General features: G+C 42.9%; 1 protein-coding gene across 1 annotated transcript; it reads left to right on the top strand.

Annotated features, from left to right (window-relative positions):
• The first annotated feature begins 13930 nt into the window (after window positions 1-13930).
• On the top strand, window positions 13931-66932 carry KCNU1 (potassium calcium-activated channel subfamily U member 1). The gene is made up of 27 exons (XM_075117486.1): window positions 13931-14093; window positions 15912-16030; window positions 16892-16953; window positions 18950-19040; window positions 19823-19934; window positions 20559-20634; window positions 21089-21164; window positions 21522-21692; window positions 22128-22219; window positions 22836-22946; window positions 24456-24561; window positions 25636-25718; window positions 26583-26652; window positions 27085-27240; window positions 29185-29297; window positions 29400-29468; window positions 31398-31487; window positions 31619-31719; window positions 35599-35692; window positions 49155-49254; window positions 51680-51904; window positions 52368-52545; window positions 58080-58157; window positions 61986-62116; window positions 65495-65692; window positions 66036-66142; window positions 66811-66932. The coding sequence occupies exons 1-27, from the start codon at window positions 13931-13933 to the stop codon at window positions 66908-66910; spliced, it is 3072 nt and encodes a 1023-aa protein (XP_074973587.1). The 3' UTR covers window positions 66911-66932.
• The last annotated feature ends 4670 nt before the right edge of the window (window positions 66933-71602 follow it).

Below are 71602 nucleotides of genomic sequence, written 5' to 3'. Positions count from 1 at the left end.
AACTGCAATGAAGGGGAGAAGAAAACGAGGGGAATATAGCAGTAATACAAATAAATACACAGATACTCAGGTGGACTAATCCTGCCATCTATACCCTCCATATCCTGGTGTTGGGAGAACAGTGAGTCTCTTACAGTGCTGCTAGCTTAAGCTGAAACTTTGTTCCTGCATCGCTGAAGTGCTAACATAGGAAGTTGAACTTCTGTGGGACACACTTAAGTTTTTCATAGTTGGCTTAGGATGTTTTTTTTTGTCTTGCGTCTCTCGTACTGCTTGGGTTTTTTCCTAATAGTTGTCAATTCTAACCCCCCTACTGCTTGTGAAAAGGCGTTCAAGCTCAGCAGAGCATCTCATGGGGCTGCTTCGCTGTATGAGTTTCAAATGGAATCAGATTGCATCCCTGAAACACAACAAAGCTTAAAGCAAGCCCTTCGACTGCCATGTGTTGGGCTGTCTATTTAAGGTAGAGTCCAACACACACAAAGCCATGAGGGAAAGTGGTGAGGGCTCACCTGTAAATGCTCTAATAAGGTGTGAAATAATGTGAGTTCTCTCCTCATATGGCTGACAGGGAAGTAACTGAGGATTACAGCTGATGATCCCTTTTTCTTAGCTGATTTTTTTTTTTGTTCAACCACTAAATTGTGCCTTAAGGTAAGGACTTGAAATGGACTTAATGACATGGGTTCCTCCCTGGGCTGGTGGGAGACTTCATGTGCTGATATAACTAACTCCATTACGTGTTCTTTGGCTTGTTTGGGCAGTGGGACTTACGGCATCCCTTCCTCATTTATTCTGTGTAAACTCAACATTCAGAATAACGCTTACCTTCATAAATAAGGGAAAGACATTTAAAGCAATAAAGGCAGAGTTGCTTGAGCTTCTAAGTGGAATAAAAAACAGCTCTTGGACCAAAAAGCTCCCTGTGGCTAAGAAATGTTTTTTGTTGTGGTTTGTTTTGGAATGGGCAGGGGTTTTTGTTAGTATGTTTCAACCTCTAACCCCAATGTCCAAGGTTTTTCACCAAGATTTTTGGTGAAAATATGAAAAAAAAAAAGAAATAAAAAAAACCCAAACAGAAACCCAACCCACAGAAATCTAAAAATACGTATTTGTACCTGGAATTCTTTTAGGATGACCCCCAATCTGCTTGGACAGGAAATGTGTATTTTTACCTTTGCCTCCAAAAGTTGCCTTAAAAATTCTTCAGGATATCATCACAGATTTCACAAGGGATCCAACAAGGTTGATAGCACTTGGTCCAAATCTTTCTGAAGCCAGTGGAAAGATCTCTGCTGACTACAGTGGATTTTGAGGCAGACCCCTTAATTATAACAATGAAGGCAGAGAAAATAAGGGCAGAGAATGCATGTTACGGGGGAGTAATGGAGGGAGGAGTATGAGAAAGTAAACTATAAACCACCAGACTCCATTCTAGAACACATATCATCCAAGTGGAATGCCTTGCCGCTCCTGCTCAGAGACAATAAATGTTATGGCTTTACAGTGAGAAAAAATGAGAAGTGCCATTCCCAAAGGATACAAAATACATCTCTACCTATGACAAGCAGTTAACAATATGGATAGCATCTGCCTGGGCTTTTATCTTGATTTAAATTTGTTTTCCATTCACCAGGCTCAATTGCAGGAGAATAATATTGAAATGTGCATGAACTGCTAGATAGAAATGTTATTACCCCCTCTGTGGTACACCTACTATAGAGAGAGAAGTTTATGAGGGAAAAAGATCACAGGATACTTAGTCACCTCCAATATTTGCAGTCCAGACTGCAAGAAGTAATTGATTTTCTAATAATAGAGAAAATTCTTGGCTGGAGGCATGGTATTGTGTTTTAGCCCATGTCTAGGTGATGTAATTTCCACTGTAGGGAGTCACTGATCTGCCTCATAGTGATGGGCTTGCAGGATTACTTCTTAACAGTCTTGCAGATGATATATCAGTGCCGGGGTTTCCAGCCATTAGACTCCTTAAAAAAAATGCATTCCTGCTTGTTGCAGCTACAAAGTTGTTAGCCCGTCTGAATCATGCTAGAGTCCTATAGGCATATAGCGCCAGCTTTATGCAGAGTAAATTGCGTGGAATATCACTGAGCTGCGGTAGTAATGGAGCAGGCACTTCCTTCCTGGGGGCAAGGTGTGACAGTCTCTTTTGCTCCTGCTCGTTTAATGCAGAGGTTGCCTAAGGCAGCAGAGCGCTGGGCGGGCAAAGGATACCACTGCCTTTTGTGGAAAACTACCCCTTCCTCACTGCAGCGCTCTGTAGCCCTTCTTGGGCAGAAGAACCGGTTAGTTTTAGTAGTAGGTCTGTCTGACCTGCCTCAGCTGGAACAGAAACAGATCAGAAATACAAATGCTCTGACAGTACCTCTGAGGGAATGGTAACCCCTAGAAAGAGAGAAGTGATGGGAAGTCAGGGAAGGGTAGGTACAGTGACTTCTCCAGGTGTGATAGCTGCCTGGCCAGCCTGGGGCAGGAACATACATAGTGAGGCACAGTGGGTAGCAAAGGATTTTATGCAGTGCATTGTGTGTTTTGTTTTTTTATCTTTCTAGATACAAACAATTTGTGTCCTTCAAAGTGATTACTTGTCTTGGTAAAAGCTGCCAGCTGGGAGAAAGAGCCTTCTGCCTTTTACTGACTGACTGATTTCTGTGTCTGGGGCACAGGCTCAAAAAAATTGTGTTGCTTCTTTTATTCTGAATTATTGGTATTTGTGCACAAAAAGTATACACGCCGCATTACAGAGAAACCACAGCTGCGCAGCCGAGTGCTGTTCAAACAGATTCTGAAAGATTTCGTATGAATTTCAAAGGCCTTTGGATCCAGTCTTCCATGAACTGCATCAAAAAAGCAGTTTGGGTCAGTAATGTTTACGTTTTACATAATGTTTATATTGAATTATTACACATTCACTGTCACTTTGCTGTCAGTTAAGAGAGAGGAGCTGGAGCCTGGGAATGCCTATGTACTTTTCATTTTGCTGTGCAGAGTTATCACACCGTTCTCTGAGTGATCAAAGGAGGAGAAAAATGCATATGGTGATAGTGTCCTAAAGTTATTTTGAGCCTCTAAGTACAAAATACAGCCTGGACAATTTGATTCTGTTTTCACTCATGAGAAGCTCATTTGGCTCAAAATGGGAACTTCTAGTTTTTAATCTTGCAAATAGCCATGTTTGTGGGCGATAACTGTGTTTAGCAATCTGTAAGATGAGAGATCTCAAAACAAGGTTGCATTGTAAGGTCTGGTATGTATAGGTCTCCAGCCCCTCCCTGTGTCTTATTCAAGTGGCAAGAGAGTCCCCCTCTCATATTTATTTTTTTTCTTAACAATATGAAGTAAAAAGATTAACTAGTAATCAGGGCTGTTGAAAAGAAGGCAAATGGAGAACACTAGCAAGCATTCCCACTTGCTGATGTAAATCAATGCTAACAAATTAGGTCGGGGTGTGAGGGGCAAGTGTCAGCTGAGCTACAGCTAATCAGGGACTGTAGCAGAGATCAGCTGCTACCCATGGGCCAGCGATGCTGCGCGTGGCAAAGAGAAGCAATTGTGGAAAGGATGCTGGAATCGTTTTGGTGAGTCCTTGTGGGCTGTCACAGTTTCAGATGGGTTTTTTTTTCTTCTTTAGGAACCTTTCTTTTCTTGGGCTTTGCCGGGTGTCTACTGTTGGAGCATGTTATATATGTTGTATGTGTTCTATACGCTGCATATGTAAAATGAGTGTCAGTTTCTATCTTATCTGTGTTCCTTCTTAAGGGATAGATCACAAGTTTAATATCACAGTATCATTCAGGTGGAATATATGCAAAGCATTCAAGTAATGTTTGGCTGAAAACTGAAGGTTATAAAATCCTATGAGATTAAGTTTGTAGTTCACTGTTGTGCTTTTTATGGCACATTTTCTTGTGAGGTACTGAGGGTGCGAATCACGAAAGCAGCTGGCACATAGAACCCCATTTGGTGATTTGGTTTTCAGTCCTGGCTGCAAACAAAAGAATAGATATGATTGCTGGTGCCCTTCTAATGAAAATAGCCAGCTTCTTGATAGGACTGACAGTCAATTATTCTTTCAGAAGGTTTGGGAGGAAATGTAATAAGCAATAGAGCTTACCAAAGTTCTACTTTAGTCAGTAAAACTCTTGGTGAGAAACCCAACAGAAGCAGATGCACAAAAACATGACCCTCCTTTCTTTCATGCTAAGTACTTCTTACGTTTGTGGGGTGAACTGGTTTTGTATCAATATGAGCTGTGATTCAGAGTTTTCCTTAACCACCATATTAAGAAGAATGTGTTAGTTAAGCTTCTTTTCCAGCTTTGATTCTGAAAGGCCACGTTTCTGAAAAGAACTCTAAACTAGTCATCCTTGAACTAATGCACAATCTTGAGATTTCACTTTTAGGGGCACACCAGCAAAATAGTCATGGAGGGAAGTGAGAGGTGCAAATCAGACCATTATTCTTATATGATTCTAAATAATTATACGTCCAAAGTATATATCCGGTAGGCAGCCATACTAAGGACTCATAATGTATTTTGAGAGAATTGCAGAGAAAAGAAAATGTTACCCATTGTAGATGCATTCAGAAGAGTTGCAGTCACTTTTAATAACTTGATGGAATCACACTGGTATGGAGCTCAGAGGTCTACACCTGTGTTTCCTTGTCCTGGCCACAAACCTCTGGCTGTAGGCTCTCATCAGCATTCTTGCTTTAAGACTTGATGGAGGTATGGTCTTTGTTCCCTGAGCTTAAAAACCAGCCTGTTTTCACTGCTGACAGCTTTATGGAAGCAGCTATAAAGTTTTGCTAGTGCTCCCTCTGCTTGCACCGATGAATCTACATTTCCCACTACAGAAAGATTGATAGTGGGCTATTTTTATATTCTGAGCCAGACTTACGCATTCTCCAGAATCATAGGAAACTAACCACAAAATAAATGCATGAATCAGTGAATATGCAAGAAGTTAGGCCAACTCTTCCTGAACATCTCCCTGCATATCACTAACATTGCAAAAGAGGACTTTTGGAAGGCACAAAATGTGGTGATTTTAATTCTTTTTTTCTTACGGGTGGTTAGCCTACATGGAGGGGAACCAAGTCAGGGGCAATACTAGCCCTGAGGGCTCAGTCTCAAATGAAATATCCCTTAGCTCTGACAATGCTGATACTTTGACAGATCCTATAGTTGAGTTGGAAATCTTCCAACAGAACAAAATGGATGAAAAAATAGAGGGAGAATGACAAAACATTTTTTTTCCTTCTTTTCTGAGCTACTTCCCACAGCCTGATTTCCAAAGAGATCTGTTGATATAAGTGCAGCAGCTGGAGATGAGAGGTTTTTAAAACAACCTTCAGTGATATACAGTTTATACTGGGAAAATAATTATTCTTCAAAGATTCCTGAAAAATAGTGTTTAAGGTGTATAATGATTAAAAACCTGATGTCCTTGAATATAAAAGTTTGATGAAAGAACTGCCAGGGACCTCAATGCAGATGAAATGATAAACATAAAGGGAGCAATAACGATGAAGCCTGAGGTGATTACATTCCCTAATTAGAACACATGTATCATTTAGGCATGTTAATCTTTGTCTGTCTAATGTACTTCGGTTAGACTAACCTATATCCACTGCAAACTACTTTGATTGTAGCATCAGCACACGTAGCAAGAAGAACCATTATGCCTGTTTGCAGCCCTCTGAGCAAACACTGGGGTGCCCCGTAGCATTAGGGTTCACCTTTGCAAATACGCCGGAGCGGGCTAAGAGCCCAGCTCCTGCTGATGTGTTCTTGGGAGCATCTCGCTGTATGAGACCCCTTGGTACATTTGCACCAGTGTCTTAGGAGCAGAGAAGAGATGATTAAAATAAGGACTGACCCAAGCAGTAAGCTTGAAGTCAAAGCCCTGCTCTTTTGTGTTCTACATGAAAAGACCTATGAGTGAAGTTATAAAGCTGCAATCTCAGCTGCTGGGTTGGTTTGTCTCTGTGGCTGTGACTCTCAAAATTAACTGAGTTAATTAACTCTTTGTGCTTGCTCAGGATCTGCAATATGGCTCTTGGTTCCCAGGCTGAAGTATTTAAGAGGCCTCACCAAAAAGAAAGTCTTGAAGTCCCTTGGAGGTGTCCTCCGCAGTAATCAGCAGATGTGATTCTGCTCAAGCAACGCTGTGTGAATGTGTATTGCAGCCATTGTCTCTAAAAGCCACTGCCCTTCTGATTCCTCCGCACAAGCAATGGAAGGGTACGGCAGCACGGGAAAGGCAGCTGGGCTGGCTACTAAGTCTGCAGGTACCGATGGATTTTGCAGTCCCAAGGGTTGCAGAATATTGTTACTTAATAAGCTGCTTTTTGGCCAGGTGGGGTCAAAGAGGAATATGGGAGAAATAATAGAGTTTACAATATAAGTTTCTGTGACACTGTTTTTCAGACTTTCACATACATGTGGATTGTGATCTGATTCTTAATGTGGCTGCCCTTCTGCCCTCACCCACTCCACTCCATTGTGGTGGTGATGATGCTCATTCTGTTAGTTTTGATTGCTGAGAGGTTTCAATGGGACTAATTTACTCTAAACTGGAGATACTTAAACACAGACCCATCTTAATCGGCAGTAGATTTTTTCTTTTTTAAACATGAAGGAACTGATGGCTGGGCAGCCGTTGCCATTGTTGTTCCCCCTTGCAGCTACCCCTTCACCCAACTTCTCCCAGAAAGGACAATTGGACTATACCTGAAGAAGGTCTTACCCCATCCCAGGTTGTCGGTTGAACTGGAGCTTTCTTTGCTACAGCATAAGTGGAAGAAGAGCATATACTGCAGGGTGTCTGCTTCTGTGAGACGTGAACCTCTCTGCGCGTCATAACCAGTATGTGATACTGATGTGTTACGCCAGGTCTTTTAGGGCCAGGAGGTGTCCTTAGTTTGTGTGCTACACAAGCATGTTTGTATACAGCAATAGGGTCGGCTGTGACAAACCGGGTAACTTACAATGAAGAGAATTCGGTATGTCCTGACCCTTTCTGAATCGGCACACATAGGTGGGCCTTTCTGTGGGATGGCTGAACGTGTACTTGCTTGGTCATGGTACCTCTCGTCAGTGTTCTTTATTTCTGGGGTTTAGGATCATCATCAGCAGGTTTCAGTCACTCATACTCACACTACCTCAGTAAACGCAGATTGTGATGGTGAAGGAGTAAATGATGACACTGTGTACAAGGCAATGGGAGTCAGCAGTTCTGGCTTCTGTTCCTGGATTTGCTGGTGGGGAATAGGCATGGAAGAATCTCCAGCTTCTTGCAGTTCAGTTTTTGTTCTATAAAAGAGAGATACTGTCAGAATTCTTCATCAGTATAAATAGTGGTTTTTACTCCTGGCAGTAACAAAAAATTTTGAGAAACATGTTTCCTTTTATTGCTGTATTTCCTGGTACTGTAAAGAGGGGAATGTTCTAGAGCTTTTATATTTTAAGTAAAGCTGGTGGTATTTGGCCTCCAAATGTAGGCTAGACAGTCATGAGGAGCGACAGGAAGAGAAAATACTTCTGGAGACCTCAGGGAGTTTAATTTGCAGTTACACCATCATTGAAATGAGCTTCAGTGGATGTGTGGAATGTAATCATACTTCTTGGTGTGTGTCGGTGCCTTGCAGTGAATGCCACAGGAATGAAGTGAGCAAGGATCAGGCCTCAAACTGATTATAGAAGTAGGAATCCCCTAAAACAACAACAACAAAAGAAGTCTTTGGTAAAAAGATGTATGTTGAGACGCCATCAGCCTAGCTGAGATTTCTGCAAGGCAAGTTTGGCCGCAGAGCGGTTTGTCACTGCTGGTGACGGGAGGATAGCTGGGAGGCTCGGGAGACATGGCTTCAGTTCCACTCAACTGCAGACCTCCTGCTCGACTTTGGGGAGGAACAGAAAAATCATCTACTGCTCCTTTTGTTTCACCTCCCTGTTTGGAAAATGGGGATGCGCAATTTCCCTCCCACACAGGCATGCTGTGAAGAGAACTCTGCAAATGACTGATATGCTCTTGTACTGTGGTGATAAGGACCAGACAAACAGCAAGAGCCCAATTTATCCCTGTACAACCCATTTCAGACTCCTCGCTTGCATCCTCCATCCGAACTCCCAGATTATGCACCAGATGATCAGTAACCCCATGAGGTTTGTTAAATCTAGGAATTGCCTGGAGTAGATCCAGTCCTGCTATGTCCTTGATTTCTCCTGAGTACTTGTGTGTGTGGATACTCCCCTGCAGAGGAGTTGTGAAGGACAGTTGATTCTGTTCTGAGCTGAGAGTAATTCACCACAAAGCTTTTGTGCACAGCTGCCAGAAAGTAGTTGTAGCACAGTAGTGAATTTGCCTCCGAACAGGAATTGCAGAACAGCTTCTGCACATAAGGGAGAGCTGGTGAATGCGTCCTGTTTTATGCACCGGTGAGCTCTTGGTTGTGCCGCATGTTAGCGGCCTGGGGAGTGGCATCTGGGAACAGGCTGCTTTGAAAACACTAATACCTCCTGAGGCGCTTCCCACGCTGCAAGAACTGTGTGGCTAGATACAGAGGTGTCTTGAAGGACGTTTGGGGATTCCTTAGGATATTCTGAGTGCGAACATGTGGGTACGGCTTTTCTGCACATGCCTTTATAGAACAGCTTGTCCCAGGCTTTGAGAGGTGTCCCTTGGGGCACGGCCTGTGAAGTGCTCTGGTGCGGCGCTGTCACTGTCCCTTTGCACATGGTCTCTTCTCCCAGCATATTTTTTTTTTTTTTGTACTCTCGTCAGATATGAGAGGCCCCCTACGGTGTAACATGACTTCCAAATCAGCATGATTGAGACAATCAAACTGGTTGCATATGGTTGTTAAGAGAATTCTTCGTTAACCTCAAGTGTCCCTCAGTAATGAATGCTGTGGATAAGACAGCTTTCAAAGGCCAATAGCAAGCAGAACTTTGAGACTGATGGGGCTGTATTTACAATCAGTGAGTGTAAAGGGAGAACAAGAGCCAGGCCAAGGAGAGAAACATTCAAGACGGGCATCTGAGAATGCAGACAAAATGCAGAAGTCAAAGGGAGGACCGAGTCTAAGAGCAAGCTCTTGTCTGCCTCTACTTGCTCCATCACCAGTGGGTCTAAGTTTTGTCATACTGGAGTTTATTTTCTGATATTTTTTTTTTAAATTTTTTCCCCTCCCTTTTTGTGACCCTAAGGTGTGGCCATAACCACTCTGTGGATATGGAATGTGATTTCAGCAAATAAAGGTGGGGTTCTACTATTTGAAGTTCGGTAAGGCTCAAGTGACCTACATGTACTAACATAGAATGTTATGGCATGGCATGCATCTGGCTGCCTCAAAAACACTGCATGCTCTGGCTGAGCTCAGAAAGACCATCCTTCAGAGACTGACAAATAGCAAAGTCCACACAGGACTGTGGTACTCCTTGAATGCTGCTCTGTTTCTGAAGACTGAGGAAGGCTGCACACAGCCCCTTGGGTATTCAAGCATACTGAATTATCTGTTGAGGGCTTCCGTCTAACCCTGAAGTATTTTTCTTGCTTGTATGCAGAATTGCCATCCTGGGCCTTAGCAGAGCTCGCTAGTTAACTGTCAGAAGTCCCAATACCCTTGTGGATCCTGCCACAACTAGACAAGGATGCATAGGAGAGCAATCCTAATCCCTTCCAAAAGGGACTTTAAAAACTTTCTAGGTCTCATCAGCGTTAGGAAACCATGGCCTGAAATTTCCGAGTTAGGAAAGCAGCTGCATTTCAGATGTAGGTGCAGGCATGTCTGGCTATCCAGCCTGATGGTGCCCATAAAGCTGTTCAGGGTCTGGCTCCAGCAGAGGAAAGCACTGTGGGAGGCATGAGAGATTATTATCCTCATCATGAGAAAATAAGAAATTATCTTAATAAAATACATGCATTATATAAATAAAGAGAACTCATGTGCAGTTTATTCCCTTTGTGGACATGTTTGATTCTGTCACATGGAGTGGGTGTACATGCATTCATATTAGGCAGAATAATGGCCTTTCTGAAAAGATATTAGTGGATTATTTTACTCTTGCTGCAGGTGGCATTAAGATGAGAGGCCTTGGCTATTGTGCTGTCAATTTGTTTAATGATTATTAGAGGAGCAGGTGATTTCTATTAAAGGGAAGTGACAGACTGTCCATTAGATATAGATGCATGTTTATTAAATTGGAAGCCTGGAGCAAGCAGCCTGGCTCATTTGCTTCCAAATTCCAGACCAATCTGTTTTATTTTGCACCTGGAAGGTTCAGAGCACAGTAAAAGTGGGAACTATTTACCAAGCAGGGATAAGAGGACTGTCACACTCACACACATCCGTTTATTTCCATCCCAAATGGAGATTGCAGTGGGAAGGAGGCTGGGAGAATGCAGGCTGTAATACACGTTTCTCAGTTTAATTTCTTTGCTGTCTTCCCTAGATAGGCTTGGAAGCAAAAAGAGTTGATATAAGGATTTAATCTTTAAGTGCAAACCCTTTGTCTCTTCAGTCTCTGTGTGTGTGTGTGTGTGTGTCCCCACATAATAGAAAGATGGGCGATTTCCTCTAGACCCATTTATCCCCGTGTTCTGGGTCTGCTGGTAGCCAGCTGCTTCAGTGGAAGATGTAAGCTCTCTCCACAGTGAACAATTACAGAAGAATCTACCCAAAGGAGACATTTATTTGTAGTCCCCACCAGCTACTGGTTTATCCTCTGAAGCAGCAGAATTTATCTTTCTCTTTAATCCGGTCTAATGTGACTGTGGATGTTCTCATTACCCAGACAGAAGTTTAATCCTTTCAGGAAATGTCTCCCCAATTCAATGCCTCTGTTATCCTTCCTTCCTCTCAGTCAAACTGGTGCACTTTAAAATCAAATCTTTCCTTTCACAGATCTAATATAATAAGCTTACCACTCCATCCACCCCCATTAACCAGATCTTCTCTGGGATAGTGATTCAGGGTCTGGTGTCTGCAGATCAAAGAGGATGCTGAAAAATTGGAAAGGTTCATAAAAGAGCTGTATAAATGATTCAGAGTCTGGGAAACATCTTTCTAGCGAAAGATGTAAGGAGCTTGATCCATTTAGGCTATCAGACAGGAGACTCTATCACAATGTGCAAGCACAAATACAGGGAAGATGACTTCTTATAATAGATGGCCCCACTAGCCAGCAGAAAAATGTACAGTGAAATTTGGCTGGAAGGTCAGGATTCAGCTTTCACTGCAAGCTGGAGCTAGCATGAGAGCTGGAAAAACGTACACATGCTTTCAGGGTAAGATAATAGCCGTTGGAAGAATTTGCTATTGGAGTAACAAATTAGGAAAATCCAGAATATGAGCCTAATTTAGGAGATCCGTAATGCTCTCTGAGAAGCATTATTTTATTCTACTGATTAGAGACTAGTCTAAATGATGTGTCACGGTATGCACTGAGCATCATGCTGCCATGTTGCAGTGGTGTGGCTGCAGAAGGGAAGCAGCTTCAGACACAGGCTTCTATGCCAGAAAACTATGAAATCAGGTTCCTGGTATCTTGCTGAATTCCTTTGGGGCCTTAATTTCTATCATTCAGTTTTCCTACCCATAAAAAATGATAGCACTGAGGTATTTCCCATCAGGAGACAGGCATGGACGTCCTCATGTTCATAAAGCATTCTGAACACCAGTGATGCTATTTTTGCACCAGAAACGTAGCAGTACATGGTGCCTTTTCGTAGATTTTCACTCTGTATTTAATTCCAAACGTGTGCATCAGTGCAGCCTAAGCTACAATTTAGTCACACTAAAGAAAATAAAAGTCCGCTCTCTGTCGCATGCTCCCTTTCCTGCTTTATGTATCTGTCACTGCAAAGACGGGCAGTGTGCTACTGCATGCTAATAAATCGCTTTCTTTTTGCAGCTCTGTGCTCCTGCTGAGCGGCTGTGATTTGTGAATGACCTGTTTCTGCTCTGGGGACAGCTGGGCTGAGAAATCAGCTGGGAGTTACAGTGAGCTGATTTGCTTCCAGCCCTACCTCAGCAGCGACGAACGGGCAAAGGCTGCCATCTTCAGTCAAAACCTCCCTTCAGCAGCAGAGAAGAGCTTGCACCACAGGAAGGTCTGAGACAGAACAGGGACCAGGTGGAAGAAGTGTGCTAAGGAAGCATTAGATGTGGAGCAGAAGTTGTGCTGACTGGTGTCGTATGCCTTTGTTGTCTGGGTGTATTTCTGTCCCCGGACTCCAGTCCTGCAGGTAAACACTTTGTTACTGAGTGGGGTTATCTGCAGAGTGAGAGAGATCGCTGCTGTCACAGGGAGAGCCAACCTGCTTTTCTCCACTCCACCCTCCCACCCTTCTCCCTTTGGGAACTTACCTAGAATTCTTTCCATTCTTGGCTCAGGCATCCTGGAGCCTTAGGTGAGCTGATTGCAATTTTGTCATATTAGTCTCCATGAAAACACAGGTTTTCCTGTGTTGGCTGGCAGGCTGTCCCCGGGACCACCCTCACCGCTCAAAACATCCTACAGGTTTGATCACTCATACTCTCCTCTGATGCTCAGCAAGGGAGGAAAGGGGAGGCCAGACATTAAATATTGCTGTATTTAAAGGCTACACTAACATATATTTTTGCCTCCCCACCAGCTATTTGCTGGACTTTTATTTCACCATTTTTTTCTGTGTTTTCTTTTTTTTTTTTTTTCCTCTGGGCACATGTTTTTCCCAATTCAGGCAAAATCACTACTTCCATACTCAGCTGTCCTGATTGCATGAAGAAGAGTCTGATTGCATTATTCATCTGCAGTGCTCATAAAAGACTTCAAAACTCTTGACTAGACCTAAAGCTTTTACTGACATTCTGTTTGAATAGAAAGGGGGAAAGATACTGCGTGAACTGGTGGTATCTGATGGCATCGCTACCCCGCCAGCTGCGGGTGGGGCAGCCAGGCCTGCATGGTACAACATGAGCTGTTGCTTTTACCGAGCAGTTTCTGGGTGATGGCTCACTGTGCTGTTCTGCTTTGGTTTTCCCTTTGTCCAAGGCTGCAGTGATGCTGGGAAGCAGATTGTTTTTACATACAGGTATGCAAAGGTTGCCTAACGCCAAGAAAATGCTGCCACCTGTGGGCGTGAGAGCACATTTATCCCAGCTTGGTTATTTTCATATCATTAGAGACTCTGACTTAGCTTGTTAAAATTCTTCTGATTAAAAAGTTTAATAAACTAGGAAAGAAAGAAAGTAATCCAGTGAAATGAAGACAGCAGTGGAAAGGTCATAATGTACTTCACCACTAACAACTGGGCAATCATGGAGAGAAAATACCAAGCGAAGTGCATCTTTGGTCTGACTCATCTGACCAGTCTTATCTTGCTTATTCTGTTATATTGCTATTGCAGCTCTTATCATGTCTACTCTTTCAGTGCCAGGGCATCTTGCTCGTGTTGGGTTTTTGAGCAGTAGGAGGACTCGATCCGAAAGTTGAGTGGAGATTCCCAAGGGACTACTGCAGTACGTGCGTGTTGCAGCCCTTGACAGGAAGCGTGAAATGGGGTCTGAACTGATGAGTCTGGAGTGCTGTGTGTGAGACTTCACACGTCTGTATTAAGCAGCTTATGTTCTATATACAGTGAGAACCTGCTCTGTAAACTGAGATATTCAGAGAGAAAGTGCCTTGGTCATGACACTGAAAAGATACAGTTCTAAATGAGAACCCCCATTCAAATCCTTCCATTGCAGAGGGAGTCCCTCTCGGTATCCTAGCCTGCCAGTCTGACCAGGGCCAGCACAATGCACAGCACTGGTACTGAGGTCACTGCAGTGTCACAAGAGCAATGAGTGTTCTAGAAGGCCAAGACCAAGCAACAAAGGAGGCTCAGGAGGAAGAAGGCAGAACAAAGTGGTTCCTAATATGGCAGGGAAATTTAACCTCACCTGTGATCTTTCCTTTCAGTTGGCTTTTATTATACCATCTTTGTTTGTTTTCTTGGGAGGCCTGTTTGCCATAGTGGCCTTCAGGTTGGCTAGGTATGCCTATGGATTCAGTATAGAGAAGATCTGGATGAAAAAAGTGAGAGAAAAATCTTTTTTAAATGCCTCATATTTTGCGTGGGTGCGAGAATGCAAGAAATATGTTTGGTATGGAAGGAGTACTGGCTTAGAAAGTATCTTCTGTTCTAGTGCACTAAACGTGTTGTGTTCAGGGAAAGGCTGATTTGGTTTACTTTTATCTTAGAGGTGATTAACATGTGAGTGCTTTTGGATGTTACTGTCTTTCCCCTTTTAAGAGAAGGGGACAAGGTAGATTTTACCAATGCAGATACTACCAGCTGCACAAACATATACATACAGAAACCTCAGCACCTACATATGCACGTAGATAAACACAGATGCACGCAAGAGCACTGAAATGCCTGCCTTTTCAGTCCACACTGTGTACAACCTCTGATTCTTAAACACGCAAACTAATATGTGCAAACACACAGTATCTCATAGACATAGATATTTAAACACTAAGGCAGAGTTCATAACAGAAACAAGGAGTACATGTTCCTGGTCAGTCCGTCTCTCAAGACTATACTTCCCCACCCTGTTTACCTCTGCTTTTGGAAAAATTGTCTGAAGTAGTTTTTTGGTACTTTAGAATAACCTTTTTCACATGGCCCAAACAGACTGGGCAAGGATGGGATTAAGCATGCTGAAAACAAATTCACCAGCAAAAGATCTGTGATTTTTTTGACCCCAGTCCTCCCTGTGTGCATTGTGGAAGTGTTGAGAAGGTATTAGTAGCTCCCAAGGATATCACCAGGATGGTTCGTATGACATAACCAGGCACATAAGTGGCCTGGATACTATGTAATTTGCAGGACTGAAGAGCTCTTTCCTTGTGTTGCTTCATGTTGCCTCCAACAACTGTCACAGGCCGTTGTACTCCATCAGTTCCAGGGGAGGCCTTGACATTCTCGTCAGCTCACCTGGATTGTGTGGGCAGAAAATGAAGGGAACACCTGCGCTGCTGGCAAACTCTAGGCATCTCTGATTGCCAAAACGTTAAATTAATCTGATTCACTGCTGTTCTTTTGGCTGCTGAGCAGAGGTAGGGTTTAGTTCTTAAGTGTTAGTGCTCCAGAGATTCTGATGCCTGAGAAACTGAGTGTAAAAGAAGAGAAGCCAGCACAGCATCTCGCATTACAAGCAGCATTGGTTTGGGGTGTTTTGGTTTTTTTTTCCCAGTATGTGTTTGCAGGTTTTTTGTCACTGAATAATCTGTGTTCATTATTTGTTACAGTTATTAATAGCTGTATCTGAAAAAGGACAGAATCCTACCTCATAGCAAAAGCTAATCAGAATTAGCTGAAGCTGCACAGTAAATCTAAGTCTTACCTGGGGCTGTTACTGGCATATATTAAAAAAGGTAACAAGCCATGTTTAAGCAGAACACTGGAACTGAGATATTGCAGGGTCTGTGCTAGGGAAATATTTGACATGGTCAAAGCAAAGAAAATGAATTCATACCTGGCATAAGGTGGGAAGGGGTGGGGAGAGTAGCAGAGAGATGATATTAGCCACAGAGCGCACTCCTCAGACTCAACGTTATGAGGCAGTCACTTCAAGGTGACAGGAATCAATGCTCATTGGTGCAAACAGTAGAGAAGAAATGCGACTGCAGCTGTATATCACAGTATGTGTCTGCACAGCATGCCCTCGGCGAACTCCAGGAAGATAAGGCTTTCTGAAGCTTTTAGTAGCTTAACTGAAGGAAAATATATTCCATCCCCCTCTTACTTTCAGTCCTCATTCAGCTTTGGTGGCGGCTGGTTGTCTTGGCTTTAGCCGTCCTTGGAAGCAGTGTCTGGCAAAGCCAAGGTTAACAATCTATTTGCTTTTCTGCCAGGACAAAGATGTCTGGTGGCCACACAAAAGGAAACAAAGATCAGTCTACTGGATAAGAGTCTTCTCTACGCAGGTAGAAATGATGCTATCGGCTCAGACATCTATGGGGTGTGTACTGGTAAGTAGATTGGCTAGCACAGGTTTCCCCTTCTAAGGCAGCCAGTAGTGAGGCATAGCTGGTCTTGTCAGGACATCAAGTGAAAACACAAGTATACGTCAGGCTTTGCAGTTCGTATGATCTAGGTCACATTTTTTCTTAATACAAGTATGTTTGGCCTGAGAAGATGATTTGGAAAGTTCCTAAGCAGGAAAAGTTACATAAAATGACTGAAACTCACCATCTGATGTCTCCCTAGATCCGGCTGTAGGCAGACTGCTGGGTCTGCCTGCACAGTCTCGATCTTCTGGGTAATTGAATCACTTCTGAGTGATTCAGTCCTGATGGCTTCAATGGAACTGATTGTAACCGTATCGGTAGTAATAATTTTTGTTATTTTAAATGCATGTCCAAAGGATTGAGAGCGCTGTCTTTATCCACTAAAAAAGGATTTGTCAATGGCACATTTCAGTTGAACTTCACTGTCTTTTTTTCATATGAGCATCCTTTTGCATATTAGATTTTGGTGGCTGCAGGCGAATGAGGAACTAGTCTCATGGGGTTGATTTCCTGGCCTTTCACAATGACAACCAGGGAACTGGAGTTCTGTGGTCAGCTGCATCCAGCCCTCCACAGCAGCAAATTAACATGCCAGCATTGACTTCTGTTGGTTGAGATTTTGGTTCATTGTGCATATGCCTAAATAAAATATCTATCTTGGGATTGCTGCAGTGTGTGGGTAACTGAGTTTTGTTCCTTCTGCCTCTCCGCTAAGTCATAAAAAAACCCAGAAAAAATGGTATTTTAGATGTGCGCTTGTTTTGGATGGAAGGTGTGTTACTACCAGAGTGAGCTTCGTAACATCCCCTTTGATGTTTTCAGGTGATACTGGTGTTTCTTCTGAATATTGGCTCTCTCATCATTTATTTTGTCAATCTTGCTGAGTAAGTACGTTACTGATGTTTATCCAAAAAGCTTGTTTAAACAAACTGTAGAAATAAACTGCCAAGCTGATGTGTTTTCTAAGAGCTGTTTTGTGGCCACAGATAGGAGCCAGAGGAGCTGATGGGCACTGATGTGTGACAGGCCCTTTTGAGCTCCATGGGTTGTCAGGTACATTTTCCTCCCTTACTTTAAGACACCAATACTTAACAGGGATTACAGGTGCCAGGAGAGCTCACCTTGGGCATAACTGCATGACAGCAGCAGCCTGAGTGGTGCATGGAACTACACGATGCAGCCAGAAAGGAAAAATTGTGGTTTGTATCTTTCTGTTGCAGCTGTTGAGGTTTCAGTGTATGTGGGGTTTTTGTGTGTGTTCCTTCAAGGCTGGATTTTCAGGAGAACTGAGGGACAGATGTCCAAATCCTACAGCTTTTGAAAAGGGTCTGGCACCCATTTTGATACAGACATTTTCAGAAGCATTCAAGGCGCGGCTGTTGCTATCGCAGTGTTCAGAGAATGCTAGATTCTTATTACAGCTCACCACCCACTACCCAAAGCTCTTTTGAAAGTCTGGCCATCCATTTTTTGTATCTAAATGGGAATAGAGTTCTTCTATAATACCCAGCCTTCAGTAAATAATTTGATGGGAATAAAATAATGAGGCTGAGGAGGAAAGCACACTGTAGCCTGTACCAGTCTTTACCTGAATACATATATTTTGTAGAATATGCTCAGGGGTAAAAAGATATCAATATATAAACCCCTTTGATTGAATTAATATGCCAGAGCATTGTTCTCAGTTCTTTGCTTGGACTGGTGCACAGCACTGGAAAAATAAAATGGAATAATAAAAAGAAATAAATAAAATATAAAAGCTGTGGAGCACTCTGAACTGAATTCAATCAGCAAGGGTAAACCTGAGAAGCAGAATTCTACATCAAGAGCAGTCCAATATTGAGTTTAATCCCAAGACATTATAAAGCTGACAAACATCTAGGAATAGCTTCTGAAGGGAAAGAGTTGGATTTTTTTAAAGGAATAAACAGGCAGTTAATCCTATTTACACAGAGTTCTTTCCATGAATAGCATTGCACCTGTAGGTGAGAGTAGATGTTCACCTGGGCTGACCTATGGGACTAGTTTACTCCGTGCTGCTGCTTTCAGAATCTCCCCTGCATGGGTGGAGGAAGAGGTGCCTCAGATGGCTCATAGCGGATGTACCTCGCTTGCTGTCGGCCAGGTGTAGGCAACATGTCAGCAGGCGAGTGTAAGAATACGGCCTGTAATCTCTTCGGGCGCTGTCAAACATCCGCTGTTGGACCAGGTGGTGCCAGCGGGAAAAGCTATTCCCACAGCTTTCTGCTGCCAGATTTTACCGCTTGCATCGGTTGGCACTGTTACACTTTGTTGGAGCACTCTGCAAGCCTATTTCATGCAAGGTCAGTGAGGCTGGCCTAGAAAATGTAAGCTGGTGTTGTAAGCTAAAGTTTGCAGACTTTGATGGAAGCTGCTCGGTGCTCCAGCCACTCCCGTGGCAGTCAGAGGGCATGCTCAGAAGGGGTTCAGTGACAAATAGCTACAGGAGCTCTCTTTTCTGCTGACTAAACTGAATACAGAAGAGTATACTGGCCCACAGGAGAAGGGTGAAACCATTTTCCTGAAGAAGTCAACAGAAGGATTTGCATAAGCACTCTATAAATACATGAAACCCATCTTTCCAGTATATTTGCGTGATAGATAAATAATGTCATGTTTTAACATGCTTGCTAATGCTAATGAAAGCCTGCTATTAACAGCCATTTATTCTGCCTAACCCACTGAGGGAGAAGAGATTTAAATTAAACAAAACTGTGAATACATTTAAATTCTGGTTTTGTGATTATTTTGTAGTAAAAACCCAAACCGAATGTCACTTTATAGCCACTCTATTGCTCATTTTTGTTTTCTTTTTTTTTCCTTTCCCTCCACTGGCTGCGATATCTGTTTACCAATTAGAACAGAGGAATTCAAGATCTCCTTTCCAGAGAGCATCCTTTATGTAGATACAGGCTTCAATGCTTTCTTCCTCCTTTACTTTGGATTACGGGTAAGGAACCTTTATGGGAAAGTTGAGTTAAAATTGACCTATATTTGGGAGCAGTTTACCTGTGTGAACAGCAGGTGCTCTGTAGTATATGTTTGATTGGCCTAGCTTAACTCAGAGCCACTCTGGTTTCTCACCTTTTCTTGTAATTACTTTGTTTTCTCCCTTTGGAATCTGGTTATTTCCAGCATTTCTGCAACATTTCCCAGCTCACATGTTAGCCTTGTCTGTCTTTCTCCATGTCTTTAAACCACTGAATGAATTAGTCGGGTCTCTCTTCAGCTTTTCTTGAACAAACTGTAATAGCTGTGTGCCATCTGTTGTTAAAATGACATTAGTTGCACTGGTGTGAAATACATTCTGATTGTAGCTTTTGATATGAGAATTTTTGCTTAAGTCATTAGAAAACAGGATATGCCAAGTTATAGATTGATGCGATGAGGATGGGGTCTTGCCTGCCCTTCGGTTTTATAATTCATTTTTACTGATACTGCAGCACCACAGAGAAAGACACCCTAGAAAAAAGACAAAAGGAGCAGATGAGAAAGAGGGAGAGAAAAAGAGCATTGTTATACCTTTGGGTCCAACCCATTCTGTGTTCTTGCGGCTCCAGCCCAAGCCTTTCTGAAACAAAACAGAAATGTTAAGGGGGTGTCCACCAGAGCCAAAACAATAGAGAAGGAAGCAGACTGCAAAAAATGGGTCTCCTCAGAGAGCTGCCTTCTTTCTCCGATGAGACCCATGATCACACAACACTGATGCTTTTTGATGTTATTCATCTTTAGTTTGTGGCAGCAGATGACAAGCTGAGGTTCTGGCTTGAGCTGAATTCTCTTGTGGATTTCTTCACGATCCCTCCAGTTTTTGTTTCCTATTATTTAAAGAAGAATTGGCTTGGTAAGTAAGACTTAGAAGTTCTGCTTTCCATCCGTGGTTTTCTGCATCTTACATCAAGAATCACTTCAGGTTTATTTTGATTTGGGGAGGCTTTGACCAGCAGTGTGAAAACTGTTCTCTTGGAGCAAAATCATGCTTTGGTTGCAAAAACTCTTTGATTTTGAGGGGCTTGTAATTTACCCAAGTCTGTCTCCATTATGTGTATCTGTCTGCTGAGATACTAGAAGCCAGGCAGTCACTCTACCTGAGAACTGGATGAGGAGTTACCCAGCAGGGAAGCAAAGATGGTACCCTGATTTTTGTGAATGGCTTTCTTGCATGCTCTGGGGTCTATACCCTAGTGGATCTGTATGTCGCTTAAGCTTTCCAGTCATAGCTCAAAGCAACTGCAATTCTTAATTTTTCTCATAATTGAAGGCGTCGGTTGAGGGTATAGGTGGAAATCCAGTGACATAAAGGCTCTGAATACTGAGCAATGTTATCCTCTCTTGACAAGTGTGAGGTAGGCTCCACTATAAATATGTGGAAAACAAAGCATGCATGTTTAAACATATCGAATACATGGAGCACTCTGCTTCTGGACAGACTTTTTCTTCCTCCTCTGACTTTCTCACTTTTCTGCAGGTTTGCGTTTTTTGAGAGCACTTAGGTTGTTAGAACTTCCACGAATACTGCAGTTCCTCAGGGTCACGAAGAACAAGTAAGTTAAAGCCTCGCCAAGTACGCTTGGAAGCCTAACGTTCTCTCTGATGTGTGTATTTTGGCTGACTCAGGTAATAAAGGAAAATGCTGGTGTTGCATATGGAAAAAAAAATAACTCTCAATAATGTTGCACTGGAAATCACAAAAAAATTTATAACCATCAGCTCAGTGAGACTCTGGCAGTGAGGAAATGAGTGGAAATCATAAATGCCAGAAATCTTAAAGGGATCATCTCTAAAAAATGTCAAAAATGGGATTATTTGACATGTTGCCTATGATAGAAAGGGCTGGATGTAGGAAGATTTTTCTAATCTTAAATCCTTCATATGTAATCTTACACTCACTAGAGAAGAGTTTTGTTGAGTGGAGTTGGGTCATGTAGGAAATTCTTGACTCTGGCAAAGATTATGTTACATTTTAATGTTCTGGGATTTTTCCTTTTCTGTCTCCAGTTATTCAATCAAGCTCTCCAAGCTCTTTGCTGTATTTATCAGTACCTGGCTCACAGCTGCAGGATTTATTCACCTGGTATGTATAATCATCTACACATCCTTCCTTGTCACCCTTAAATCAGTATTGTCACGTGAACTTTAGGTATATGCCTTTTCCTAACAAATGCAGCGTTCTCTTAGGAGAGAACAATTTTGTTGTACCAGGACAAAGCATGGCTCAAGCCAGTGTAGTTTACTTGCATATGTTATCAGATGTGGTTCTATGGATGCAGTCCCCCCCCATTCCTTCCCCCGCTCCCCAGTAATGAATCACTTCTGCAATAACTAAAATAGTGCCAATTTTTTAAATGAAATAATTGTGATTTGGAGATTAACTGAAACCAAAACCAATTTAATCTTCCCTTTTCTCTTCTCTTTTCCTGCCCCTGGGCAGGTAGAAAACAATGGAGATCCTTGGGTTCAGCCTGCGAATTCCCAGTCCCTCAGCTATTTCAAATGCATGTACCTAGTAATGATGACTATGTCCACGGTTGGCTACGGTGATGTTGTGGTTCAAACAATGTTGGGCCGAACCTTCGTTGTTTTCTTCATTATTGGTGGTTTGGTAAGAAACCTATATTTCTTTTCTGAAAATGGCAGTTGGGGACAGATAGTGAACAGCAGTGTCTCAAAAAATTTGGTCTTGTAGTAGGGATTGGACATCTATGAGCAAAGAGAGTTTTGACATTAAGTATTTACTGGCATGGCTATAGAGTAATTTTCTCTTCTAAAAGCTGGCAGGGCTTCTAGCGTTTCTTCCTGCGGCTGCAAATACTGGCAAGAGCCAAAATAGTGGACAAAACTAATCCAAAGCATCAACGGGATAAATCCATTATCACTACGTCATACAGTTGTACGTTCCTGCCAGGGATTTTAGCAATCTGAAGTAAATTTCTCATTGTTGTTCCACATAATTTAAACTCTCACAAACTAATGTGTCGTGGTTAGGAGAGACAGAATTGGGTCTGAGAAAGATGATTTTTTTTTTTAAATGTCTTAGGTACTATTTGCAAACTTTATCCCTGAAGTTGTGGAAATTGTTGAAAGCCATAAAAATTACAAATCCTCCTATGAAGTGGTGAGTGGGAAAAAGTAAGTATGGTTGCTATTTGTCTTTGGAAAATAAAAAACAGGTCAGTGACTAGGCTGGGAACCAGCTCAGAAGAAGTAAGAAGCTAAATAAAGCTTTCAGTAGTAACTTAAATGAAATCCTGAAACTTACTCTGGGTTGATCCTTACCTCAAGACTGTTGGAATAAACCTTTTCAACAGCACTATTCACCATGGATTTTATCTTCAAAGGAAGAGAAGCTAGCTGACCTGATAGCCTAACTGAGAGAGCGAAAAGGCTTATTTCATTGGTGGTGGGTTTTTTCAGTGTAGGTGTGGTTGGGGGTTTTTTGGTCACTCGCAGGACTGGGAAGGTACAGCTTTAACCAGGTCTTATAAAGTTCTTTCTATGACTCTCTGTTTTTGGAATGCCTACCATTCACTGCTTCTAAAACTTCTAGTTCCTCTTCCTTTCCAAAATAACTCCTGAAGTAGATAGTCACGGTGGATGAAATTACCATCAAACTGAATACACAAACTGTGTTCTGCATTACTGGGATTAATATGCTACAAACAGGTGTGTAGCTTCATACAGCGTCAGCTTTGCAACAGCCATTCTATTTTCAAAGTGACAAATCTTGCTTGATCTCTTCCTGTAGCTATATTGTTGTCTGTGGTAATATCACTCTGGAGAGTGTCACTACATTCCTACGAGACTTTTTGCTTCAGGACAAGGGGAATGTTTGCACAGAAATCCTTTTTCTGGGAGAGTAAGTATCCTTATTTCTCTGAGATATTTCATTTTGATTCCCTGAACGCTTAGGGGAAATGTAGGAGATCTGAAAGTAAAGGAAAGCAATGCTGTGTAACTAATTAATTAGAGTTAGAAACCGAATCGTAGCAGTGAAGTTTTCATGCTGGAATGTTTATGATAAAATGTTTTCTGTTGTGATCAATTAGGAAAAATAAAATGTTTCCCTGTAAATTACATAGCAAACTAGCTTTGCCAGATATACCCGACTTCAAGTCTTGCCAAGTCTGGCAATCAAATAATTGTCAGCTGTCTCAATTTCTTATGCATTTTTTTCATCCTGGGGAGAAAATTTGTAATTTCCACTTGGTCATGCTGGTGTATGGCAAAAAGGGGAAGGCGAAGCCACTTTTCTGTGCTAAAAATATCAGGCATTTCAACTGTCCTGTCAGATCCCCTTCTTCTGCCTAGCTGAAGCCCTTAGACATGTTTCTGAAAGCAGACGCTTCAGAGGGAGGTGATTGCTGGGAGCACAAACATGATTTTACCTTGGCATGCAGTGGAGGTGGGGCAAGAGGTGAGCAAAATATTATAGGCATCTCTTTTGAAATACCATGACATTTTGAGGGAGCTGTTGAATTGAGGATGCATGGAAATGAGGTACAGGAATGGTTCAAAGACAGGAAAATGCTTTAGAGGAAGAGATGTAGAGTTCAGCCTGTTCAGCATAACAGGAAGAGGATAGGGAGTTTGGCTCAATTAAAGTGCCTAAGTAGCTTCATAACCTGTATAAAAATCTTCTTTAATCTGGAAAAGAAAGGTATAACAAAAGCTAATAACTAGAGTTCAAAGTCGAGCAAACTCAAGTAAGAAGCAAGGCATGCGTTTTTGAAAGTGGGAAGTGATTAATAACCACTAAAAGCAACAGCTCAGAGAATGGGTGGATTTTCCAACTCCTGTCTTTAAATCAAGATTGGATATCTTCCTGCAGGGCATGCTTCATTACTGGGATCAATGTAGGGATATCTTGATAATGTATTGTACAGCTTGTGTACAAGAGAATGTTACAGAGGTTCCCGGATGAGATACAGTTTGCATAAATTGAATAGGAAAATAACACTTGAGTTGGAGAGAAAGTTGAAGTTCAGCAGTTTCGTTTGAAAAGAGAATACAGAATCAAGCCCTAGGAAGTGTCATTTCCTGACTCTCGTGGAGTAACAGTGAGCTGTAAAATTAGAGTTGCATGGATGGCTGTGGAATGATACTCATGAAAAATTAATGACAATAGTAGAAGACAGGAAAAATCCAGGAAACATTTCCATGACTGTTAAGTTTTATAAAAGCTTATTTTCATTAAAATCTAAACTACGTAGTTTAACTCAGCTGCCAAAATCCCTGTAGCTTTTTTTAAACAGCAAGTAGTTATGGCAAATAGCTTCTCTGAGAAATGGAGACTTGCAGAGAATGTAATTATGAGAGATTGATGGATTCCCCCCTCCCGCCCCCCGTTGTTGTTTGTACTGAACAGGTCTCTTCCTAGTCTGGAGCTGGAAGCTGTGTTCAAATGCTATTCAGCCTACGCGACTTTCTTTTATGGCTCTGCACTAAACTCTGAAGATCTGAAGAGAGTTGGGGTAAGAACATCATTTGCCCTCTCTTGTAGATAAGCCAACCTTGGGAAAACCTTGTCCCTTATGAAAGGATGGTCGAGCTGCATTTACTCAATTCATGTTGAGATTTACACTTCAAGCAGCTCTGCTTATTTTAGTGGAACCTTTTCCGTACCTTTTGCATACCAACATATCACTCATGGGAACCAAGAATGGAAGAGTCAGGCATAACAGACTTTTCAGGCTATAAATTTTTCAAGCACTGAAGCACGAAAAATAAAGAGGAAAGCCAAACTGATCATCTGGTTTTGAAAGAGGAATGTTATGGAGTGCAGCATTTCTGGAAATCGTATTTAAATAATTGGAAAATTGGAATAGCCCTTAGTTAGCTCATCTATAGAGTGTGCATCGTATTTGGGTCTCTTTTATGGATGTCCAGAAGACACTTAGTGTTTTGAAATCCTGAAGACTTGGTAAAATATTCTAATAGAAGAAGAAGGAATAGACCTGGAATAAAAAATAAAATAAAAAAACAACCACCCCAAAAAAAACCAAAAAAATGCCACTGCCTCATTTAACTTTAGTGTGGTTTCTGTTTGTTAGTATCCCATTTGAAATGCAGTGGTAGATCTCCACCCGGTTCCCAGCAGACTATAAAACCTCCACCATAAATGAAACCTGTTGTTAATGACTTCATTACACAGCCCTAGTGTTGATTAGGTGACTGAGACCAAGGTCTTGTGACCTGCCCAAATACTGACCCTTGAAGTGCTTCAGCGGGACTTTGCTGGGGAAGATTACAGCAAAGCTGTGTATTTTGTAACCTCTCCTAGGAAGGTGTTAGTGCTAGGAACGTAAACATTTCACACGTTCCAGCACTTTGAAAACAGAAATATGCATTACATACTGTATGTCTGACTGGAGCTGCATCACTGTTGAGACGTTCAGGTATGTGTACAACTCCGAGTAATAGGATCGTGATGATCTTACATAAGCTTTTAACCAAAGACATGTGCCACTAAATCAGCTTGCTATCAGAGATTGCTGTACTTCATATGGGGTTAAACCCTGATTTAACTTTTCTCTCCTGGGATACAGATGGGATCTGCAAATGCTTGTCTCATTCTAGCAGATGTTCACTCTCCACAGCCTTATACTGAAGATACTTCCAATATCATGAGGTAGGATGAGATACTCCAGTGCTTTCATTCTCTATCTGATTGATATTAACAGTGACACAGATAGTGCTGTTGGCAGGGGAACATATTTGTCCTGTCACGTCTTTTTTCTGCCTGGAGAACTCTGAAAGCCAACTGACTGCTTTCTGCTATGATTTTATCAGATGTGTTGAAGGATTGAGACAGGTAGCAGCTGTGCAGCCTCGCAACCCCATACAGAATATGATGTTACTAAATATGGTGTAATTACCTTCTTCAGTATCCTGAATATTAGCAGTCGAGGAGTCTGGCTCCTTTACACTGGAGAGGGTTGCACACTACTGTCTGGTGCAGCTCTGCTGTCAGGTCTGATAATTCTACACATCTTCGTAGAAGGCAGACTTGAACTGGGGACTTCCTTAGTATGGCTGCATTGTGTGAATCTGATGGCATAATTAGCGTACCCCGAAAGCAATCCAGAGATACAAGTTCCAAACTGGGTTACCTTTACTTTCTGTTTGTAAGGCATCTACTGAAGTGGAGATGTCAGTTTATGAATGAAATTTACAGGTGGAATTGGCAAAGCAAATAATACTCATTATCGTTACTTCTCTTAGCTCTAGACTTTTAGTGGGATGCAGGTATGCTTCTTCACCCTCTGTCCAAGCCATGTGCCATTATCTTAAAATATTTGGATGCCTTCCTCTCCAGATAGTGGAATTGGATGTGCTTGAAGTGTAGAGGTCCCAGATATGGGCACTGGCTCATATGCCATTCTTTGTCACTGCTCTCCAGTTGCTCTCTGCTGGAGTAACTAGTCTGACTTGAAAAATGAGAGACCCAAGCCAGAACTGAGCATGTTAATCAGAAATTGTATCTTTTGTACAGAGTGCTGTCTATCAAGAATCACCACCCGAACACGAGAGTAATTTTACAGATAATTCAGTCCCGTAACAAGGTATCACAATTGTCTGTCTGTCATGTGGGTTGTCACGGTTGAAATGCTGGCCTTTATGGAATCAGAAATCTCTTCCTTTTATAAAAACAGGATCTTTATCCAGTGTCTCTTATTCGTCCAGTTACTAACCTAACTAGATTACTTTTAACATTACTAACACTAAAGAATGACTTTTTGTTTGTTTTTATTGTTTTTGTCAAAGTTGTCAGCAAATGCATGTTGAATTTTAAAAGAAAATAAACCAACCTAAAAAATCCCAGCCGAAGAACCTCAGAACTCCACTTAGCTATCTGTTAAAATATTTCAGCACAGATTATTTTTTTTTTTTTTTTAAAGTTGAAGGCAAGAAAGACAAGAACCATCATTTCACAGGAACATTGTGGCTTGCCTGTCTCTATGCTGGTCTGTCACCACTTTCCTCCTCTGAAACAGGTGTACCTGCCGAACATCCCCAACTGGGACTGGAGGGCAGGAGACAGCGTCATCTGTTTAGCTGAACTGAAGCTAGGCTTTGTAGCACAAAGCTGCCTTGTTCCTGGTTTGTCTACTCTCCTAACCAGTTTGTTCATCATGAAAGAGGATACTGAGGTATGTCCTTCACTTGTCTAAATAATGTGAACACAGCCCAGTGGGATCTTCTCTGAAACATGTGCCTGACTTGTGAGTAGAAACAGCAGCCAGGTCTGCTGAAGTTTATCTTGATCATCCTGGGATTAAGCTTGGCGCAGAAGGCAAGAAAACCTAACATACTCTTTCTAATTTACTACTCTAATTTAGTGCAAGATGTGAAAAGAGTGCTCTAGGGCACGCTGAGGCAAAAGAGCCTAAGGTTGCATTTTACAGTAGTGTGCAAGGAGGTGCCAAAGTAAAGGATGGCCCCCAGCAAGCCCTGCTGCTGCCTTTAGCTGATCTGTGGGAACGCCTTGCCTGTTGCTGTAGGTTCAAAAGCATTAACATGATGCTGGTGCTCCGCTGCCTTGCGAGAACACAGTAAATCAGTTTTGGTTACTGCATAGTATGGACCCTGTTAGCTTCTCTGCATCTTGGTTCCCTTCTGTCTGGCATTTGTTATCTGAATCTGTGCTTAAAGCACTTCAGCAGAACCACTCCTGCTTGAGACACCCAAAAATGGGCTGAGAATCAGTCCTATGTACCCTTTCCAGAATAGCATGCTTTTCTTCAGTATTCTTTTAGGCGTTTTTATTTCTTTGGTTAGGTCTTATGGGGTAATTTACACAGGAACAGCGACAATTAGAAATCCTGCCATCTCTCTGCAAGGAAGGTGATTCAAATTTATCCTACTTCTTTCTGTCTGTGCTCGTCAGTGTCTGCTAGAACACAAAATTGATAAATTATGTATTAACTTTACAGTACATAAGTTGCTCAAATATTTCCAAATCAATACCAGAAGATTTAATAAAAAAATAAAAAGACAGAACTGTTAGTTAAGTGTGCAGTTGCCTGAACAAGTCTCAGGTTGGCTAGTCCTGCAGTGGACATGCTTTTGCTATCACCTAGTGGCTATATGTGATAATTCACATTCATCTCCTGCACAGAAGAAATTGACTGCTATTTCTTTCTTCAGGGACTTTTCATTCACAAAATTCATTTAGACAAACTAAACAGATATCAGGTGAAATAAGTACAGAGTTTATCAATGTGGAAGTTGTATGTAGAATTGGGCTCCTTGTTAGACAATGTTTTTTCATTGACATCTGTGGTTTTCTTCCAGTCTAAATATTTCACAGACATGGCAAAGCTAGCAGAAGTGGTATTTTAAGCATACTATGAAAACTCAGCAAACTTTTTAAATTGATAAAAACCTTTTATGTCAAAATCCATTAAATAATTTTTATTCGGAAAGCAACACTCTTAAGACTTTTTTTTTTAGTAGCCTATCAAGTTTTTATGTGGAAGGCATTCATATGCCAAGGGAATAGCATATGCTGTGACACAATGAGCGGCAGCCTAAAACCTGAAGGAGCTGGAAGCAGTAGATGTGTTGCTGCTTTAACTACCTCAGTATAAACAAACCTTCCCTACCCACACAACTACCAAAGGAAAAAAAGTGCTTATACTGGAGTAGACGATCACAGTTCAGCAGTAAATCACAACCCTATTAACTGTATTTGTGATTGGTGACACTTAACACAAGACCAGTCCTCACCGGCGTAACTAAGGAGGCAGGTTAATCTTATTGCAAAGTAAGGTGTAACTTTCCTCAAAGAATGGGCTCCCAATAGTTTGCAGTCATGAAACTTCCCTGTAATGTTGTATGCAGTAATAGCACCTGTTCTTCGATGGCAGTATGAACTGGAAGCGTCTAGAAGGGTTGAGACTTTCCCTGGTCTGTTGTTTATTAACTCTGATATTGTCTCTGACAACACACAGCTGATGTCATTCTGCTTCTAGTAACTAAGGGCTTTTGATCTAATACCATGTGGTGGTAGAGTATTGGCTGAGTGTTAGATTACATACCCTACTTGCTTTGCCTTCCAATAAATACATTATCTTTATGGTTGATTCTTTTAGACAAAGAGAAAATATCTGAAGGACAAAATGCTTCTGGAAGACAAAGACTACAAAGTAATAACTTTTCAGCTCTCCAATGATTTTGCAGACATGACTTTTATAGAGGTTTGTCGGTATGTGGTACAGATGTGGTTGTTTTTGTTATTTCCTTCCAGATGTGTCTTTTTACAGTACAGAGATATTGCAACCAACTGTGGCTTGCTTTCTTTCCCCAGGTTGTGCTTTGTAAAACTGAACCTTGTCCTCTTGGGAATTGAACTCAAATTTGGCAGTCAAGGGGAGAGGTAATTGTCTGGGATACTTCTCTTCTAGTAAGAAGTCAACTAATTCCAAACTAACAAGTTCCAAAGAACTCAGAAGACACATACCCCAGGCTCTGCACAGGTTTTATACACCTCTCATCTTGCTATGCACAGTATTTAGGAAACAGGATCAAGGTGCTGTTCCTGGTTACTGAGGTGCTAGGGTGAATTTTACCACATACAACAATCTCTTCTGCGTTCTCTTTTCTCATAGAGAATCAGGCGAGAGGCGGGAGATGAAACACCATTCTTACCTTCCGCTCCACATGCAAACAGCACGGGTCTCGCTTTGATTTGGGGTGACTCAAGCATATTTATTTTCATTGGTAAAGGAAACACCTCCTAATTTTTTAGCCACATGAGTTTACAGAGGCTCCTAAATACTATAAAGTGTTGTCAATAAAGGGATAATTTGTCAATGCTGGCAGCAGAGCTTTTGCTCTCTGAAGCTGATCTGGTCCTGGGCCAGATAGCACTCTGTCTGTTCTAACGATGAAATACAAGACATCCTAATGGGGAAGCTGGAACTAGTTCAGAAAGGGGAATAAATAAGTGCCATAGATCTTTAAAATGCTTGAGAAGTCACCCAGAAAATGCAGACTATTGAGTGCAATTATTTCTCTTTCCACTTTTATAAAGGAAATGGCTGTTTTGACGAAACTGTAGAAAAGAAACTCTGAAAACAGAGGATGGCAGGGAAACACTTCTGTGAGAAATACATTGGGGCTCTTCCAGAAGTGTTGAATGAACTCTGTGCTGAAAGCAGGCAGTAGACGTAGTTGCTTAGCACTAATGAAAACCAGGCCACAACCCAATCTACTCTTCCTTGAGTTCATACGTTGTCTGGCTGAAAGTAGTGATGGAAAGAGAGAGCAAGAAAAGAAAGCTGCATGCTCTCTGAGAGATAGAGACTATATATTTGCTTTCTTTACACAACGGCTGGCACAGACAAGGTACCTCTTCTAAAAGCGGGACCTCTAGGTGCGGCTACAATATCTATAGTAATAATTATAGTCATTCATATTTTGCTTGTCCTCTGAGCCATGAATCTGGAGGAGCTGAGTACAAGCCTTCACTTATGCAGAAGAAAAACGTTAACAACCGTGTCACCTTTCCCTATGCCATTCACACTACCAATATTCATTAAAACTGGGTTGAAAGCAATAGGAATTTGGACTGAGCTGGTACCTTGAGTGGTATTTGTAGGGGAAACTGGTAAATTAAGTGATGTCACAGGGGGTTCAGCATATATATGCTTAAAGCAGCCCAGTGGGGATACTCACTCTGGGTGTAGAAGGGGGAACCATAGAAAATAAGGTTTCTTCCCCTTGTTTTACCTGGTATGTTCAGCATTAGAGCAGATACCTCAAACCCTGCACATCCTTAGTATCTTCGGTTGCACAGAACTTGTGTTTTAAGTGTGAGTATTCAGGATTATCAGTGACCCCATGGAGAAGTGGCCCATCCAGGCTGCAGTAAACTATGAATGATTTTGTTACATTAAATGTTCAAAAATAATGTGGTGAAAATGAAAGCACCTGTTTCCTATTAAGTTTACAATTTAGCAAATTAATTACAAAAAGGGCCACTAAATCCTCAGGAGCCCCAGAGTTTAAGAAACTGCAGAAATCCTAACAGAAGCTGATTTGCATGCTGCGAGTCCCTGGTCTTCCACAGCTCCCCCAGGTTTCTGTGGACAGTAAATTCCACAGTTAAAGTTAAGCATGTTAACTTTTTCATGTCTCATGTGTCTCTTGTAAGCCACAGAAGCTATAACAAAGAGGATTAATGTAAGATTGTGAGGTGAGAGGAAATTGTTATGATCATATAGTCTGAATTCTCACAACAGAGGTGAAAAATGTCACCAGATGGACAAACTGTGATTACTCTTTTGATTGTTTCTCGATACAGCGCTATCCTGATCAATCCATCTGCGCAGATAAAGCTTCATCGGAAAACAGTCGGCTTTTTTATTGCTCATTCCCTGGCAGAAGTCAAAAGGTAAGATTCCCTATTACTGTTTTGTTGAAAAAAGGTCTAGAACAGAAAAACTTTTAAGACCAGGCAAGTGCATTTATTCTTTTATGAGTTAAACACAATTCAGTTCTGCCTAATTCACTTCTGTTTTCTAGGGCACAGTTCTACTGTAAAGCCTGTCACAGTGACATACAGGATCCAGAGGAGATTAAAAAATGTCAGTGTAAAAGCAGGCTCTACTCAAAACCTTTCTCAGGTAATTTTTAAAAATCTGTCTCTTATTAAAAAAAAAAAAAGCGTGCTGAATGAATATCTCTTAATTGTATTTTTATTAACTATTTCTCTAGAAGGGTTGGAATGCACAGCCCTTTACTTGCCTGATAAAACAGGGAGTTTTCTGATCATACTAGTAAGTCTTATAAATTATGATTATACTTTAAATGCTTTGAATTTATGCTTTTCTTTAGGAGTCAAAGCTTCTTGGCTACAAAACAGTAGGACAGAATATACCTTGATCAAGATTTTCACTTTACTCATTAACAGGTTTATCACAGAATACTGTTCTTAACTGCAGAGACTGAAGCAAATGTGTCTTATTCCTATAGTATGTGTATGAGCCAAAGCTGCAACTGGATAAACCCAGAATTTTCTGTCTGGTTTGTACTAGATTCTTGGTCAGGATTCCCTGAGGAAGTGTGTCTGAATCACTGTTGTCATTAGAATATAAAACTTTAAACATGAAGTCAGATAAATGTTTTTGAGGTTCTACAAGTTGTATAGCAACACTTATTGGTGTTTGCTCTGAGGACTGGGAATCTTAGCTGGATTGGAAGAACAGATTAATCATGGTAACATCTAACCAGAGCAGCTTATTCCTTCTACACCTCAAGCTCCATTTTGCGGATGTGGGCTTTGTTAGGTGTTAGTTTTCTGTTGAAGTAGAGAACAGCCTCTCAGATCTACGTGTAACTACACCAAAGTGAAGTGTGATGCATTTTCATTAAGTGTTTAAGACCAAGAAGAGGCACGCCTCTTCTAGGCTCCTGTAAACATCTCTGCTAGTGTCTTGCCTCCACAGAGGTGGTGTTTTGCTTTAAAGAGTTGACAAGGAGCTTTCCATTAAATGTGGATGTACATGTGTGTGCCTACTTGTATTTCAAGCACTTGCAAATCCTTTAAGCAGCAGATGGCAGCCAAGCCCCATTACAAAACACGCCTCTGAACTGCAGATGGTTGAGATAAAGGCAAAACTTACTCACACTGTGCCCAGCCAGACTCAGTGAACAAGCACAAACATGCTGACACCTGGAGGACTCCATGTAGTAATGTCATGTAGAAAGAGAAGCTGGAGCCCGTTTTCAGTCCAGCACACTTATCAGCATAGATGTAACTAAGGTCCCTGAAAGCCAGCTACCTCCCAGAAAAGAGACTTCCATAAACTGTGAAGACATCTTAATAAAAGTCAATGGCAGATTAATAGAAAGACATTGACGCTGTAGGAGCTCTCCACCTGGTTGGTTTTCTTCTCGTTTCCTAGGCAATCTTAGATTTTAAAAGGACAAGATGACATTTCAGTATAAATGTGTATTTATAAAAAGCAGTTGTTTGCAAACCTGCAGTTCTGCACCAGTTAGCTGCAGAGAGAGTGGTTGCCTGAGGTGGACCAGGAGCTTTGCCAGGCATAAGACCTTGCCAGTGGTTTCTGCTAGGGTTCTGGATGTATCAGAGCAAAACAGAGCTTAATTACAAGCACTTCGGTTCATTCTTCCACTCTCCATATGATGTAGTTTAAGTGGTACGTGGTGCTCTGGATTCCTCCAAACTCCTTGTGAGGGAGCAAAGGGGAAGGTTAGATGGAAGAGAGACTGGTGTAGATGAGTACGTCTCCAGAACTTGCAATGGAAATAGGGAGATTTAGTTGGCAAAAAGCAAGTTCATGGTCGTGAATCTAAAAACTAATACAGGAGTGTCACAGATTGGAAGCTTTAGTTAAAGGAGCTACTGTTGTCACTTTAATAGGAGCATAAATGGTGTACCAGAGTGCAGTCGGAACAGCAACAAAGGCTACTCTTTCCTTTATCATCCAGACTTCATGAAAAGCTACTACTAGGTTATTATTTTTTTTAATCATCAGATGTGCATTAAGAGGCAATAGGGCTTCTTGAGACAATGGCACCCTGCCCTGCTTTGGGACCTGGCCAGGTAATAGAAGTAAATGAGAGCTTTTCTCCCTGTTCTGCATCTGACTGCCCAGGGCAGCTCTGAGGTGCTGCAGAGGCTGTTCACAGTAACCCAGGAAGCCTGTGATAAAGGCTGGGACTGAGCCCAGCTCTGTGGGGTTGGCCAAGTTCCTCGCTTTAGAAGACTGTAAAAGAGTTCTCTTGGATACTTATCAGTGCCTGTGTAAGACAGGCTGTTTGGAATTTTCATTCTCTGATTTGACTTATGGTAACTTCCTTTAAGCTTGACCTAGAGGAACCAAGTGGCATGTAGTATCCTCAGAGCGCACTCTCTCCCCATCCAACTCCCAGCTCCTTGAACACAGGGCTGCAGAAAGAGGTATCCTGTTACCAAGGCGAAATGCACCTGCTTTTAGCACACCTGTGTAGCACACTTAGAGCTGAAGGTTGACAACCCACCTATTTGGAGAGATGCCCCTTTTTCTGCCAGGGGTATGTTTGGAATTGCGTGCTGTTTCACCTGGGTTAGTATGGTTTGGCAATAGTTATGACATCGCAAGAAAGTTAAGGCTACGTGAGAGGGTTCATCTGTCAGCTTGAGATAAAAAGATACGTGTGTCTGAATGTTCCTCCAGTCCAACCTTTCCCATCTGTATCCGTTGGACATGTTTAGACACATGTGACACGGAGGGCTTTGCTGCGCCTCCTGTCAAATGCTGACAAGGGGAGGAATGCAGATTAGCAACGAAGATACAGACTAGGGGAGTGTGAGGAGTATCATCATGCCTCCTGAACCAGCTACCTCACCGCGAAAAGCAGGAGATGTAGGTAGGCTCTGGTGCTCTTAGAACAATCTCAGAGGGTGCTGCTTATACATCCTCAAATGACTTCCTGGTGTTATAACACTGGGCTTAATGGCTCATGACCTCAGATTATGGTCCAGAAAAGACTAGATCAAATGTCAGAGAAAAGATGTTCCAGCTGTTAAATGGCTACTTTAGGATTTGGGAAACTTGAGCTCATTTTCTTGATGTTTCCTCAGATTCAATCTGGGACTTTAGGCCGCTTAGCCTTTCTAAATTTTGATTTCCTGGTGGGAAATCGAGAAAGTTAAAAATTGTTTGACTCGCAGAGAGCAGTGTTGTAAATAATTGCAAGTCAGTTAAGACAAGTATGAGGATAGTACAAGCACGGAGTATGAACTCTTCCTACCCTCTGGCTTTTTTTTTTTTTGGCTCGTATGGATGATGGTGTTTTCATAGAGCACTGGGAGCGATCCTTCTCCCCTGCAGGACCAGGATCCTTCTCCTCCACACTTTTAAGGACAGGCCCAGCCCCAGCACCCCCATGCACCTTGGACTTCCCCTCCCTACAGGACCAGCCCAGAAACCTGCTCACCCCCTTCAGGACCAGCCCTGGGACCCCCTCCTTTTCAAATGTAAGCTGTGATTCTTTCTAGTTGAGAGCACATCTCACTCTTTTCCATGCAGAATGAGAGATCAAAGGTCTTAACCAACACACACTTGTGTGATCCGTATGCGCTGAGGGTATGCTTCCTTCATCCATGCCTCCACCTGCAGAGGTGACAAAGGTTTCCTTCACTTTGGGGGGAAACCTCAGCAGTTCTGACTGAGTTTTAGCTTCTGGATTCCTCCACAAGGACCTCACAAAGAAAAGGAGCTGCCTTTGGAATGAAATGGTGCGTTAAGTATGTAGTCCTCACCGTATTTAAGACTGTTTTATGCATACTAGATGGAATTACTATTTTATAACACTGTGCTGTGTTTCTGAGCAGTTGGTATGAATAACCAATTACTCAGAGCTCCTTTGTCTAGCATTTCTGAAGCCCCCACAGAATTCTCAAATGCCATGGTAGCCATTTGCAGACACAATCTAAATGCAACTGAAGGCTGCAACAAAAGGAACCCAATTCTGTTTCATTGCCTTTGTTTCAGAGAAACTGAAAATCTGTAGAGAATCGCATGTTTCAGATGGAGAGCCTGCAAAGTCGAGGTCCCTCGGTGTTCTACCTCAGAGTTTTGTTAATGGGTAAGAAACGTAAGTCTGCATATATGCTGAGCAGGCATTTCCTGGACTGACTGACAGAATTTGTGTGGAAAGTGGGAACAGTGACATGCACCTCTCTACTCATTATTCTGCCATTGTTGGTGGCTGTGGTTGAAGTGGGTGGTTTACGGCTTCTCCCTATCTTGATTAAATGAATAGCATAGAAAATGCAACTTACGCCTATGCATCCAAATCCTTGGCCTCTTGTACTTTCCTACAAGCTCAAAGCCTATGCTGTGAGCTCCTGACAGTGCTGTGGGGAACAAGGGGAAGGGAAGGGATTGGTACACCTCCTGAAATTGCTCACTGCCTTCCAGACAGAAGCCCAGCGACACCACCACTGAGCAGCTGACTCATGAGCATGTTGTGTTTGGCTTCTCCTGAGAGAGCAGAGTGGAGGCAGGAGCAGCTAGGGCTAGGAACAGAAATGCCAACACCAAGCTTGGCTCTTTGCTTAGGTATTTAATTGCAGTGTGCCACTAGCAGCAACCTGGAAGACTAGCAAACTGTTATACTCTAAGAGAAGATTGCTCTAAAGGCAAATGGAGATGGAAGAGAAATGACACCCTACAGCCTTTGTCTCTAGCATCAGTAATGCATGCTAAAGAAGTCCTTTCTAGGCCATCTAAATTCTTTCTAGCCAGAGGAATCTGATTTCCCAGCAGGGTTTACAAACCGGTGGCATAGTCATCTGCTGTCTAAGGCAAGGTGTGAATTGCAATATTCTTCTCTACAGTGTACTTAGTTTGCCAGTCCAGTTGACTTGCACTGGGACTCATCATAACCTGAGCTGTTACATTCAGCGTGAGGAAGGGTATCATGGTCTGATACCGAGCTGTCAGTGACAACAAGCTGTTACGCTCTTCCAAAGCATCCACTAGAGAGGTGGCAGGACATATTGGCAAACAGCATCACAGGATTTGCAGGGAGTAAACAGGAACCTAGTAGGAGAAGAGAGATGCACAAACCAGTATTTCTTGCCTTATTTCTGCTTGTGAGCAATTTGCAGCCTCTGTAGAACTCAAGAGGCTTGACAAATGATGTCTCCCCTCCCACCAAAACCCTATTTTGTGCTTCAGCAGCAAAGGCAACAGTCAGTATGGCAAGGACTCCAAGGTGTCCTCTGGAGACCTTTGCATCTTAGCAGCTGTCCCCGGCACATACATGGTATCGGGACAATAAAATGTTGCTCAGTGCTGCTGTCCTACAACTGATTAGGTCAGCTGTAAATATTGGGACTGCACGGTAAATATGTGTGCGCATACTAGCAGATTGTGCTGACTTGTTAAATATAAACGAAAACATAATTAGATTTATAATGTGTCCCTCCCCCTCCTCGTGCCCAATAACATAATTTACCATGGGGGGCGGGGGGAGAAGAACAAGCCCTCACAACCTGCTGAAATATCATTATTAACATGCACATGAAAAGTCAATTATGCCAGAGGGAGGTATTTAAGTGAAGTGAGTTTCCATACTCTGGGATTACACCTTGGGGATTATATATTTCTTATTTATTTATTTTCCCCAAGATCTCTGCTGCTGCTTAGCAGAGAGGAACAAAAATTTTACTAACAGATATTTTGAAATCCCCTAAAGAAATAGCCAAATACGCAGATAAATAATTGTTCCCATCCCCATCAAGATTCTTCCTCATCACCATATCATAAAGGCTCCATATTCTATCCAGTCAGTGCAGGTATGTTTTCTGGTGTTTAGCTTTAAATGACACCAGGGACTGGTCTTCCAACACTTCCCGGGGGAGGACATTTTACTGTACTGTTGTTATTAGTTGCAGTATTCATTATTTGTATTACAGCAGTGCCTTGAGGCCTCTACTGGGAATGGGATCCTGTTAGGCTGGATGCTGTATATGTGCATGGTAAAAGGCAGTTTCTGCCTTAAAGAGCTCTCAGTCTAAGTAGAAAGAGCAGACAAAGAGTGGGGAGGCAAAGAGAAGGAGGGAAGGGTGAAATGAGGTATTGAAAGTCATAGAGGAAACCTCACGATGCAAAATACAGCTCTTTGGGGCTGACTCTCATAACATTACGGTTCTCAAATTCACCTTAAATAATTTTTATTATTATTTAAACCAACAATAGAATTGGATCCAATTGCCCATTTTCACACTAAGGTGAGGTTTTCCACTTGGGGTGTTCTGCTAAGAGAAAAGCTACCACTGACCTTTTGCTTCCAAATTAGGATAGTTAGGACAGTGACTAAGGGGAGCTCCAGGTTCAGATCTCTCCTCCATTTGATTTAGGATGGTGAACTGCCATCTGGTCCAGGGAAGGTAGACATTTTAACACAAGCTTCATTTCCAGGGTTCTCTGGATATACAATAGGGGTTGCTTCCACTGTGTCCAGCAAGTAGTGCTTTTAAAATTACTTGGATACTTACCCTCTTGCCCTTTTACAGGGTCCTTTGAAAATATCTCTGGTTTTTGGAACATTTAGCCCAGGTAAATATTTAAATTCCAGAGTTTTCTTAAGCAGAAATTTGCATCTGAGAGTGAGACAAGATTTGCATGGGGTTAATCAATGAAAAATGTAATCAAACCATTATTCAGGGAAATTCAATAAAGCACAGTGGGAAAGAATTAGGCATGGCCTATTATAAGACTCAAAACACGTACTTGATTCAGGTCTTGCCAATACTACTGGTGTCCTAGACTATTTTAATAGAAGATAGCTTCCATTGTATTGCACGTGTTAAATCTTGTATGTTTCCTCCTTTCTCTTTTTGTTTCCCCCACTGAAAATAAGCAGATCTTTATATCCAGGGGAAGAACTTAATTAGCATCATTAAAAAAAAAAAAGTAATCACAAACCAATACAAAAAAACCCCTAAGACCTATAAAGCTCACCCAGAAGTGAATACATAAAGACCTGTTCGGATTCCTCAAGTGCTTCTGAGCCCCTCCATCGATACACTTGCTTTACTAGTCATGGTTTTTCCACACATTCTTGCCTAAGGCATGACAAATTTAATGGTGTATGTTTTGCTGAATTGTTGACTCTTGTTTTTCATTCCTGCTAAGTTTCTAGTGAGGCATAAAAGAATGTTTGTGAGCAAGGCTGCATGTGTACACAACTCTGCAACGTCGTCTTCCCTCTTGCCCTGGTGTAGAGTCACTTCAGCCAAGCAATGGATTAGTGAAAACTCAGTTGGATTAAAAGGGAAACCAGGCTGAAGAACCAAGTTTTAGCTCCCTGTTAATTGTAACTTACCTAGTGCCTGGATAATTGCTGGTAAATACCTGCTGAGTTGCCGAGCCTGTGTTAAGGCTTGTCAGTCTTTAATAAATCTTAAAGACTTAAGATCCTACTCTTTGATGCTTCCCATCGCTTCCCAGTCCAAAGGTAGGGCAAAACAAGGCAGTAATGCTGAGCACTCCAGCTCAGCTAATCTGGCAGAATGCATCACAATCTTTATAAATGTGTGAGTAGGGCTGTACAAGAGCTCCTGAAAAGGTCATTGGTATTTTTGGAGTGATAAATCATGGAGGGAAAGATTTGCATTTTGGCTGTATAAAATCCAGGGCTGGATTAGAGAGAGCATACTTTGCAGTAATATTTCTCTCCTGACTTGTTTTATTAGCTTCCTTTAAACATGTTACATTATTGCTTATAGAATTTCATTTACTTGGATTGGCAGCTTGATAAATATGTCTATTGGCGATGATTTGGATTGCTCTGGGCATTAATATTATTAAAACCTGTCACAAGGAAATGTCTGAAAGATGACTTACTGTAAAGATTACAGCATGAAATAAATCATACAATGGTATTTGTTACCGTTTATGGCCTCTTGGAGCCGAGTCAATCCCTTTTTATGTTGCATTATTTTTCAAGTTTTTATAGCCTTACATTATATATCGCTGTCAGAAATGAACAGATGGGGTGTCAAACACGAGCCTTCTGAATAATTCCCACCCTCGGGTTATTTGTATGAAGGACAAGTGTAAAACTGTGTTCTCAAGAAAAAGGAGATAGATAGAGGTGGAGAAAGTGTTGTTACAGTGAGCAAGATCCCTTTTGTCAGCAGGCACATTGTGCTTTTGATCACTACCTGGTATTTACACTACAGGGTGGAGGCTCTGTGGAAAATTTAGCAGTCTGCTGGCATAGCAAAGAACCTCACAAGTTAGACAAGTTTCACGTTCCTTCAGCTTTACTTTTATTGCTAGAATGGGAGAGAGACGTGGAAGAGGTGTTTCAGTGGCAGCCAAACCTCGGAGGGTTTACAGAAACACGGAAAAGTGTGGATGCCTGTAGGTACCTCTCAGACACTTCAGGGTGGAATTCTGAAGAGCCTCTCCTGAACTACATGAACGGCATTTCTGGAGTTTGGGACACATGAGGAAGAAGATGAACAGATATTTTGGATGCTAGAAGTTTATGAACTGTGTTAGGCAGGGAGCTCTTCTAGGAGGAGGCAGTAATATTTTGCATTCCACTTTTTGTTGGGAAGCCCCATTTTACTTGCTGTGTATTTTTGAGGGCTGCTTGTCAGGGTGATGGGTTGGATGGGGTGATAGCTAAGGTGATAAATACGCATGCAGTAAATTAGGTTCATCTGAGTTAAATTCAGGTGGGAGAGATCATCTGTGCATACTTTCCCCCAAGCTTTCTCTCTGCAAATCTCCAGCTCCCAGAATCTTGTACTGGTACACAGAATACCTGTACAAGAGCAAGTCTGAGAGACTTACTGTCTAGAGAGCAGGTCTTATGAGGACAGGTTGAGGGAGCTGGCGCGGTTTAGCCTGGAGGAGGCTGAGGGGAGCCCTTCTCTCTCTCTGCAGCTGCCTGAGAGGGGCTGGAGTGAGGGGGGTTGGTCTCTGCTCCCAAGTCACTAGTGATAGAACGAGAGGAAATGGCCTCAGGCTGCGTCAGGGGAGGTTTAGATTGGATATTAGGAAAATGTCTGCACTAAGAGTGGTTGGGCCCTGGCACAGGCTGCCCAGAGAGGTGGGGGAGTCACCATCGCTGGAGGTATTTAAAAGATGTGTAGATGTGGCACTTGGGAACATGGTTTAGGAAGCCTGGTAGTGTTGGGTTGGTGGTTGGACTTGATGATCCTAGAGCTCTTTTCCAACCTTAATGATTCTGTGGTTCTATATAAATCAGCATTATTTTTGGAACACGTCTCTTCTTGGTATAAATGGATCTTTAAGCACCCCAATAGATTGTTCTGTTGATGCAGGCTGGCTGAGTCTTGCTCGTGGAACACTGAGGTCTTGTCTTCACTGAAACTTGCACAACCAATAAGACTGCTCCATCACAACAGTTTGTCAGATATTTTAGTGGATTTCTGATGCAGAAAACCTAGCTTCCATAGTATGCAAAATCTGCCCAAACCTGTTTTGTACAGACTACGTTGTGCCTTTGCATGAAAACCACGTCTGTTCACTAGTATTGAAAGAGGGGTTTTACCTTTTCCTTTTTTTTTTTTTTTCAGAAATTTATTTGAAACCCCATAATAAGCAAAAGCATGCTCCATTTGGGCTTTAAGTCATTGGAGATGTCACTGGTACCTCTTAACAGGACTCTTTTTCCATCAGTGATTTACTTCTTGATTCAATGTTGGTTGAATTTTGTATATAGGCCTTCAGCTTTTTTTTTTTTTCCTTATTCCTTCCCTTCTGGGGAGTAAAAAATTCAGAGTACTAGAAAGGAAAAGTGTCAGCCCTTGCCCACCCTTATATTATATAGAATTTTTTCTTCCCTTCAGTTTGTATTCACGCTCACTGTATTTGGCACCTAAACTCCCTGTGATTTTAGCCAGCTGCTATTCCGTATGAATGTAGCCAGCTGATCCAAAGTTTATTCCAGCTTCTTTCTGAAGCTCTCATCCCTTGTATTCACATGCCTCTCTTGTTTCTCCGAGGCTTACCATTATAGATCAGAGTGACTTATCCTTTGCAGGCTCTCCCTGTATTCCTCAGTCTTTTTTTTTTTCTATATTGCATGTGAGAATACACCACCTCTCTCTTCCCCAGGCCCTTGTCCCACATCTATCATCAAGCTTGCATAAGAGTTTTATGGATTCACATTTACCATGCAAAGTACCGTTGTACTGCCCTTTGTAACCGGAGTTGCACCCACCTGTACATACTAATCCGATTCCATGTTATACAATAGTATAATCACTTAAAGAATTTGCATGACTGATGGTGTGAGTTCTGAGTGCATAAGGATAAGTTTCATAATTAGCTTTCCCTGTGAACCTGTGCAAACCAGTCTATTTATAATTTGGTCAGCTCCTGATTTTTAATGATGGTGCTGAGAGTGACTGAAGCCTCTGGCAGCATGCATTTCATATTTTAATTACCCACAGTAATTCTGACAATTACACCAATGTCATAAATCACACCATAATGACCCATTTAAAAAAACACCCGTATTTAATGATTGGATGGGGATTTAAACTGAACAGATATGCAACGCTTAACAAGAAGCCAAAAGCTCCATGAAGTTTCAAAGTCTTCCAAATCTTCTCATTGAGCTACGGCTCCAGAAGGTGAAGAAACTTCATGCAAAGTTTCTCTCATGGGCAAAGCCTGCTTTTCAAGGGAAAAGCTTGCTTTTCATGGGATGAAATGCATTACTGTGTGCCAGGCTAGAATTGGACTTCCACATGGTTTGAGTCTTGGTAGCTAATTGGCTGTTCCAGTCTCTGCCTTTGAGTCCAGGAGAATTTATGCTGTCACTTATTCTTGGTATTGCCGATACAGTACTCCCTGGATGTCGTGCAAGCGTAACGCCTGCCAGTTAACTTGAGTGTTAGTAGGGATAGCGTAGAGGTACAGCTCGCACATTTCTGTTCTGGCAGGTAGCTTTTGTTGCGCTGTGCGTAGTTTAATGAAGTGTAAATCTCTCTATCTTGTGTGTGGTCCTTAATGCCCTTCTTACCGTTATCCATTGTTGAGGAGGGCAGTTAGTAAGGGATGGTCAACATCCCATTGCTTACATAGCATTTTGTCCTCTGGTTATTTCTCTGGTGGCGTCACCATGTGCCACCTCTTGCACAGACCTGAAACAACAGGGCTAGGCTAGGGCTGCAGGCAAAGCCTCTGAGGAACAGAGCCTGCACAGAGTTACCACCCCTTCAGCCAAAAATAAGGCTGTGCTACCCAGCGTAGTCTATTGTTCATCTGGGTCCTGGCTCCCTGGTTTTGGCCCTTAGTGAAAATCGCTTCTATTATCTAAGATCTTGAGTAAGCCAAGTTCTGTTCTTTAGATTATTTTGCTATTAATAACGTCACAATAAGTGGGTGGAAGTAGCTAATGGCTTCAAGCCACAAATGATCCCAAATGTTCCCAGCCTCTACTCTCCTGTAAACCTTGACAGATTGGGAGTGCTTAGTAAAATACTGTAACACTCAACATGCATTTACAAGACAGCGATCTGTCCCGTGACGGCTTCCAGATGTGTGTGTGTGTGCAATTTCATAATTCAAGAACAGATTCTATTGCCCTCTGCAGATCCCCCATCAGGCTGTTCACAAATGCTGCTCGTAATTAAATTAACCCACTAACTAGCCATGAAAATTTTGATAAGCAGTGACCAAAAAAATAAAAGCAGGGAACTGTTGAGATGCTCTCAAAAAATGACAAGGTTGTCTTCAGAGATTATTTATCATCACGAGAAGATTGTTTATTCCCTTCCTGTTTGCCAAATTCTACTTTGTCCCTTCATACATGACAACTGTTTCAAGGTTTTAATCTAATAATTAGGAGCTGAATTTTGCCACCCTTACTCAAGCTGTCTGCTGTCTTACTCTCTGAACAGCCTTTCTGGAATCAAAGCAAGCCTCTGTTCTGTGTGTGGGTAGCAGGATCAGGCTTTAGGTTTTAAAATACAACCTGTGCCCAGCCCAAGTAGCAGTGGAAGAACGAAAATATGCACATACTCTTGTCCATGTCAAGGAGAAGAAGCTGGATTTTGTCTGGCCCTCCTGTGACCTCGGAAGGGGGAGAGGGAGACTTCAGCAAAGGTTTCACAAGGGATGTTATGAATAATGAGCTGTTGTTTTCTGTCAGAAACAATAGCTCTCAGCTCTGACACATGAGATCTTCCTGCAGAGGTAGTATCCAGCTTCCCCACAACAACTGTGCTATATTAATTTGCAAAAGTGGTGGAGTTACTACACCTGGTTTCTGTCTACGGCTGAAAAACATGTCCTCACACAGTGCAGTGTTAGCGGAGGGAGGTGGTTTGGATGGAGGTTAAATGCAGAAATGGAGAGCAGATAACAAAAGCAGAAGATGTCTTCTCTTGTATGTCCCGCCGAGGTTTCTTTAGCGAAGCAGGCCCCAATGCAGCTAGATCGATGTTCAGACGGTTCAGTCCAGTTATCGTTATGCATTCTGAATTTCTCCAGTGCAGCCAAGTCTCCACGCTTTGCCACACAGGTATCAGGAGTTCTTCTTAAGGCATCATCACTGGAGTCCTGGTGTTACCAGAGACTCTCGTCTCCATTTTAAAGTGTGGTGTCAGCCAGTGCCTGTTTGACTAGGCTTCAGCCTTTCTGTTGGTGTGTTGTGTAAGTCCGAATGCTACGTGTATCTTTCTATGCTGTTTTCTCAGTTCAGCTTCTTTTACCTTTAATGTTTGTGTTTACAGCTCTGAATAAAGGAGGAGTCCCTAAACTTAGTGGGGGACTGTAAGTATTGCTGCAATATAGATGATAACTGCAGACTATTTTTATTTTAGTGTATTCTGTACAACCTCACCGACTTCACTGGGATTACGTGTGCATTGCTTAGGGGCAGGTTTGCTTCAGTGGATGTAATTAAGAAAAATTTTAACTGCTCATTTTTAAGATTGGTTTTACTTGTTGCCTGATGTATTTGTTAATTATTGGATGGAATACTCTAAATTATAATACTTTGCAATGAGGTGTAATACCTCTGTGTCAATTAATTAAGCGTTGTAGTTCATTGTGAGGTAGGGAAAGCACTTTGATGCATTGTGGTTGGAGTGATATAATCCATGATGATGAACAAGCCAAGTCCAGACAAGCACCATATTCTCACAATGTGGGCCTGGGAGTGAGAAAAGGGGCTTTGTAGCAGCCTTTGCAGACAATTTTCATTGTGTGTGAAACTCCACTCCTCCCTAAAGGAAAAGGTTAGCATATGTGCGGGTCTGGGAGCGATTCAAAAAACAATAAGAGGATTCCCAAATGGGATGTGAACCGAGCGGCCCACATGCCAAGTGTTAAATCATCCCCAAGGTTGTGGTACAGAGGAAGGGGAAGGATGTCAGGGCCTTTGTGCTGGTGGGCCAGGGTTTTCCAGCTCCAGCTGCTGGAGCAACCTGCCTGCATTGCTCGGGTACCTGTGGGTGTTTTCTTTCTGGAGACTTTTGTGCACAGATTTCTCACATGGGTAGGTTTCTGAGGACCAATGATGCCACTCTTCCAGGCCTTGCTTGTCCTGAGGTGCTTTGTGAGTAGGCTTCTACCCCTTTGTCTCTCTCTGGACAAAGTTTAGGACACAAATAAGTTCGGATTCCTGCAGACTTGCTGCTATCCTGTACTTCGAGCACAGAAGGCAAACCAAACAAGCGCAGACCTTGATGCGTATGCATGACATTAAGACTCATCGTAGCCACATTTTCCCACGACAAGGAGTGGAAGAGCTGATGTCGGAAGACTGCAAGTGAGGGATTCAACACAGCTTTAGGGCTTTGCAAAGGCATTATGAAGAATTTAAAGATAGCTTGTCAGCGGGAAGTTGTTGGCAGCTAGCAATTTGATAAAAGGACTTCCACTCCCTGCCTTCTAATGCTATAGACAACTGTTAATCACTTATGTTAGTCCTCAAATGAAGTTTGAAACATCTTGGATGTGTCTGACCATCTTTTTAGTGTAGCTGAGAGCTACGTTATCTACTTTGATTCACAGAAAAGTGTGTGACTGGTTTATGTTAGGTCATAGCTGTCGAAACGGGCAAAAGAGAAATGTTTTACCATGTTGTAGCACTCTCTGTTCCATTCTGGTGCGCTGGACCGAACTGCCATTTCAGATGATGTGTAAGGTATTGAACTGGGGTTACTTGCAGTATAAAACCAAATTTTTCTCTGAGTTTAATGGTGGGCTGTTGTTGTAGCAGACTCAGTTTGCGTGTGGGCTGGGCACAGACTGGTTCCACCAGTGGCGAACGCACCTGACGCTGTGGAACAGTATCTTGAAATGCTCGGCGGCCACAACCGCGTTTTCAGAAATGCCCACTGTCCAAAGCACCCAGTGTTTTTCTAAGTCAGCTCCACTTGTATGCTCTTTGGTAATGTGGTTTGTGCTTTTTTGATATTCTGCTCAGCGTGATGTAAGTGGTGAGGACCTTAAATGAGAATGTGATAGAGAACGAAAGGTAATACAGACACGGCAGCGCACAGCATCACATGAACGCAACTGTTTTCTTTCCAGACTCATGCAGAGCCAACACAGATAACTGCGCAGCCACAGCACAGTCAATCTGTGACCCAGATAACCTGCTCATGGCTGTAGTGAGTGACTGTAGCCCAATCCGAGACTATTTCTGTCTCTGTCGGGTACTACAGCATGTCAGTTCCAGTGCCCTCGTCCTCAAGCTGCTCAGAGTCCAGTGCAGGATGATTTACGAGTCTCTCAGGAAAATCAGATTTCCGTAAGAATCATGTAATTTGCAGAGTATATGGCAGAAGGAACCCTTAACTAAAGAATGGCTTGTTAAATCAGAATGTGCTTGGCTTTGGCAAGGTTGATGCTGTTATGATGAAGTGGGTTTCCTGCTGTCTTTTCCCACGATCTCCCACTTTAGGGCTCCAACAGGTGTTTCCTCCAAGGCGTATATATTTCCCATAATATTAGAATGAGGAGTTGTCATTTTTGACAGGCTGTGTATATGGATGATGGCTTTATTATGATAGAGTTATATACATTGATTGATTGGTAAATCTGAGTCAAGTAGGGGAGTTTGTGAGAAGATAGTCTGTAAGTTGCCAAAATACCGTTTAATGACTGGCCTAAGGATTTGCTACCTGAAGAGGAGACGTGTGGCTAATAGATGCAATTGCTTGCAGTTAGCACAGGGCTGCGTAGAGACACTGCCTAGATTTAAAGGGGTGCACGCTCCCCTTTCCCTCCAGTTTTGTACTGGCTTGCTAAATTTGGGAGAGCCGCTTTGAAGCCTCTCCCTGCCCCTTGTCAGAGATGCAAAATTACCTTTGATTTTGCTGAAGGGTGGGTAATTCAAAGCTGATTGAAATAATGCTTCATGCCACATGCCGTTTGCCTGTGAAACGTCTTGCTGCAAATGCTGCCTAGAGCAAGAACGGTGCACGTGGCAGAAGAGAGCAACAGGGATAGGTGGTGTGGTGGCTTTGTCTATGCTTTGTCAACTTCTGGAGATCAACGGACTTCAGCTAAAGGGCCTGGAAAAAGATTGGAAGGCTCGCAGCCTGGTACCGCCAGTCTGTAAGAGGAGCAGAGCTGTCGTGAGGCATTTGGCACCTGGAACACACTGCTTTCTGTTTGCCCTTCCTTTCTTTTCCCCTAGGCTACTTCCAGCTGCCAGTGCCTGCTGCTTTTGCCTCCTCTTGAGCAGCAGTAGCGCAGCAGCTGTGCATACAGACCTTTTCCACCTCTTCGATGCCTCTCTTGCTGGAAGGAAAGATTTTTCTCTGCTTCCCTCCACCAGGCATAGCTTGCACCTTGCTTCACATTATCTGCTACTTGTCCATATTAAAGGTTATATGGTGCCTGAGTTGGATCTGCTGTAGGCAACCCCTTTCTCTCTTATCCTGTGGTAGCATGGAGAGAACAGAGACAGGAGGCTTGCAGAGATGGAAGGGACCAGCTTCCAGATTTGGGGTTACAGTCAGACCCAGCATGTTGTCAGCACGTTGCAGAGGAGACTGGAGAGCAACTAGGCAGAAGTCAGTCATTACGGTTTACGTCCATGCCGTTAGTAGACCCTTTGTGGCTTTTATATCTTGTGCTGGCTTTAGGATAGGTGAACATTTATAAAACTTGGAAATATATTAATTTATAAGAACAGGGTAACCTATTCTAAGATGATCAGTCCTGGGGCTTTGTTACTAGTGCCTTAGTTTAAGATCCAGGGAGCTAGCAGAAGCTGCAAAGAAGCTCCAGCCTGGTCTTTGAATTCTTCTCTGGCATGGGAAAGACTCTATAGCTATGCTGCAGTTACTGAAATGACTGTGATTTTAAGTAGGTATCTTGGCTTTGGGTTAATTGTATAGCTATGGCATCATGGAGTTTGGCACAAGCTGCAACCCCTCCAGCCCTGTTAGCAAAAATGGGGCAAATGCTGAGGTTCCTTAATGCTGAGCAAAGAAATGCTAAACCCAATACCAGCGTTGAGCGGGTCTGTACAGGGCACAGCTAGATCCACCTGGCAGGGCTCATAATGAATGACACCTTCCCCTAGCAAAATGCCCCCCTCTCCTTTCTGTTAATCCTGCCTCACCCGATACTGCAGAGACAAGATAAGGACAAACTGGACAAGAAAAAGAATGTCAGGACCAAGCACTTGTCTGGTCATACAGCTCTGCTAAAGCTGCTGCTCAGTATGTGCTGTAGTCCTGGGTGGCCAGTTTCAGTTATCATTGTGATTTCAGTTACAGAGTGATTAAATAAACTTTGCTCTCATGCCAACTGTCGAGGCTGACTCTACCTACAGTAAAGCGGAGAGATGGTGCTGAGCAAGTGGTTTAGCCCACACATTCCAGGTCTTTTTCTGTCCATGCCTGGGCCTTGAAGAGACGTGAACAACCGTTTGTCATTCGACATGACTTCCCCAACAATTGTGTCTTGCAGCAGTCCTTTGAAATAGTTTGATGTTCAGAGCAGGGCCTGATTGAATGGCTTTTGTTTCATGTGGTCTTGTTGCTGCTTCTGAACTAACACAGTGCTCACAAACACAACTATGTGTCTGAAATTTGCCTCTAAGAATATCCTGAAATATGGGCATAATTTGAAGTCCTTGTCTTCAAGGGGAAAATTCCTGCTGACTTCTTTTTGCTCTTACTCAAGACCATGTTTATATAAATACTGCTTCAGTGAATGTCCTCAATGAAGAACTCATTATTTAAAATAATCCTAGGGACCAAGTCCAAACAGATATAAACATCACAACTGATACTATAATTCAAGGAAACACTTTGCAGTATATTTTTCCTGATGTTTGTCTCACTCGGCTGACATTGACAAAAGAATTCCTCCACGACACAACCCTTTTCCCCCCATACTGTCATGGTTAATATGTGACTCATACAGCCTAATTCTTCCTTGCTACTATGAGACGTGAAAGCTAAGATGTAGATAGAGGGCATCTCAGCAGCAGCTGGAGATGTGATCTCAGCTTGGGTAAACTGCAGCTGCCAGTGCTGAGAGGTGGTTCTGTAGTTGAGAAGTTTCTCTCTCTGTTTTAGGGATTTTGATGGTCAAGGAGAGGAGAACAGCAGAGCCATCCTAGATTCAACAGGAATGTTCCACTGGTGTGATGCTGTTCCACTGCACAAGGCTCTTCTGGTAGGTGTGGGGCGTTTGCTTTTGGGATCCTCACGTGTTTTCCTCCTTGTTCTCCTAGGAATAGGCTGGAACTTCAATGCATTGCTCTGGGTAGAGGGCACAGCACTCTCTCTTTACTGCTCTTTACTCTTTACTGCTGTTTATTGAGCAATATTATCTTAGCCAATTCCTAACTTTGATTTCGTATGCAAAGGTAGGAAACAGACCCCGCTGCAGAGCGGGGAGGCTGAGGGGTTACCATTGCCCCCTTTTTCAGGAGTGACCTGTGGATAACGTATCTTGACCAGGGTCGCACAGAGACTGTCTTCCAGTGGTGGGTGCTGATGGCTCGTTCCACAGCCATATTCTCTTGTAGTTTAGGTGGTAACCTGGGAACAGAGCAAGATCTCCAAGGGCTCAGGAATGCCTCTGTGTTCATCTGAAACAGGGCAGGCACCCTATCTCAGCAGATGGACAAAGGAAGGTCTGATTGACATCTATTTTATTTTAAAATTTTACATGTTGTGTTTCCAGACCCGTGTCTGTGACATTATTGATCTGGATATCTTTAAGACAGTTTGGTTTATTTATTTAATGTGTCCAATCCGTAAAAGAACAAATCCCATCTAGAAATGGCAGGTTGTGCTCAGAGCTGCCAGAGAGCTGAGAGTAGGCAACCAAATCTTGCAATGAGGTGATCAAAGATTTCATCAAAAATACAGAATGTTCAAGCTGTTCTGCCAGCTGGGAGACTTGTAGCAGGCTGGAATTCATGCTGCTTGAAATGCTGCAGCTTCCTTCCAAGCAAATAAAAGGGCCCTATTGCCCAGCAACCTCCAAATAGGATTAGTCATTACAAATGGGCAAATATCCCAATAGGACTGGAAGCTCAGCTCTGTGAATTGAAGGGTAATGTTTTGAAAAGATCTTACAGGCGGGTTTACATGAGGAAAAAGCTTACAACTGCTGGTGTGTCCTAACTCCCCATGTGCCACTTCTGTTTTGTACCGAGTGGTTTTGTGCGGCTAAGGTGGACTGCTCAAGGGGCTCTTTATGAGGATTAAGAATCCCCACAAAGGAAACTAGTGCATAATGGCTATTGCTCTTCGTGTTCATGTGGTGTCTTCTTTTGCAGTCACATTTCTGGGACAGGCAAGCCCTCAAGGCCTGGGGGTCTAAGATGCATTTTTAGGAGTGAGTTGGGTGCTTGACAAAGTCCCAGACCGCGCTTTGGGTTTTTAAAAGCTATATTTTTAGAGTTGTTTAAGTGCTTAAAGGTGCAAGTATACTCCCATGGGATTTGTCATAACACTTCAGCATTTCATTCTGTTTGGAAACCACGGACACCTAGATGGATATGCTTTACAGAAGTTCCTCCTTCATGTCCATGCAAACACAGCGGTGCCTAAACACATATCAAAATATGGTCCTCTGACTTTTACATAAGGTATACATTACCAAATAACTTCAATGGTTTTTGGAAATTTTAACTGTCAGTCTAATGCAGCATAGATGTTTGAGAATTAATGTATTTTTTTTCCCTTGACATCAGTAATAAACTAATAAGTGCCAGACGTGGTTGCTCCTTGGCCCCAGGTTGGGGGTCCCTCCGTAGTGTCTTCAGAATGGCTTGCCTCTCCCTGCTGCTCATTTGCTGTACCGACTGCTCCTGTTGGTCTTGTAATTGCGCGTTTCCTCTGCAGATTTCAGCAGTAATAGTTTTTCCAATTGTTCCTATAAAATAAGCTATAAAATAGATTGTGTTTTTAATTGTTTAGCTTCATTCAGCAGACTAATCGTTGGACTCGAGGCATGTTACATTAAATACAGCTAAAGGTTTCATTATTCAATTTAAACTAATCTAATTAGTTAGAGACAATCATTTAATTTGGTTATGATTCTAATCTCTCATCAGGAAACTTCTCCCTGACAAAGTCCCTTGTTTCTCTTTGGAAAAAAACTGCTAAGGAGTGAACGTCGCAGGGATATACTGATCCCACAGCTCCTGGCTGGTTAATGTGGACATTAATGCAGTGGCTCTGGCAGGGCTGGTCGGCCGACTTGGCCGTGGTACCTGCCAGCCGTGAGGCACCACACTAAGCAAAGCCCACTCCCCGGTACCTTTGCCCAGACTAATTAGCTCATTTGAGAAACATGATCAATTAGCCAGGAAAAAACACCAGGGCAAAGGCCTTATTAAGCTCCTGGCAATAAACTAGTATTGTTGCCTTGTTCTACATTTTTGATGTTTTACACCAACATATATGGATTTTTCACTGCTGTAGGATACACTTGGAATCCAAATACTTAAGGGGAGATACTTCTTTTTATATATAGTCTCATTCTACCCATAGATGTTACACAGCTAAGAAATGGTTTAAGTCTTTCTAACTGAAGAGAAAATAAACCTAGTAGCTGGTTTAGTAGAATTCTGTTTTAAATTTAGAGTTGCGAGGACCGAGCAGCACTGAACCTGCAGGATCACATTTTGGTCTGCGTCTTTGGCAATGCAACCTCACCACTGATCGGGCTGCAGGACTTCGTGATGCCCTTAAGAGCTAGTAACTTCATTTACCATGAGTTGAAAGACATTGTTTTTCTCGGGTCTTTGGAATATCTGCAAAGAGAATGGAAATTGATTCAGAACTTCCCAAAGCTGTGGTTATTCTCAGTAAGAATTTTTTGCATATTCTCTTTCCCTCTTCCTTCCTTTCTCTAGCTTTTATGCACATTTCTAAATGCATTTTAAAACTTCTTGATGATAGCACAATTCGGATTGAAAAGGACCAAAATAATCTCAGGCTCTGGACTTGAGCTTGAATCCAAGACCTAGTTTAAAAACTTTCCCTTCTTAAATATTTCAGTTCTTCTGGGGGAGCCTTGGTACTCTCTGGTTTCCTGCAGAAGCACTGAGAAGCTAATCCTGATTCAGAGAAGAAAATTCAGAGGTCTAGACTTGCAATTTATTGGACACTTCCCATTTCCAAAGTTGCCCAAACTTTGGAGATGTTTCCAATACACATTTATGCCAGTTGAGTTTGAAACACACTTGATGTTCACCTTTCGCCCTTAAAGAGCCTTAATGTTCCACTTTCTCTGACTTTTCCTTACGACTGTTTCTTTGGTTTTACCAGGGCAGTGCTCTCTCCTGTGCAGATCTGAGGGCAGTTAATGTCCAGGGTTGTGCTGCATGCGCCATTCTGTCTTCCGACACCACTGCTTCCAACAATCCCTCCCTGGTGGACACAGAAAGCATCCTGGCCACTCTGAACATCCGATCCATGCAGGGTAAGTCCAGCCTAGCCCCGCGAGGTGAGCATGCTTCCTTTTGCCTGTGAGCATGCTGATGTGACAAAAAGAGAAGCTAAAGGAGGGAGGAATGAAAGGGTGACTTGTCACTAGTCTGAGCCACAGCCTGTCTCTCCCAAATATAAATATGTAAGTTAAAAGGGCCAGAAGTCCATTTCAGTGCAGCCGGCTGTATAGCCTAGTCCAGTTTCTGTAGCTACGGGTATGTGAAGGAAGGCATGATCATACAGCACTGCTCCTGGAAATGTGCCAGTTCCTCCTGCAAATTTTGAGTGAAGCTTCAAGGCTTCCAGTAGAGAGACCGTGGCTGGAGGGTAAGTGGTAACCAGTGTTGGTAACTGCTGTATTATTTGCAAAAGCACGTGTGAGTGGAGGCCACTCTCGTCCTTCAGAAGGAGAAAAACACCATCTTTTCCCTGAGGCGTCGTAGGGTGGGTGCTCTGTTCCCAGCCAAACCGAGCTTGTAGCTCAGAACTGCAATGGAAGCAAAAATGACTTCAGCCCAGTAGAATATTTATTGCATCTCTTCCTCCCTTAATTTGGTGGAGGAGCTAAGATTTGTCCTCCTCTTGAGAATGTGGAGTATTAATTAACTGAAGACGGGCTGAGAAATGGATGGCTCTCCTAAGTGTTTTCCCTATACTTTATTATCATTCTAGGCTTTTAAAACAATGGCTGTGCCAAAGAAAAGATTAGAGTGAGGCAGAGACAGGGTTTTTTTAATAATAACTAGGCAAAAAAATATCAATATACAGTGTATACAATCAGAACTGAAGACAAATTATTTATAAGGTATATTTGAGTAAGAGGTAATTGTGACAGGAATAGATTACTTTTATCTAATGTATTTATTGCTACATAAATATAAACATGCATGGAACTCTACTGATTGTATCTAGAGAGGAAGTAAATAGTATGTACTTACATAAAAATTTATGTATCTCCATCCACGGTGACAGATACAGATACTCTACCTACTGCCTCTCTATACCTATGTATGGAAAAGAGAGAGGCTCAGAGCAAGAAGGATGTTTCATCTTACCAATCACTGTCCTACTCCCCTCTAATGTTTTCTGTTTTATCACTCAAAGTTGTAGTACATGGAGTGCAGAACTCTCAACTACAGTATGCATATGGAAAACAGAGATGCGAGCATCTGTTCAATACCTTGCCCAGCTGCCTCGCAGAGTTCATACTCACTTATTTCCCTCTGAGGTGGTAGCTTTTGGCTGGCTTTGCCTCCTTCCAGCAGAAGAGCTCAGGGACCCAACGCTGACATAGGTGTGATCAGTTGGGTAAGCTGAGGCATGGCTGGTTAGGCAACTTACCAGGCGTATCATTGTCAGAACCATCACCACCTGCATACACAAGTCTCTTTTTTTTTTTTCTTTTTTTTTTTTTAATCCACAGGCACGTGTTTTTCCCTCATTTCCCTTGGGGAGATGGGCACGTGATGAGTTGCATCAGAGAAATGGATCTTGCAGATTTAAATTGTTCAGCATCCTCGCTATTGTGAGAGCTAGGAGAAAAGTTTATGCAGTCATACTGGAAAAAAACTAATGTTCTGTAGTTATGGGGTCCCTGATAACAGTACCAAAAGGATTTCTGCTTGTGCAGAAAGAGGCTAGCAGTCAGAACAGTTAGAGCAGAGACGTGCAGGCACGAGGTTGTTTGTGTGTTACAGCTAACGCTGCGTCTCAGCACATCAGAACCAGACCAAATACACAACACCTGTCAGGTATGAGCAGAAATAGAGGTTGGTTGGTCCTCTGTCAGGAGCCAGGGTGAGTTATGGTCTAGGTGTTAGAACAGGGGAATGGAAATCGGTGCTTCTGGGTTTCTTTTCTGGCTTGGAGAGGGGGCGGGATCAAATAAAGGTCATGGTGTCAAAGCTGCTTCTAATTCTTTTACTCCTTTGCTGTGCGCCCCGGGCAGCTCCTAGAGGCATGCTGTACCTCAGCCCCGTTAACAATATTTATTTTCCAGGCTTGTTTAAGGCCAGATAAATTCAAGGTCACAATGTAGAAACACACAAATGCAAATTCTTTTTTTTTTATTACCCATTACTGTGATCAGTTATTTCTGAAAGATTGATTCAAACTAGAGAGGATAGGTTCTGTCGTCATTTTCTGACAGCATTGTCTTACTCTAGCTGACAAAATACGGTGTTTCTAAACCCACCCTGGTTTATCCATTTTAGGTATTTCACTTTGCATATTCATAAGGCACCTGTTGCCTAGCTCAGATGTTAGTGACTTGTCGCTCCATAAGCTGACCACAATTCCAGTCTAATAAATATTTGGCTACTCAGGTAAGGCTGTTGCTCAGATCTACAGTGTTTTCTGCAGACGGAAAAGCAGAGTTCAGTTACAGGATATCATCATCAGTGAATAAAGATGTATTTGCAAAATAAGGCTAAAACACAAGTTTCGCTCCTTCCTCAAGTCAGACATTAAATCTGCTAGTATAAAAATAAGCTCTCTCTCCTTATAGCTTCATTAGATGAGTTGCTAAGAAAGCCAGCCCATTTTCTTCTTTGCTGCCATAGATATTTATAATTATAGGACCAAAATCTTAGGTTAGGATTATCATGCCAGAAGCTCCTTCAGATTCTGCTGCAAGATTAAGGCTGTATCTTACATTCTTTAAGGTCTTTGTCTCTGAAGGTCTCCAGATGCATAACAGGTGTGTGCTCCTACGGGACAGTAAATTACTCATAGGTTGTTGCCACCAAGTTTTGGGTCAACGTGCCCAGAGTGGAACAGAAGGTACATGTCCCCACTCCCACTGTTTCAGTCTCTGTTCTCCCTCATACCATTGCTATTTTATAGGAATTCATCTCTGAGAAGAGAAAATTTTCGCTGATAAAATCAGCTCATCTTAGCTGGTCCCAATGGACTGGATGGCCTCCAGGAGAATTAGCGCATGGGGGTCAGGAAATGAGGAAGGTTTCAGGGGAAGGAGACATACAAGCTGGGAAAGGATGGCTTTTATCAGAATTTAATTTTTTTCTGTGTGGGCAGGAGTTGAGAGTAGGGCCACTGGCCTTATTTTAGTTACGTGAGAGCACTAAAGACAAATACAGCTAGAAAAGAAACAACAGCACAGAGAGTATCAAGAAATTTTCCAGACTCAGTGGCTGTTAAGTTAGCTGGGAAACAATAAGAACAGCAAATACTAGTAACGTAGCCAGGCCGTGCCCATGCTGATCAGGACTGGGTGTTGGTTCATCTCTGCAGCAGTTCATTACAGCCTACCGGTGAAATCTGCGTTTCCCACCAGTGTAGTGCATGTACCAGTGGGTGCTTTTGGCTGCAGAGTTGCAAAATCAGCAGGTTTAGGAAAATCCTTTCCATCTGTAGATGAAATGTCTAGGAGAAGTTGTGCAGAAATGCAAATGGGCAGCAAAAACTAATGCACACAGGGGAGGCCCAAAAAGTACAGCATTCCTCTGGGTTGTGACCTGATTCTGTGAAGCAGAAAGGTGAAGTTACATCCAAACCCTGGATCTAAGAAACCTAGCCTCAATTAATGTTAGTAGCCAGGACAGCAAGCAGGTAGGAAAAGCTAGAAGAAGAGCTGGGAGACCTTTCTAAAGCAAGATGATTATGCAACTATTATCTGATTTAAACAGAAAAGACAGAGGCTGATGTTTCTCCTTCAGTAGTTGCCATTGCTGATGGGAGAGCCGATGACTTGCCTGGGCACCCAGCTGCCCTACCCATCCAAGTCCTTGCTCATCCCTAGCTTTGGTGCTGTAGACAAAGCTATACCATTTTGCATCCTAACCGTAGCGGAGATAGACAGTTATTTGGATGGAAGGCTCTGAGTCCCCTTAGCAGTCCAGGTGCTTTGGTAAGCATTGCAGCAGGCAGAGGCTCAGTTTGGAGGTTGTGACAAAGCCCAGATCAGTTGCATTTCCTGTGGTTTTAGATTTCGCTGTGAGCATTTCACACCCAGCAACCCCAGGCCTGCTCTGTGCATTACCTCTCTCGTGGGGTAGTGAATTAGACAGGTCTTGGAGAACCAGACCCACACTGAGGTAAACATTACTTACGCTTGCAAGAATGAGCATTTGCTAGGGTCAGTGCTGATGCCAAGGGCTTCTAGTCTTTCCCGTGGAAAAATTTAGGTTCTCCAGTAATGCTGTAATTATCACCCTGTCATGTCACAAAGCGAACAGGTTGGCAAACCTAGGTACCGAACTAAATAATCTGTGGCATAATCTAAACATATAACGGTAATTAAATCTGACAACTTAATAAGATACTGAAATTCAAATGTACAGTAGTAATCTACAATTAAGTAATCTTTTGTAATAGCACCCTGCCAGTTTGTAAAATTTCAGGTAGAGTGCTGTGTACTGTTTCATTGCAAAAATATTGACATAAGGAAAAGGTATCCAGGCAATGATCAGACATACATTCAAATCAACCGGTGCAGTACATGGAAGGGTACAATGAAGGCAATGATTCATTTCAGGCATTCAGTTGCTGCCACTAGCATGCATTCAGAGGTGCCGTGCTATGCTTGGGAAGGACTTTTCCTGCTGTTTTGAGGGACTGTGATGCCTGACACCTCCAATGAGGTTTTTGGCAGCCCATTGCCTGACCTCAGAGATGGTTGATTAGAACAACGGTCCATCTAGGACCCCATTAGGGTCTCTGCTCTCCAATGTTCCCATGCTCCTCCGAGCAGAGAGGATCCATTATACAGTCTCTGAACTGGAATAAGTTCTGTTTCTAGAAAAATCTTTAGTGGACTTCAGGTTCCATTATTTTCACTTTGAGACTATCGTGTGCAATAAGTAGCATTATTAATACTCGGTTACCCAGATGCTGTGCTAGGTAGCAAAGGGAAAATTTAGACATAACGACAAGGGAGACAAGACTGGATGTGATCAGAACACAGAAAGCAGGCTTCAGACTGGGACTGATTCTACTAAATCAGCCAGCTGGTGAGAACTGGGAGGAAGTAAAGACACAACCTTCTAGGAACTTCTGGATTTCTCTTTTAAGTCTTTTTGGTTGCCAGGTTTAAAAAAAAAAATCGTATATGCTTTTGCCTTCATTCCTACAGCACATGTGCCATCTATTTATGTACAGCCCTCTTGAAGGAGAAGGGAAAAACACAAGCCTCTTGCTCAAAAGCCCTCTGAGTGCAAATTGGCTTAGTGGGGGTTTTGCGCCAAACAAAACTGTAACCGGCACTGCTGCTCCACCGAGGGTAATTATATTTTAGTTATGATGTCAATAAGCAGCTCCCAGGAGAGCTTTTCTTTTTTTAATCCTTTGAAGCTCTGAATAAAGCAAGCCTTGGAAAAGCAAACCAAGGCAAGAAAGTTTCTAAATATAGGAAATGCTTTGGGATTTTTGCATGACAATGACATTTTTAGGCATAGGTAAGATATTTCCTGCATTTGTCAGTCTGAACCATTGTGCCTTGGTTTCTGTCTTTTTTTCTTTCTTTTTTTTTTTTCCCTTTCTGCTTATGCTAACTTCCTTCTCTCCTCATGTTGTTATTGACTGTTTCTACAGATGCTGTTTTCAGAGCGAGAGCATTGGGGAATCAATCACAGCCGTGTTATAAAAGGATCCCCATCACTACTGAGCTGAGTAAGTTATTCTTTAGGAAAAAAATTTCACAGAAGCAATATGCACGCTGCATTATTTATTTACCCCAGGCCCTTTTTAGAATTCACAGGCAGAAAGCGACAAGCACTACATGTCCAAGGAACATTAAAAGGTTTGACTTAGATGTTAATTCACTGGCTTTGAAGGAGTCAGGATGGTTTATCAGGAGAATAAATATAACAAAGTGTTACAAAGGTCTCGGTGTGTAGCAAAACTCCGAAGCATCCATTTAGGAGAAAGATAATGTCCTTGGGTTTTTTTCTACTGGAGTGGATCTCAGGAGATCTGAGTTGTAGTCACATGGCCTGCATTCATCCCACCTATCCTAACATACTTCACTAAGGTAGATAGATCAGGAGCGTATTTGCCTGGTTTATCCTTATTTTCAGTGGAGGACCACCACTTTCAGGGGCACCACCGAAGGCAATACTGCCTTGATGAAATATAACTTGTGCTTTGGCCAAGCTTTCCTCTCTGATGATTTTAAAAAGCACTGAGAAAGACTCTATGCCCAGTTTTTATTCCATAACAAAATGGGGTAAATCAAGGCCTAATTCTCTCTGTTCCAACCCCCCTTTCTGAAACACTGTTGATGGCTCCCTCCTCCTCTTCTGGATTATGGGGGTAGCAGCAGGCTTCCTTGTACAAGTGGCTGTGGAAGAGCAGAGCCTGTTCCAAACAGCCTGCAGTGCCCGGCGTCGTGCAGCGACTGCCTGGGGTGCGGGACTTGGGTGGGTCCATGCACACGCCAAGGTGGGCAGAGAGGGCAGGCTTTTTCCTCCAGAGCCCAAACACCTTTGTCCTTATGCTGGAAGGCTCAGCCTCCCTAGCCTGCATTCATAACTGAAGTAACCCATGGAGTTCTTTCATGCTACTCTTGGCTATCTTTGTCCTCATCTCCTGATGGTTACAAACTGGATCTGTTAATTAGGAACATGTGCACGGATTAACTGATTACTAGTAACATAGCAGGCAGTGTCACACCAGAGTGGTGTGGCTGGGCTGCCAGTCCCCAGGGACATGGATGGTTAGCTCCGTTTAAAGTGCTGACACAAGAACGTACCCATCGAATTAGAGTAGCATGTTGCTAGGCATCATGACTGGCCCTGACTCACTCAGGCTTGTTTTTCTTTGTTTCTTTCTTTTTGATGCAATGCTTGTAAACGCTGTGTGACTGAGCGCATGTGGGGTCCTTGCTTTCCAGTCCTCACAAGGTCTGCAGCTGGAGCAGGGCTAGTGCGCAGCCCTGGCCTGTAGCAGGCACCAGCAATATTTTATTTACATGAAGCCTTGGTGTGCTGCTTAGCCAAAGCTTGCACCTGGTGAGCTGTGTCCCAGAAGCAGCCAAGCACCTCGGTGGGATATTCAGTCCTGAATGCTCCTTAGACTGAAACACTGAGGAGCTACTGCAAAATAAAAAAAGCACAAAATAACTATAAGATAATGATGCCTCCTCCTGAGTGATTTCAGAACTCTTGAATTTCTTGGAGTGATATTTGTCTATCTTGTGCTGTGGTTTAGGCTTTTATTTCTCATGTGCCCAAAAGTCTCAGAAATGTTTTGAGCTGGCTACTGAGGCCCAGCTCCTCTGAGAAGATATTGTGCAGTCAAGCTAACGTCTTCAGACAGGCATTGCACCCCTGTGATTTCCCTCCAGGATGTGGTGTGTCAGTAGAGGGGAAAACATCTGCAATCTGTTGACATGACTTGGATTTTAGTCATGTCAGATCTTTGACAAAATAATGAATCGAGCCCGGTCCCTTAGCACATGGATGCCTGCCCCTGCTGTAGTCTTGAACAGCATAGAAATATGTTCAGAGTTACAGGGATGGGCTACGAAGCAAAATAACCCCAAGAATTTAAAACCTGGAAGCACAAAACAGCTAAACAAAAACAGCTGGAGCTTTCTTGTGATTGAATAAGCTTCCTGTAAGTCCCTCTGGTAGACCTTGATCTAGGCAAATGCTCACTTTTGTGCCTATCTCTAGAAACAAGCTGAGAGGGGCAATACTCATGTGCCTTCAGTCGTAAGGGCTTTGCTCTTCCCGGGCAACTTCTTATTTCGCAGCACACTGAGGGTTGACCAAGGGTCATCTGTATCATTTGGTGTGTCTGACACACCAAAGCCAGCAACATGATACATATTGCTAGCACTGTTGCTGCCCAAAACCTGCCATAAGAGAAGCTAGGGCTGAAATCCTGTCACCACGGAAGTCACTAGGAGTTTTGCAATTAATCTTGACAGGCAGAGGAAGCAATGTGGTATCTCAGCAGAGCCGGAACTGCCAAGCTTGACTTGCCTCTGCCACCGTTTCTGTGTGACCAGGATGGCGCGCCAGAGCCCCCTGAGTCCCAGAGGTGTGCCGTGGTCCCAAAAGCATGCGGCCCTCTAGCACGTACTGAGCCAAGGGCGCGTAGCCAGGGACGGAGTTGGCACACTTAACTGAGGGCCTGCAATCATCTAAAGGAGGCTGGATATGAATTTTGCCTTGAGGAGCAGGAGAGCTGTGTGTTGCTCTGACATGCTGCTGCTTCTCCTTGCCCAATGGTGAGAAACGCAGAAAAACAAGAAATGCTAAACTGGCCACTTCGCATCAGGCTGATGCAAGGCCCGTTAAATGGCAAGCTTTGCATGGGGTTTCCGTGGGCCCAGATCCCCCAAGCTGAGCACAGTTCAATGTGTTGAGCATCTTCTGAATTTGTGAGTTGCTCAGGGGCCTCAAGGGGCTGTTATAAACGGTTATTCCTTGGAGACGGCAGATTCTAGAAACCCTTGCTGTAAGGGGACAGAGATCTGGGAGAGGAATAGCAAAGTGATCTGCAAAGAAAAAAGAATCCAGCAAATATGTAAAGGAGAAGGAGAATGGTGTGGAGGAATAAAATGGATCCCTTATTGTGGCTGCAAGACCATGCTTTTCATAGCCAGATTGTATAAGCTAGTGAGTGGAGTCATACTGATTAATGCCAGATGCAGGGCCAACTCTAAAATCCAGGGTGGGTGGAATATCTGTATTGAGAATACATGGCTGAGGGATGACACCAACACTGCAAGACAACAGGAGACATTAATAGTATTGTGATTCTGGCTAGTTTTAGTCATCTTTAAAAATGATGCACTCAAATGCTTCCTGACCCAAGGGGATATAATAGAAATCAGTCATAACTCACATAGAGTTAGTTGTGCTCGCTCTCTATTTTTTAATGGGAAGATATGGGTTCTTGATCTCAATTCCTCTCAGTCCCCTGCTGTGCCGCTGTCATTCATCAGCATTCTTCCTGGTAGTGCTAGAGTGCCAGGACATACCTGGCATCTTCAGTAGCACAGCAGGGGCCTTCTGCCTGGGTGTGCTTCGACAGTTCCCTGAAAATAGAAAAGAAAGTTAAGGAGGAATTGCTTTTGGAGTGAGGGGAATTCCGCAAGACTATCTCAGCCAGTGAGAATAAGGGTGAGAAACTAGCGAAGATGCCTGTAACAGTGGGACAGCTGTGAAAGGGACTCTGTAACCCCAGTTTAAGCCAAAAGAAATACTAATTGTGTTTCTGTTAAGTCAGGAAAATGAGGGGAAGAAATTAGATTATTCCCTTCTTTTTCAGAGATGGTAAATTAATTATGATTTGATATCTTAAAACATAGTTTTAGGATTCTGTGTCTTGTCTGCCATTGCAGTCAGTGAGCACTACTGAATGTTTTCTTTACTGCTGCTGCATGCTGTGGCTAGTGCTGGACTTACTAACTTTTGTTTCTGGTTCTAGATGGTTTCTCTCTCTCTTGCTAAGATGTTTCTTCTCTCTTCCTTGCTTTTCCAATAGAGTCTTCACCAAATGCCCAGTTCATTAATCGGGCTCCCCGCGGCAATTCTGAGATTCCAGAGCTTTTCACCACTGGTGCCCCCACAGGAACTATCATCTCAGATAGCTTCTTGAATTCCCTTTTGTCTATGGTGAGTAGATGTATCATGTCCTGTCATACTTAGGGGCATCGGTGTGTAGCAAAGTGATTACCAGCCAGGGCAAACCCACTTAATCTAGCCTTAACAATGGTCAAGGCCGTGTGTGTCAGAGGAAGGCACAAGAAATGGTGCAGAGATTGGTGGTGTGACTAGTTAAACAGTGCCCTGAAGAATACACACGTCTATTCCATTTTAAGCAGTTTGCTAATCAGTGGGCCTCTGATTCCTTGGGGTAGGGGGTTCCATACGCTAAAAGGCAGCTATCAGCTCCAAAAGACATGGCTCTCAATATGTGCTATCGGCAGCAACTGTGCCTGTTGTTGATACACACATAGAATTCTTTGGAGAAACTTTTAGAATGTTTTCATAAGTTCCTCCTGTTCCCAGCTCCAAAATATTGACAGGCTACCAAAGGTATTTAAAGCCAGCCTGAATTATTTATTCCTTGACAGCGTGATGTTAGTCAGTCCCTCTAAGGAAACTGCAGTCACTGAAGCCAAAATTGCATTTGACACCAGCTTGCCCCTTGGTGGGAGCTCCAGCATTGATGCCGAGGGCTGAGAAGATTGAATTCTTACCTGTTCACATAGAAAGGAGTTTTACAAGCCTGGCTGGAGGTGCATTGGTGAGCTAGGGAACAGGGAGCTTGCACTACCACCACTTTACTGTAGCAGGCATGGGGATGAACGGAACATTTTACTTTTCCCATCTGTCTATCTAGCACCCAGGCAGAAATTCGCCAGAAGTTTGGATGGACAAATCTATTGAACTCAATGGGACTCTCCCAATGGCTGTCTTCTGAAAAGTATAAAACAAATTTCGCACGTGGGGCCGCTGCTGACCCACAAGGCCACATCAGATTTTAAAAGCGCATATTTGGATTCTCTGTAAGTTCCTGGTAGTGTGTCCTTTTAAAAAGGACATTTGCATCACAATGATTGGATGCATTGCACCAGAACTGCAAGAATGGAGGGAACGTGGTGATCCCACCCTGGTGACAAAATCATTGCTGCCCAAACTGAGTGATACTGTCAGTGGTGACACTCGTGTGGGGCACGCTTTGGTGGAGTTCGGCCAGGATTTTGGCAGCGAAACAGCAGTTCAGCTCATAAGCTGGCATTTCCAAAACAACCTTCTCTTTCTTTCTGAAAGCCCCTTTCTTCCTCTTCACCCCAATTCTCCACGCTGCAGTCAAGTTCCGCATGCCTTGCTCTCAGCTCATGTCCAAGGGGATAGTGCTTGGGTGGCAGTTTTACAGAAACTGAATAAATACAAAACAAATCTCTCCAAGGGATAAGCAGTCCAAAATAAGTGTGTCAAGTCCAGTTATGCTTTTCTGAGAAGGCTTCAGTGTTAGGGAAAGTATTATATTGCTGCTACTCACTGATATGTCAATCAGCCCGGTGGTAATTAATGACTGCTAGTGTCAAGTGTAAAAGTAACTCAAGACGTAGCATGACCTGTCTTAAAGGATAAAATTTCACTCAGGCATAAGATTCCAAGTCTGTCCAGGAATGATCAGCACTCAACTCTGCTTTTAAAGAAGAGGGGCACCTTCGGTTGGGTTCAGTAATTCTGTAAATACAGCGAAGACGGAGAGAAAGAGATATTGCTTAGCAATTGCAGTATCAGGGAAAAGATGTGTGAACTGGAGGAGGAGGAGAAGGAAGCCTTCAGCAGTCCAGTATCACCTCCTTTTGCTATCACTGTGAATATCTGTTCAAATTTCTCAAGATGCTCAGAACGGGAGTGCTGTTTTCTTTTAGCTTGAAAGGAGACTGGCAGAAGACTCTGAAGGGCAGAATGTGGTCTGTAAAGCGAAATGTGACCCCTTGGAAGCCTGAAACAGAACTGGCATTTGCTTCAACGTGACTCTTGGGGCCTCAGTAGGCAGAAAATGATTTACTGAGCATGATCATTATGGCTCAGGTACTCTAATGAGCCCTGAATTCCCTTCCTGATCCAGCTGTGGGTTCCTAAACTATACAGGACCAGTTTTAAAAGCTTAGTAGCAACACGGACTCAGTGGGCCTAGGCAACTGCTTGGGGATAGGAGAAGGTTTCTAGCCTCGCCCTCGTGTGCAGAGGCGTTCCCAGGAAATCTGCTTGTCTGCAGCTGTAACCAACAACTGGCGAAGAAGGTAACATCTCATGGGCACGTTACAGAAATGTTGCTCCTCTGAAGTCAGCTTCAAGACCCATTCTAAGTGCAGCGTGTTATTTCCTGAGTGTACACGCACACACACACCTCTGTAGTTTCCCCGCCTTTCAAATTCCTGCAGTGTAACTCAGCAAAGAAAGTACAGAATGAGGGTGACATGCAAATCCTATTAATTCATCCAAGTATGGAAATGCAATCCTTTTGATGTCAGAAAGTACAGCAATGATATGTTAAAGAGCTCAGCACGCTTCTGTTAAATATGTAAAGTGCAGATTCCCCCGAAGCTGTATCACTCCTGGATAACCCTGGACTATAGCTCCTTACTTTAAAAGACTGAGAATTACTCTAACAGCATTATACCCATTTGCCCGACAATATGGTCAGATGTTCTTAAGCGGATTTGAGCTCAGCGTGGATTTAGTAACACTGTTCCTTCTCTGCAGCTTGTTTAGTTTCTTTACTCAGGCAAATGCAGGTGACAGATTCCACAAAGTGGCTCAATGTAGGAAAAGAGCTTTCCGAGGAAGGGTGGAAAACAAGTTATTTGATGCACTGCAAGCAGAGGAAACACTTTGAGATTTAAAAAGAAGAGAGGGAGACAGAGGCACTCTAGGCCTCTTTTTTTGCCTCAGACCTGAATTTCAACCACAGTAACTTTTTTTTTTTACTTTTTTTTCAAAAAAATACTGACAGATAAGGGCACAGAGAGAGGTTTTCAAAACAATATGGCAACTACAAGGATAGAGTTTCCTGCTGCACCTGGACCCGATAGGGCTGGGCAGGGCAGCTGCACTCCTCGGTCTCACCTTGCACAGTGTGCTTCTACTCAGGTGACACCGGAGCTGCTGCCCAGTTTTCTTACCCACACACGTGTGTGCGCACACATGTGCCCTCACACCCACTCCTTTTGTGTCACTGGGGCCTTTGAAAATCGCTCATTCAGACACAGCTTAGGGCATTCTATTATAAGAGCAGAGCTGGGATCATTTCAGTGCTCTTTGACGCTGAAATGGGATAAGCAGGTGGTGATCCATAAATCAGAAATCCAGTCAAAAAACTTAAAACATAATTAAGGACTACTTTAAGTATACAAAAAACTCCAAAGTGTCTGTCCGGTCACTTTCTCTAGGTTTTCATTGGAAAACTTGGCTTTCCTTTCCAAGGCATACTCTTTTGTCTTTGGCTTTTCATCGTCTCTTCCTTTCCAGACGTACTACAACCATCGCATCTTGGCTCTGCTGCAGACTTTGGTGACAAGTGGGACAAGCCCAGCACTGGGGGAACGGCTGCTGGAAGAGGGCAGTGGTCTGGGCAGAAGTCCTGACAACGCAATTCCCGATGCCTCCCAAGTCAGATGCAAACTAGCACTCCTGCCACTCTCCAAGAGGCTGTTAACAGGTGTTGGGGTGAGTTACATCACTGAGTGGTGCTTCATGGGCTACGCTTTCATCCCTGCTGCTACTACTTTTACATTGTCATTACCTGAAGTTTAGTTTCATTCAGTTGAATCTTGCGATGTAGCTTGAGCCATCTTTTGAAGAGGCAAAGACATCAGATAGCCTGATTTTATGCTAGATGCTAACCTTATGGGGGACCAGTCATTTTCGTTTCCTTCTTGCCAAATATTATGATACTAAAAGTAGTGAAGTAGTGAATAGGGATGATAGTTGGCTGAATAAACGATTTAGTATTGGGCTGAACTGTCCACTTTGGTTCCTTTGAGATAAGAGTGGTTTGCTTCTTTTATAGCAGGAGGACTCCTTTGGAGACATTTACTGCAGAGCTTTGGACTTGTTCGGGATACTCTGCTTTGGGCTCTACCGCCTGATGGAAGAGCCCAATCCATACAAGAATAGGCAAGTGTACTTTACCTCAAGTTGTATCGTAATTCAAAAGATAGTAGTCGTGACTTTGAATTTAGGCATCTGTTATAGGCAACCTGAATTCCTTATTTTTGTCTTGGATTTTGACATTCCTGTAGGTAGCTAAGGCCGTCTGAGGCAAACTGGTGTGTGGTCTGAACACGGTGCTTACTGGTGCTTGTATGAGATTCTCTGAAGATGTGATTTATCTTTATGAGTGAGCCATCTGCATTAGGGAGCTGCTGGAGCATGAAGTTAGTAATGCTGCTGAGGGCAGGGATTTTAGAGAGTTTACAGGCAGAGAGAACCTTCTCATCTAACTTGTTTTACTCACTGATTCTTTCAATTTCAAAATTTCAGTGATTCCTTGAGTTTCAGATCTCCTAGAAAGACATTTAGTCTTGATTTAAAGATTTTGAGCAATCAAAAAATTCATCACATCTTTCAGCAGCTGTTCCAGAGACTAATTAGCTTCATTTAAAATATATGTATCCCATTCCTAAGTAAAATTAAACCCTCTGTATATTGTCTCATCATTCCAAAGAATTCTGCACATGCAGTCAGTCACTGAAAAAACCCCCTACAGCTTTCTTGCTGTCCTAGACACTCAGTTCAAAGGCCTCACAAAACAGCCTGAATGTCATGTGCAACTGCTTTTTCAGGTTTGTGATTCCTCGGCCTGCCAGTGATTTGAAGATGCTGTCTACAGATCTGCTGTTCTGTGTCGTTCCATTCAACATTGCAACAACTGATGACCTGTGATGTGGGATGGAAGTCAGTTCCCAAGCAAGAAAACAGGTAGTACTGACAATTCCATGCCAGACTTAGGAGTGCAATGCCCTGCAAATAAAAACTGTCCAAGTTATTAAGATCCTGACAAAAAAACATTGTCTGTTTTCTTATTTCTGAGGGGTGCTAGTCTGAATTTGGCTAAACGTTAAGATGAGGTTATTGCTGAAAACAGTATTGCTAAGCTTTAACAAACATATTGGAGAGTAAAATGCTCTCTCTGTGAGGAAAAGGGCAAAAACTTGAGTTTCTGCTGAGCACTGCACAGAACAGACCCAGCTATATACAAACATGACTCCATGGAGTTTAGAGATTCTCTGCTGAACTTCTCAAAGTTCAAAGACTCCAGCACACTAAAATTCAGTTTTCCTGCAGCCAGATCTGAAGATGCTGGCTTGAGACACATGAAACAAAAAACCAAGCAAAAAATCCCCATGAACTTGTACCATAAATCAGGTCCTGCCTGTATGTTATAAAGCTGGTTGAGGGAAGGAGAGTGGTGGTGTTTGGGTTTTTTTTCCTCTCTCTCTCTCCCCTTCTCTCTCTCTCTCCCCTAACACTAATTAGGTTTGAAAGACTGCAGCTTGAGTCCAGATACCACATGCCGAGAAGAAAGGAACCCAAACAGCTGACGCAGAGTTTAGACTAAACTAACTGCAAGCTCCCCAGGGACATCACAAGGTAAACCTGATAGTCTCTGTCATTTACAATCATTATCAGGCAGCTGAGTCTCTAATTTTACTAGGGAGCCAATTAACAGATCCCTGAAGCTCAAGAAGAAGGTCTTGGTCCTTTTTCTGTTTTAGACAGCAGAAGGGGGAAAGTAAATCTTTGTTTCAGATAGATACTCCAGAAGCTTTCCTACCTAGGGGAGTGGTCAGATCTGGGCTTGCACTTTTCCTCTTGAGGAATAAGATAAAGCACTGCCTTGAGTCAAGCAACTGGCTTTGGTACACAGCTCTGCACAAGCTGGCTGTGTAACCTTGGGTGAGTTATTTAACTGTATCCTAATGCTGCGTGCTGCACACAGGGACTGTAATAACATACTTGTTAATTTAGATAATGAGAGCTTTGGGGAAAGGGCTGTCTCTTGTGATTTGTTTGGCCTAGCATGAATAGGTACTGATTTAGGATAGGACATTTAGGAACTCCACTCAAACAACAGGAATAAGAAGCAAGAGAAAAGCTTGGACTAAAACTCCAGATGGAAACATGTCTGCACTTGGGGAAGTTTGGAGTTTGGATTCAGGTCCAAGCCTTAATGTGTTGGACTCATCTTTCCTGGAACAAACTAATCGTACATTCTCAATTTAGGGCAGATTGCAAGTAGGAATCAGTGAACCGTGCTTAGAGCAAGCAAAATACATAGGAAGCATGCTTCCCCTTTGCCAGGCCTTTGCAGGCCTGAACTCTGAGCCAAGGCAGTCAGCTGATCTCTTGGTAGAAGTTTTTTTGGCTTAAAATTACCCACTGTATATACAAACTTAGATAAGAACTTGTGCACTGGATTCTGTTTACCCTCTGTGAGAACAAGGCTTGAAAACAGTGTCTCAGTCCATTCCCTAGCATGCATTATTTTAAACAGACAAGACAGTTAAAAGGTGGAAGGAAGAGCCTGGGCAGGCTTTGCAGGCCTTTGACTACAAAGGGTACCTCATACTAAGATTCTGCAAGCTTTCCATATTGTCGTCATCTGAGCCTTTCTTTATTTCAGCTGTAATTCAGTCTAAGCAGGGCACAGAGGAAGTAACATGCCTTTTTCTTCCTTATTTTTCTATTGCTTTTAAATAACTACACATGCTTGGACCTCTCTGTCCTGATACTAAGCAGGTCTTGTGCAATGTTAAGGAACTTTTATTAAGAAAACTGCAAGAAACACCAAAACCTGTTTACTCGTAACTTCCCTGGGTGGCTGAGAAACTCAGACTATCTTGCCAGCAAATTCTTCTATCTGAAATCATCTGCTTTTCCTAGAAAATGGAGGCAAATGTTGAAAGTGCTCCCTCCGGGTTGAGATCCAGGACATATTAGTTTCAGCTTTTAGGCACCAAACACTGGGTACTCTACTGTGTTACTCCAGAGCTATGATACTTGGTGTAAAACTGTTGCAGCCCCTGGTGTGAGTATCTTGGTTTTTTTCTATCAGAAAAAGAGGTTTGCAGCAAGTGCATTTTCATGTTCCTTCTCTCCAAGGTGCCTTAGGTGCAGGACTGCCAGGGATGACTCATGCCATGCCTTCCCACCCTGCGTTTGCAGTATCTCTGTGACGGGGGAATATGCCCATCTCCAGCCATACAGCTTTTCCAGTACAGCGTATTTCCAGTTGCTTAACCCGCAACTGCTAGAGCATGTAATTTACTGGGGTAAGGTGGAGTGGGGAGAGACGACAGAGTGGAGAAGGGACCTTTTTCACTTTGCTTATTCCACCTTTTTGTTCAGTTGTGGTATCTGAGCAAGCAGTTCTGCTTCTCAAGAAAGAAGGAAGAGGGAGAGAAATCCTAAAAAAGGTAAAGGCATTAATAGGTCAAGGCCTCCTTTGCATAATTCTATTATCACCAGGAAGATTCTGCAGTAATCATGTTAGGCATGTGCTCTGGAGCATCAAAGTGACTTGTCTTACCTTACTTTTTGATGTTAGACAGGTTTAAATGCTTTGTACAGATGAGGCACCTCAGACAGCTGATCAAGAACGCCTGTGCTGTTCAAGCAGAGCAAAGGCCTGTTTTGCCTTTTTTTTTTTATGTCAACAATGCCACATTCTTCCAGCAAGGAATAATCTCTGTTGTCACAAAGCGTGAAAAGCAAAGGTGTAGGAGAGAATTTGTGTGTGGGTGCATGCAAATGTGCGTCCTGAAGCTACTATCTTTGAATCTTCAGCAACACTATCTTCTTGTGCATTGCTTGGGTCATGTTTGTATACCTATCGTATAAGCAAATCCAGCTCCTGCAGCGAAAGCCACGGCACAGTACACAAAGCTGCTACAGGATCTCTGCCCCGTAGTTTGCTGATCTGCACCCGTTCTAAGCTGTAAAGGCCACCGTAGCATGTGGGTGGCAATTAATATTAGTAGTTTTTACTTCTTAGCAGTGTTACCGGAGTCTCCGATTGAGTTATTAAACTTTTTGTGTCAGATACAATCAGAAGGTGGTCCCTGACCTTAGTGAGCTTAGGTGGTATATACAGAAACGAGTTAAGGGAAGCAGAGGAGTTGTAGTTTGCTCAAAATCATATATCAGATTGGTGGAAGATAAAAACAGAACCCAGATCTCCTGATTTCTAGGCTAGCAGCTTTCTCAGTTCCTGCTAACACAATCATTCCCTTGCCTGCCTGTCTAGGGATTTAACAGTCTCTTCCAGAGGTGGTTCAGGTAGCCTTCATGGAGCACTACCTGATGAATTATTTTTCCATTTGTTATGAGATGGTCAGCCTCTTTACAGAAGCAGCCAAGTACCATCATGCTTTCAAACAGGAAAGTTACCCGAGGTTCCCCGCTAAGTCAGCTCTCTTGCGGTTATGTCTCCTGTCAGCTGGGCCACGCTCTCGTTTCAGGCTGGTACTTGTCAAATGGAGGCAGAAACCTCTCTGAAGATGTGTGCAGGGATATGTGGGCTCTGCAGACATTCAAACGTGCTGAAGTACCGTCCCAACACATGCATCCATCTGGATCTGAACGCTGATAAGGACACGCACACAGACATAGGCCTCTACAAAGCGCGCTTGCCCATAAGGAGGTGAATATACACATCCAGGGTAGGGCTGCTTTCTCCCTCCTCCTTCCCACAGTCAGATGCAATCCAGCAGAATGAGCAGTGAAGGATGTCACTGCTGCGAGCTGGGCTGGGTTTTGCAGTACGGCATGCTGCAGGTGGCGACTGACACATAGTCAATGAGATCTGAGCAGAATCCAGACTCTATAAATGTTAGATGAGGCAGGCTGGGCATTGACAAAAACAAGAGGTGGCTGCAAACACCAAGTGTCATTATTGTCTGAGCAGGGGTGGTGAGAGGCCTAGGAACTTCCCATGGAGATTAACTACCTCACAGCAGGATGAGGAGCTGTCTCCTGATGTGAAGGGACATCCTGTTGTCCTGAGAACACTTGGGAGGAAGGATGCATGACAGCAGGAGCAGTTTTTGAGAGCGCACACGCAGCTTTCTGCAAAGCACGTACCTTGTCTGGAGGATGGCTTGACTCTGCTGAGCTGACTCTGAACACCTAATGGTTCAAATTAATGCCAGAACAGGAGGTCCCTCAGTCATTAGTTGGCAGTGGGTTCTCTAGCCTCTTCCTACTGAAGGAAGGGCTCTCTGCTGCTTTCCCATCCATCTCTTCGGCTTACTCTCTTGACCTACCACCAATGTACCATAAAGCCAGTCTTATCCCCCACTGTCTCTCTCATGGCCAGTTATAAAGGGACTGGAGCTGTTTAACTGCTGATTGCTTCTCCGCTTGCAGCAGGAGGCCACGCAGAGCGAATTAGGTGAGCTGTCTGTATTAAGCAATCTGGAAGTGCATCATTAATGCTTCTGACACTTCTTCTGTAGTACACATGTGCCAGCTAATAGACATTAGTGACTGAAGTGTCTCCATCTCCCAGAAAACAGATGTAGCTGGAGCAGTGAGAGCATAGACACGGCCCACTGGGCTCGCTGTCTCCACAAG

This window comes from Phalacrocorax aristotelis, chromosome 24 (assembly GCF_949628215.1).
Source record: "Phalacrocorax aristotelis chromosome 24, bGulAri2.1, whole genome shotgun sequence".
Classification (NCBI taxonomy): Eukaryota; Metazoa; Chordata; class Aves; order Suliformes; family Phalacrocoracidae; genus Phalacrocorax; species Phalacrocorax aristotelis.
Note: the sequence above shows the minus strand (reverse complement) of the source record. Positions and strands in the feature narration are given on the sequence as shown.

What these genes read in the sequence shown, in the direction of transcription:
- KCNU1 (XM_075117486.1), top strand. Translation starts at nt 13,931, where the DNA reads ATGGCAGGGAAATTTAACCTCACCTGTGATCTTTCCTTTCAGTTGGCT. An exon ending in TCTTCATTATTGGTGGTTTG is followed by an intron (nt 21,693 to 22,127) that starts GTAAGAAACCTA and finishes TAAATGTCTTAG; the next exon opens with GTACTATTTGCAAACTTTAT. An exon ending in TAATTCAGTCCCGTAACAAG is followed by an intron (nt 26,653 to 27,084) that starts GTATCACAATTG and finishes CCTCTGAAACAG; the next exon opens with GTGTACCTGCCGAACATCCC.